The 72,089-nt window shown below is 37.8% G+C and overlaps 4 protein-coding genes across 7 annotated transcripts in view; 3 read left to right on the forward strand and 1 right to left on the reverse strand.

Annotated features, from left to right (window-relative positions):
- The window catches only part of TRIM23 (tripartite motif containing 23), a 34,201-nt gene extending 30,900 nt beyond the window's left edge, over window positions 1-3,301 (forward strand). The window contains exons 11-12 of one of the 2 annotated variants that reach the window (XM_080681056.1): window positions 736-838; window positions 1,173-1,376. In XM_080681056.1, the coding sequence (XP_080537182.1) occupies window positions 736-838; window positions 1,173-1,231 (162 nt within the window). In that variant the 3' untranslated portion in view covers window positions 1,232-1,376. Of the gene's footprint in view, window positions 1-735 lie in introns of both variants that reach the window. The other variant, XM_080681055.1, reaches the window with a different exon arrangement.
- A 3,139-nt stretch (window positions 3,302-6,440) lies between these two features.
- On the reverse strand, window positions 6,441-32,454 carry PPWD1 (peptidylprolyl isomerase domain and WD repeat containing 1). Of its 2 annotated transcripts, none has more exons than XM_080681054.1 (11): window positions 32,235-32,454; window positions 27,355-27,457; window positions 25,148-25,248; window positions 24,803-24,923; window positions 22,346-22,793; window positions 17,522-17,712; window positions 16,480-16,669; window positions 11,887-12,068; window positions 8,800-8,881; window positions 7,686-7,868; window positions 6,441-6,741 (listed from the first exon to the last, which is right to left on the reverse strand). In XM_080681054.1, the coding sequence occupies exons 1-11, from the start codon at window positions 32,428-32,430 to the stop codon at window positions 6,598-6,600; spliced, it is 1,941 nt and encodes a 646-aa protein (XP_080537180.1). In that variant the 5' UTR covers window positions 32,431-32,454; the 3' UTR covers window positions 6,441-6,597. The 2 variants fall into 2 exon arrangements, with proteins under 2 accessions (XP_080537180.1, XP_080537179.1); XM_080681053.1 differs by having other exon boundaries at window positions 6,449-6,798; window positions 32,235-32,450.
- A 97-nt stretch (window positions 32,455-32,551) lies between these two features.
- On the forward strand, window positions 32,552-53,451 carry CENPK (centromere protein K). 2 transcript variants are annotated; one of them, XM_080681125.1, is made up of 11 exons: window positions 32,561-32,626; window positions 32,969-33,038; window positions 35,861-36,007; window positions 38,098-38,154; window positions 42,478-42,550; window positions 43,231-43,277; window positions 47,587-47,669; window positions 47,762-47,854; window positions 48,181-48,307; window positions 50,369-50,422; window positions 52,591-53,451. In XM_080681125.1, exons 3-11 carry the CDS (start codon window positions 35,900-35,902, stop codon window positions 52,747-52,749), a joined length of 801 nt encoding a protein of 266 aa, XP_080537251.1. In that variant the 5' UTR covers window positions 32,561-32,626; window positions 32,969-33,038; window positions 35,861-35,899; the 3' UTR covers window positions 52,750-53,451. The 2 variants fall into 2 exon arrangements, with proteins under 2 accessions (XP_080537250.1, XP_080537251.1); XM_080681124.1 differs by lacking the exon at window positions 32,969-33,038 and having other exon boundaries at window positions 32,552-32,626.
- Window positions 53,452-69,279: 15,828 nt separating this feature from the next.
- ADAMTS6 (ADAM metallopeptidase with thrombospondin type 1 motif 6) overlaps window positions 69,280-72,089 on the forward strand; it is a 236,695-nt gene continuing 233,885 nt past the window's right edge. The window contains exon 1 of the mRNA XM_080678095.1: window positions 69,280-69,416. The gene's annotated coding sequence lies outside the window, so the exon portion shown is untranslated. The remainder of the gene's footprint in view (window positions 69,417-72,089) is intronic.

Below are 72,089 nucleotides of genomic sequence, written 5' to 3' on the forward strand. Positions count from 1 at the left end.
GATACTTTTGCAAATGCATGTAAAAAATATGTATGTATATGTATGTATATGTATGTATTTGTAATAGCACATAAGTACACAACTTCAGTATATGATTGGAACATTTGGTATAGGACTGGTAAAGAAAATGATGTTGCACCTGCACAGTGGAATGCAATTCACATGTTAAAGTTAATGTGGAAAATGTGCTTGTCCTGATAATGAAAAGCTATCTATATTCAACATGTGTTAAGTAAATAACAAACAAAATTAGAGTATGTTCCTATTTGTGTTTATTTGTACAAATGTGCATGGAAATTTTCTGGAAAAATATGAGAATATTACTGGGGGACTCGTCTGGGAAGTAGGGATGTTCAGGAGTATTCTGAATAGTTTAATAAACCATTTTGTAAACCCTATGCATAAACTATTTTAAAAATATATACACATTAATTTTTCTTTTAAATTGATGCCTTAATGACTCGGGCAGTATCTTTCATTCAGGCTGCATGGCTTTTATTGATTTCATTGTAAATAAACAATATATAATACAAGTAAGTAAATGATTTTATCCAAAACTCTTTTTTGCCTAGTTTTATTAATCTCAGAATAATTACTGAAAGGTGAATCTAGGTTTTTAGATTAGACTTGGTTAGAATGGCACCACTAGAATTCTTTATAAATGGTAATAATTTAAAAAATGATAATATTGATGGTCTTATTTTTAAGCAATTCTGATGTGTATATATCTTTCAGGATGTTGCTGGAGCCCTTTCAGTAGAAGAAATCACTGAACTTCTCAGTCTTCATAAACTGTGCTGTGGCCGTAGCTGGTATATCCAGGGCTGTGATGCTCGAAGTGGGATGGGACTATATGAAGGGTTGGACTGGCTCTCACGGCAGCTTGTGGCTGCTGGAGTATTGGATGTTGCTTGATTTTTAAATGCAGCAGTTGTTTCAAGTTTTGTGGTTAAGAGTTATTTTGCACATAATATGTTGTAAGAAATTCTACATCTCAAAGATAGTTAATTTAGGATATGTATATGAAAGGAATTTTGGATTGGGAATTCAGTACAGTATTGCTTTACCAAAATTATTCTATAGCAACATTTAAATATCTGATTGAGATTAAATTACATTAAATAGGGATTTCTTGATTTTATATTTTTTAAAATGAACATTGGTTATTTGAGTTTTTCAGATTATATGTGACCCATATATTGAGAAAGAAATAGTTACAGAGAAAGGGTAAGTGAAGGTGTATTCTTATAGCCAACCGAGTGCCTAAAGACCTCTGTGCAGCAAGTGAAGCATGGCTTCTTTACTTGTCCTTCCTGAATTCTGGCAGTATTTAGTAGTAAGAATGGCAATGACTTAATGAAATAGGATCCACAAATTGCATCTTTGGGTTATAGGATTACTTTTACCTTTAGTAACCGAAAACCTTTAAAGCTAAAACTATAAGCTATAGAAAATTAATATTTTATACAGTGTTTTATTAAAACTTTCTCCTAAAGCATTTTGTATAAAACCCAGTGAGTCAAAATGAAATATTGCCTAACTAGGCCTGATTTGTAACATTAGTACTAACCTGAAGAATAATTAATAAAAAAAACTGTGAAAGTCAGTTATGTTCTAGTTGATCTTCACTTATGAAAGACCAGTTTTCAGGGCTGAACCTGGATGTATTATTTCTTAGGTTATAGCTCTAAACTGGCCCTTCTACTTTTTCAGCATATTTAAAGTACTTATTATTTCTTTTAAAAAAAATATTGCATCCTTAGTGAGAACGACTATACGTAAAAGGTAGTTAAGTTACACAAAGAACCAGGGTTGCCTTTACATAAAAGAGAGACATCTAATTAGAAAATTACCTTTACCTTATGAGAAGTCATTTAAACAGTGGGGGGGGGGGGGGGGAATGCTTAGCATTTACATCATTTGAAATGTTTTACCAAAATAAGTGCATTTATCTTGACAATAAAATGTAATTAAGGCTCTTTGTGACAAGACCTTGAAAAGCTAAGAGAAAAGCACATCTAAGAAAAGAAGAAACATTGAAAAAGTTAACATCACATTTATTATGCAGTATTGTAAAAGTTTAAAAAATTCTGTGCTCTTTACTGGTTTTCATATTTTAAGGATGTTCTCTTATTATGGCAGTACAATTTATTATGTTTGAACATAGCTAGATTGAATTTCTTGTGTTTTTTCTTTTAATCCTCACCCAAGGACATGCTTAGAGAGAAGGAGAAGGAAAAACATCAATGTGAAAAGAGAAACATTGATCAATTACCTTCTCTATGCTCCCTAACTGGGGATCAGACCTGCAACCCAGGTTTGTGCCCTGACTGGGAATCAAACTGGCAACCTTTTGGTGCAAGGGATGATGCTCAACCAACTGAGCCACTCTGACCAGGCGGATTTCATGGTTTTTTTAAAATACTTTTTATATTTTAGGATGAAGTTCAATCATAATCTTAGTTGAACTACTATGAGGACATTAATGTCTGATGACAAGATGTGACTTGGTGGTACTGTTTTAGTTCATTCTCTTCAAATGTATTTTTGTTTAAAAACAACAAAACTTTTAGAAAACAAAGCACTAAAAAACTGTCCATTAGTGTTATGGGCATTGTGTAAATAATATAATTATATTGTCCTTTATTTTTCAAGTAAAAGGTCATGCTGTTACAAGTGTAGTTTGTGCATATAAATAATACTTATGAATTAAATTATTTAATATTGGACTGATTGCAATAACTGTGAAAAATAAAGATGTTACATTTGCCTGTGAGCCCTTGAACTGTTTATCTAATAGGTAATTGAAAGAAAAATGTCTTAACACTAATATGTAAACTTGCTTTCCTTGTAAATTATTTTTATTTTACTGATTTTGTTAAACTTTGTAATTCACATTCTTAGCATATTACTAAACACAATTTTTAAAACTGTGCTTAGACCTGGTTATAATGTACATAATAGTAATGTTTGTGTTTTTTAAGAATATTTTTCTTAGGCCATTATTACTATTCGTGGTTGTATTCTTTCACTAATGGTTAGTTAAGATTGTGCTAGTTCCCTCTGGGAACTGTCAAATTTAAGAATAAGAGAAACATGTTAAATACAATCTATTAGGATTTGATTTCTAGCCCTGAGTTTCTGTATTAAGCCTACATATTACTGTATGATTTGTGTAAAGCAGGTTTTTCAAGTGTATAGCCCTGGTGTGTAATTCTGGAATGCTTTATAATCACCCGAAGCCATTTTTGCATTACACATATGATCAGAATAGACAGCAATAAACTGTTACAATCCTTTTAAAGAAGTCCTATCATTATTCTAAAAATTGTTTCTTGAACCATCAAATAGTAGTGATAGTAACTATTTTTAAAAGTCATGTTTAATATAAAACTGAAACTTATGTACACAAATAGCAATATGGTGGTTGCCAGAAGGAGGGGGTAGGGGAAGAAAGGGATCCTAATATGAGGTGACAGGAGAAGATTTGACTTTGGGTGGTGGGCACATGGTCCTATATACAGATTTTGTATATTAGTAATCCACACAAGTAGATTAATGTCACCCCCATAAAATTTAATGGAAAAAAAAATTCATGTTTGTGTTGTGGTGAAGACAATAAAACAAAATAGGGTAGGGATTCACAAGTCAAATTTGAGATGTAGTATGTTAAGGATTTAGAAATAATGTAGTCTAAATTTGCAATGTCACATTTTAATGAGTATTATAACTAGTGTTTTGACTAAAATTTTGCATTGAACAGTCTATTGCTTTTTAAATTTTAAACTTAACCTTGTTTCATTTGAAAACATAGCATTTTATTTTGTGTGTGTTTTGTTTTTGTTTTTTAATTAAATTTATTGGGATGACATTGGTCAACAAGATCATATAGGTTTCAGGTGTAGGCTTCTGTAAGACCTAAATATTACAAGAGAGATAGCATTTTAAATAACCGTTTTTAGAAAATGGCTTGGAAAACTTAGCTGTAGCCTATGAACTAATATTGCTAAAAAACTTATGTCACATTGAGATACTTCTCAGTTTGCAAAACAGGAATAGGGAAGAAGATAGCTTAGCTATACTTTTCTCCTAAATGAATGAGTGAAAAGGACTAATAAATGTCAGATGGTTTCTTGCTAATAATTTAAAACATGCTTTTAAAAAACATCTGGCAATTTGTTTAGGTCTACTGATTATGTTAAGTTTGTAACATGGAATGGAAAAATTCATAAAATATTATTTTCATCAGCCCTAACTGGTTTGGCTCAGTGGATGGAGCGTCGGCCTGCGGACTGAAGGGTCCCAGGTTCGATTCCAGTCAAGGGCATGTACCTTGGTTGCGGGCACATCCCCAGTAGGGGGTGTGCAGGAGGCAGCTGATTGATGTTTCTTTCTCATATTATGTTTCAAACTCTCTATCCCTCCCCCTTCTTCTCTGTAAAAAATCAATAAAATATATTTTTAAAAAATATTATTTTCATCAGACAAAACAATGATATTTTGAAGGAAATGAGGCATCACCACCACCTGGTGGCAGTATTATCAAAAATTTAGGTTTGAGCTTTTAGGAATGAATATAGTAGAGAAGTCTAAACACCTAAAATTAGGAAGAAATGGTAAATGTCACAGTGAAAAGACATTTTATGTTCAAGTTCTATATCTTATGAGAAGGATACAATTTTAAAGTAGCAAAATTTGGCATGTGCTTCCATCACATAAAAGTTTGTGGTACAGCCCAGCTGGTGTTGCTCAGTGGTTGAGCATCCTCCCATGAACTGAGATGAGAGGTCGCCTTCTTGATTCCCAGTCACGACTGGGTTGCAGGTTCGATCCCTAATTGGAGGTGTGCAGGAGGCAGACAGTCAATGATTCTCATCACTGATGTTTCTATCCCTCTCTTCCTCTCTCAAATCAATAAAAACATTTTTTTTTAAAAAAGAAAAGTTTGTGGTATGAAATGAATAAAGGAAATGTCCTGCTGTTGAACAGAAGGAAAAATGAAGGCTAAGATTTAAAGTATACGAATGGCCCTGGCCGGTTTGGCTCAGAGGATAGAGCGTCGGCCTGCGGACTGAGGGATCCCAGGTTTCGATTCCGGCCAAGGGCACATGCCTGGGTTGTGAGCTTGATCCCCAGTAGGGGGCGTGCAGGAGGCAGCCCATCAATGATTCTCATCATTGATGTTTCTATCTCTCTATACCTTTCCCTTCCTCTCTGAAATCAATAAAGAAATATAAAAAAATAAAGTATACGAATGAAATCACTAAACGGATCTGTTGAACAGGTTCTTCCTATAAGTTCTTAAAGAGTCCAAAAATTAGAAGCAGTAGTTCTTAATAGTTATGAAGTTATTAGGGTAAGTAAACAAGAAGGGAAATCAATATAAGACTGGACTCATTGTTTTACTAACTACACTTTCTATTAATCTCTTGTTATATACTAACATTTTTACTCAATGTGTATTTTTTTGATAGTATATTTAGTAAGGTAAGGGAAGAAATACTATGAGGACAGAAAAATTATTTAGCTGCATTAGAAAAAGAATGAACTGGTAAATCGATCTGTCTGTAAAACCAAGGACTCATAGATTCATTTATTCTTATTCTTATATTTGAAAGAATACTTAATAATTACTAAGGAACTTAATATGACCAAAGGGACTTCCTACTTATTTACTGAAGTTTTATTTACCACTACTTATGACTTGATCAAAAGACAAAACTATTTGGCATGGAACACAAACCTTATAAAAGAAACAGTATATACTATCAGATCCTTTCTCTTTTAATCCTCACCTGAGGACATTATTCCATTGATTTTTAGAGACAGTGGAAGATAGAGGGAAAGACAGAAACGTCGATTGGTTGCCTCCTGCATGAGCCCCAACTAGGGCCCATGCCAGGGAGGAGCCTACAACCAAGGAACGTGCCCTTGACCACAGTTGAACCCAGGACCCTTGGGCCCGCAGGCCGACGCTCTATCCACTAAGCCAAACCGGCTAGGGCTAAGATCCTTTCTTCATAAGTCTAAAGAAACGTGAGGGCAGATTAACTGGCATGTTTTAAAAAGCTAAGGAACAAAGGCATACCACTCATTATTCACTATGATTTTTGAGTCTCATGAGAAATTACATATAAGGAGTGCTATTTTGCCTGAGTTTAGTCCATTTCAATTTTTCACCTAGTGCAGCTGTGGGCAAACTACGGCCCGAGGGCCGGATCCGGCCCGTTCGGCTGTTCTATCCAGCCCGCGGAGCCGAAAGAGCGGAGGGTTCTCTTGCTCTCCCCTCCGCTCCTTTACTTTGAATTTATATTAGTTCACACAAACACTCCATCCATGCTTTTGTTCCGGCCCTCCGGTCCAATTTAAGAACCCATTGTGGCCCTCGAGTCAAAAAGTTTGCCCACCCCTGATAGTGAGAAATATTGCAAGAAAAAAGCAAAGCTTTAAAAAATGGCCTTTAATAAAAAATATAAAAATACAATACTGCAGTCCTTGAAACATGATTTGTATGTTCAGCAAGTCTTAAGAGATTCCCAATATAAAATAATCCTGTTTATGTGTATTTTTATTTACACATTAAACAATACATCTGATTTACTTGACAGTAATATTTATGATGCTGACATCCTCATAGGGCTTATCTGTTTTGGGATTGACTTTGACATTGGAGATCCTTTGTACAACTTCCATTCCTTTAGTCACTCGTCCAAATACTGTGTGCTTATTATCAAGCCAAGGCTGTGTTGGAGGACAAATGGAAAATCTTGGTAAACCAGGTTTCTTAATTCACACCCTCTGGGCGAGCAAATTAAAGAGAATTTAAATTTATGCTTTACTTTTTTATGTAATTAAAAAGATTTACAGTAATTTCACTTAGAGAATTTTAAGAGTAATTTCTATGTTTATAAGAAAAATATAAAAGCATAGTATAATGTTTAAATATGTGCAGCTTTCAGATCAAAGGGAGCTGGAATGTGTTTGCTAAAGGCAAGTTCCTTTGCATAGTTTAAAAGGTAATTTGGAATAGTTTAAGTAGCATGTGCTTTGGCATTAAAGACGTGGGCACTCAAATGCTGGCTCTGCTACTTGACCTTTGGCAAGTCAGTCATATTTGTTTCCTCATCTATTACTTAAAACTGGGTATAGTGATACTAGAAGTATTGTGAATATTACATGAGACTGTGTGTCTGGCAGATAGCAGTTATATTTTTCTTTCATTGCTTAGTGCTTATTTCTAAAAAATAAAGTGTATAATTTTTATAATCATGTAGAACTACATAACAATAGAGGTAGATATTATACTGTATTCTGTCAAATCTACAATGCTATTGGTTGCATTCTGATTTTAGAGATATAAAAATGTATGGGGGAAATGTCTTAAAATCAGGAATTCATGTATTTTAATCCTCCATTCTAAAGACGAGGAAACAGGTCCAGAGGTGAAATAATTTGTTTTGAACTGTACAAAACAGTAACAGTGGTGAAGATGACTAAAACTTAAGTGTCCTAAATTACAGAAGTATTGTTTTACAAAGTATTTCTGATTTGTTGGGTAATTTTATCTTTTCTTATCTAAATTATTTTCATTTTGATAGAGACTAATGCAGCTCTCATCCACTGAATTTACTCTTAGATCATAACTTATGAAATCTTTGGCTTACAGATAATGCTATTCTACTCACCGTTGGTACTACTGTTATGAAAAACTGAGAACCGTTAGTATTCGATCCAGCATTAGCCATGCTGAGTGTATATGGTCTGTCATGTCGTAATGTTGAATGAAATTCATCTTCAAACTCTCCTCCCCATATGCTTTCTCCTCCCATACCAGTACCTGTTGGATCTCCAGTCTGAATCATGAAGCCCTTAACAGAAAGTACACAAAAAATATATTAAACGGGCTGGAGGGAGCCAATGGGGGAAAAAAAGGAACATATGTAATACTTTCAACAATAAAGAATTATTAAAAACAAACATATTACACTGTTCTTTTCTATATGTATGCTTTGGAGTTAGGGTTGTCAAAAGTGCTTTGTATTCAGTAAAATTGTAACTTTCTTTACAGTCACTCTATAAAGTGATTTTTATTAAACTCAGTAAGTTATACTTTAATTTGGATGATATATTTCTATTACTCAACTGCTACCAAATTTAAAACAAAATGCAAAGGTAATCTCATTTATAGACATCTATATCTTGCCCAATAATCTATAATGGTGTAAATAAGTTTTAGTATCTGTATAGTATCTTATATAATTGCCTCATTCTTCTCACCTCCCTTTCCCTAACCACTCGATTTTCTGGATTTCATTTCATTAATTACTCCAGAACCCTGAAGTTTGACTTTTCTCCTATCATTTCTGACTTGTCAGTAAACAAGAACTACATTTGTTTTATGGAATGCTGCCAACAAGATCCTGGGCAGGGTTCATTCCGCTCTTCAGGTATGCATGGTGGTTCTCACAGATTAAGTGGCATCTGGGCTCTGCTGTTACTTAAAATCGTATCTTCTTCGTTAGCTACTAGGAACAGTGGCTATTGGTTTTATCTCAGCATGACCCCTTTACTCATTATGTGACCTTGTTTTCAGCTGTTGAAAAAATATTGTTGCAGTGTTTCTAAATGGTAATTACGCTACTATTCCAGTCCTTGATTCTAGATTTGATATTCATCACCATTCTTTTGGCTTCCATAGTCCATTTTTCCTCTTCCTTTCTAATAAACTAAGTGTGAGAGAATGATATGCCTTAGGTTTAAACTTCTTATGCCTTAAATTATAAAATTTGCATAACTTACCTTAATTATACGGTGAAAAGTATGTCCATTATAATAACCATTTCTGCTATGAACACAGAAGTTTTCCACTGTCTTGGGACACCTACAATAAGACATATATTAAAAATATGAAATTTATTCAGAGTATTTAAGACAATTTCTTTGCAGTTCTGCTTCCTAATGGTGTTTTCAATATCATCTGAATGTTTCAGAAGGACAGTCTTTTTTTCCATAACCTCTTCTAACCTGAGGACAAATAGGAGTTGAAAGGGCATATAAGCAGTAGTATATTATTGTTTAGTAGCATATTATTATTTAATGTAGTAACTTTATATCAAGATTGCTCATTATAGTTGAGTTTAACAATATTTAGACTTCAAGGTTATTTAGTTTAAAAAATACAACCACAGCCCTAGCTGGTTTGGCTCAGTGGATAGAGCATTGGCTGGCACACTGAAGGGTCCTGGGTTTGATTCCAGTCAAGGGTACGTACCTCAGTTGCAGGCTTGATTCCCTGCCCCAGTCGGGGCAAGTGGGAAGCAACCAATCTATGTGTCTCTCTCACATTGGTGTTTCCCTCTGTCTCTCCCCCTCCCTCCCACTCTCTCTAAAAATAAACAGAAAAATATCCTCGGGGAGGATTAACAACAACAACCAAAATGTAAAAACAACAACCATAGCACCTTAAAATATATACAATTTGCTGTATATGATGGGTTAAGTTCCCAGTAAAAGTAATTTTCTCATAAAAACAGTATTATGGTTACAGTGATACATTCCTAACCAAGGACTTATTCACCAAAATGCTATCTCCTAAATTTAATCAACTTAAAGTGATAATCAGACACACTGAGTATGAAGCATTCTAAATAATATTAACTAATCCCATGGGGTGTTTTAATGTGGTAGCATTATCCTGTAACTAGAGGCCCGGTGCACAAAATTCATGCACAGGGGTGTGTGTCCCTCAGCCCAGCCTGCACCCTCTTCAATCTGGGACCCCTCGAGGGATGTCCGACTGCCTGTTTAGGCCCGATCCCGGTAGGGCAATCGGACATCCCTCTCACAATCCAGGACTGCTGGCTCCCAAACGCTTGCCTGCCTGCCTTCCTCATTGCCCCTAACTGCTTCTGCCTGCCAGCCTGATCACCCCCTAACCACTCCCCTGCCAGCCTGATTGATGCCTAACTGCTCCCCTGCCAGCCTGATTGCCCCTAACTTCCCTCCCCTGCAGGCCTGGTCACCCCTAACTGCCCTCCCCTGCAGGCCTGGTCACCCCTGACTGCCCTCCCCTGCAGGCATGGTCCTCCCCAACTGCCCTCCCCTGAAGGCCTGGTACCCCCCCCCAACTGCCCTCCCCTGCAGGCCTGGGTCCCCCCCCACTGCCCTCCCCTGCAGGCTTGATCGCCCCCAACTGCCCTCCCTTGCAGGCCTGGTCCCTCCCAACTACCCTCCCCTGCTGGCCATCTTGTGGCGGCCATCTTTGACCACATGGGGGCAGCCATCTTTGACCATATGGGGGCAGCCATCCTGTGTGTTGGAGTGATGGTCAATTTGCATATTACTCTTTTATTAGATAGGACAACTCTTAGAGCTGGGGTTGGAGGGAAAAATCAAGAGAATCCTGCATGAAGTACATCAGGGAGCAACAGGTTTAATGGGTGCATGGGTTCTAAATACTTGAAATGAGATGATCCAGGAGTCTAGATACCTAATTCATCTTTTTTGTTTTATTTTGTTAATCCTCACCCAAGGATATTTTCCATTGATTTTTAGGGAGAGCGGAAGAGAGAGGGAAAGACAGAAAGAAACATCAATGTGAGAGAAACACATCAATCGGTTGCCTCCTGCATGAGCCCTGACCAGGGCCCAGGCTGGGGAGGAGCCTGCAACCAAAGAACATGCCCTTGACCAGAATTGAACCTGGGACCCTTTGGTCCTCAGGCCAACGTTCTATCCGCTGAGCCAAACCAGCTAGGGCAGAACTACCTAGTTCTTTGTTCAGTACCAACGTATGACATGATAAAACATTCATATTCAAAATAACTAAGTACTTTTAAATAAAGGTGTTGTAAAGATGTTACCTTTTGCATCATGACTAGCCAGAGACACTACTGTATTTGGTATTGCATGCTCATTTTGCAAACTTTTAAAAATGTCCAGAATACTATTTTCCCTTTTTCAATAGAAGCCCCTATGTGTTTTATTGGAATTCGTTTTCAAAAATACAGCTACAGGGTGTAAGGAAGAGGAAGTAGATGTCTAGCAAATGTCAGGAAGGAAAAATAAGTATCCTCTCCTTAAGAGATTGCTTTGAGAGGAAAACCAGTTATAAAAAGCGAGCCACAAATCTTATAGTTGGGATGTGCGGTTAATGGTAATAGTAATACACATTTGTGTAACTTTTTAGTTTCATTCATCACTTTCATAGCCAAGATGTTTTGTCCTCGTATTTTAAACCTGTTAAATATCTATACTAATAAAAGGGTAATATGCAACTTGGTCAGGATGCCCTCACAGTAACAACCGAACAGCAGGCTGTGTGGGGCAACAAGGCTGGCAGGGGCATTAGTGAGGAACGACCAAACGACTGAACAGCACGCTGCGTGGGGCGACCAGGCCGGCAGGGTGGTTAATGAGGGATGACCAAATGACTGAACAGCACGCTGTGTGGGGCAACCAGGCCGGTGGGGGGGCAGTGAAGGGCAACCAAACAACTGAACAGCAGGCTGTTTGGGGCAACCAGGCTGGCAGAGGAGGGCAGTGAGGGGGGGGGGGGGCAGTTGGGGGTGGCCAGGCCAGCAGGGGGAGCAGTTAGGGGCGACCAGGCCAGCAGGGGGGGCAGTTGGGGGTGACCAGGCTGACAGAGGGGGTGGGCTGAGGGGATCTCCCTCCCCATCCACGAATTTCGTGCACCACGTCTCTAGTGTGTATATATGTACAAAAATGTCTAGAGTAACAGTTAATCAGAAATTTCAGGGTTGATGCTCTATCAAAGATTTCAATTCTGCAAAATTCCTTGTCAAAATAACAAAAATTTTAAGTTGCACAGTTTCTTCAAATATGCACATTTAAAATGGTGTGTAAGACAACAAAAACAATACATACTCAACAGGAAAAAGTTTGATGTGAATGTCTCCCATGCTTGTGTGGATAATGGCACTATCTGAAACTCGTTTGGGTCCTTCAGCCTGAGTAGCTGCCATAACTTCTTCTTTAGAAGGTTTCTCATTAAAAACATCTCGGTCAGAATCTGCACTTTTTGTATCTTCTGGTTCTCGTTTGGTAAACTAAAGGAGGAAAATAAAAAGTGAGTAAATGAATTAAAATTTTCATCTGGTTAAAGCTTATGAACAAATTTAATTTCTAATGAAATATTTGAGGAAGGTATGAATTCACATCAGAATAAATCCTTATTTCAGGAATCACTTCCTATCAAAGGGTATGTTAAGGCAGTTAAATTATTTTTATACTTATGTGAAAATGATCTATAAATGAAGATGTATGATTTTAAGTTGGATTTGATATCATTTTGAGCAGAAATTTTTTGAGTATATACACATTTAGCAAGATGCAGGTTTTCTTGACGTAGGGTTCTACTTTTGCCTTCTAGCCTACTTTTCACTAGGAACCCTGGGTTTCAATTCCAGCTGTCATTTACGAGGTATATGACTTTGGGGAAGTAAATTCACTTCTTACATTTCCTCATTTATAAATGGGAATAATAAGAACTACCCCAGCCAAAACCGGTTTGGCTCAGTGGATAGAGCGTCGGCCTGCGGATTGAAAGGTCCCGGGTTCGATTCCGGTCAAGGGCATGTACCTTGGTTGCGGGCACATCCTCAGTGGGAGGTGTGCAGGAGGCAGCTGATCGATGTTTCTCTCTCATCGATGTTTCTAGCTCTCTATCCCTCTCCCTTCCTCTCTGTGAAATATCAATAAAATATATTTAAAAAAAAAAAAAAATACCCCAAATGGTATCTGTCACAAAAATTAAATGAAGGGATGCAAATTGCTTAGAGAATAGAGCTTACCATATAGAGAGCACTGTATATATATATATTAACACTTGTTATTACTATGAACAGGACCTGGGGCTAGATAGGATGAGGATTCAAAGATAAATCAGTAGTGAAACTTGACTTTTTTTTTTTTTTTTTTGCAGAGCCCCATCTGATATACCTAAACCCTGAAGCTTGGGAGAAAGAATGTAATTATGAGTGAAGTTGCAGAAATCTCAGGATTCTCAGGGTATAGGGAGAATTGAGAAAAACCTTTCAGTTGTTAAAACTCTGGATTTCTCAAGGCCTGTTTCTTTTGACTCTCAGTAAGTAGAAATCTTCCTTCCCAAGAAAGCTCTACCTGATGCCAGCTGAGTTTCAGGAAGGTAAAGCTTGTGCCCAGGCCCTGTCTTGCCTAATAGCATTCCTTGGTCCACTTGTATAGATTCCAAATAACCAAGTTACGATGCGATTGCCTTCACATCTTATTCTCCAGTTTTCAAAGGAATGGCAAGTCTGTTGTACTATTTATATGAATCTTTAAAGTTATCTTGATTTAGCACACATATGAAACTACTAAAATTCAAATTTTGTAAAATTTTACTTTTATTTCATAATATTGGATTTAAAAAAGAATAGAAATGTACGTATACCATTTTAATTTTGCTTAAGAATATGTACATCCAATAAACCTCAGATAATTCATGAAAATGTTAGCTGTATAAAGACGCACTGTGAGGGACTTACTTTGTTTTTCTATCCCAAGTTTACAAGAAAATCTGTGGTTTAATCAACATAAAAGTAAATTTTGGGGAAAGAAAAGAAAACTTATTACTTAGTTTTTAAATAAAGTGGTTGGAAAATTATGTTTTTAGTGCATATCAAGAATTACATTTTGTGATTAATTTGTACCTCCAAAGTTAAATTACAGGTAAAAACAAGAAAAATTATTTTCCTTTAACATATATTGATAAAATTTTAGCAATGACTTTGGAAGTTATAAGAAAAATTCTCACCTTAAAAGAATGTACCCATTCTAGGTTAAAAACTTTGTTGGGGTAGGGAAATGCTATTTCCTACATGTACCAAATGCTGGTAACCTTAATAGTATCACAGTTGCTTATAACATGTCAGATGAATAAATAAATATACTATAATGGGCCAGACACTTTACCAAACTTTGTGGATTTAATAGTGAAAAAAAAAAACACACGTAGTGCCTATATTTACAGATTTTATATTATCATGAGGAAGAGATGACAGTGTCAGAAACCAAAAACAAACAAAGAAAACCCCAGCAAATTATTCCAAAAGTGTGACACCAACACAATCAGGCACACCTAATCCAGACCTGATGTCAGAGAAGGCTTCCAATCTGAAGTATGTGTAGGAGTTGGGGGGTTTACTAGTATGTGTAGCTGGCAAAAGGAATAGCATGTGCAAATGCTTAGATGTAAAAAAGAATAACCATACAGAAGGCCAAGAGGCATATGAAAACATGCTCAAAGTCACTAATCATCCGAGAGATGCAAATTAAAACGACAATGAGGTACCACCTCACACCTGTCAGAATGGCTATCATCAACAAAATGACAAGTGCTGGCGAGGATGCAGAGAAAAAGGAACTCTAGTGCACTGCTGGTGGGAATGCAGACTGGTACAGCCACTGTGGAGAACAGTATGGAGTATCCTCAAAAAAACTAAAAACGGAACTCCCATTTGACCCAGTGATCCCACTTCTGGGAATATGTCCCAAGGAATCACAAACACCAATCAGAAAGGATATATGCACCCCTATGTTCATAGTAGCACAATTTACAATGGCTAAGATTTGGAAACAGCCTAAGTGCCCATCAGCAGATGAGTGGATTAGAAAACTGTGGTACATCTACACAATGGAATACTGCGCTGCTGTAAAAAGGAAGGAACTCCTACCATTTGCAACAACATGGATGGACCTGGAGAGCATTATGCTAAGCAAAATAAGTCAGAGAAAAATAAATATCACATGATCTCACTCATTTGTGGAATATAATGAACAACATAAACTGATGAACAAAAACAGATCCAGAGACAGATAATCATTGATAAGATCATCAAACCTCAGAGGGAAGGCGGGGGGAGGGAAAAGGGAAGAAGGAGAGATCAACCAAAGGACTTGTATGCATGTATATAAGCATAACCAATGGACAGACACTAGGGTGGTGAGGGCACGAGCGGAGGGTGGGGGGTGGGAGGGCAATGGGGGATAAGGACACATATGTAATACCTTAATCAATAAAGAAAAAGAAAAAAAGAAAAAAAAAAGAATAACCAACTTATCACAAATGAGATCAAGTTCCGTATGGTTAATATAGCAAATGACCTAAAAATGAAGAATTTTAAGGTAGGAGGCCAGCTAATACAGACAGCTGGGGAGTTAGGCAGAGAAATATAGTAAGTCCTCACTTAACGTCATCGATAGGTTCTTGGAAATGCGACTTTAATCAAAACAATGTATAACAAAATCAATTTTACCACAGGCTAATTGATATAAATGAGTTAAGTTCCTATGGTATTACTTCTGATCACAAAAACATCACCCAAACTTCTAAATAAAGATCCAAAACACTTCTAATATTAAACATTGAAATGAAACATTGAAATAAATGTGAGCTATACATATATTAAAGAAAGATTAGTAAGAAACAGTTAGATAATTATTTCACAACCTGCTTATTCCAGTTCAGGGTGATGGGTGGCTGGAGCCTATCCCTGCAGTCCATGGCTCAAGGCGGGAATCAACCCTGGTCAGGACCCTGTTCCATGCAGGACATGCTCACACACACCTACACTCACTCAGACTGGGACAATTCAGACATGCAATTAACTAATGTGCACATCTCTGTGATGTGAGAGGAAACGAGTACCCAAAGAAAACCCACACAGACATGGGAAGAATGTGCAAACTTCATATTGCAGTGGTTCCACCCGAGAATCCATTTCCCCCCTCATCAATGTTAAAAGGAAATGACAATATTTGAGGACCTGCTGTAATCACATTTGGGTCTCAGAAAGTCTCTGATTGCAGTGTGAAGGACAGAATAGAAGGACAAGAGGTCTCTATACTTTAGATTTTTCTGTTTAGTTGAACAGACCACACAGTGCTACTTCTAGATAGCTTTGTAATTTGATTTTGAGCCCAATTTTAATTAACATGTAAAGTACTTTTAATTCACTAGGAAAATATATTCCTCAGGAATATACAGTTCTAAAGTAGCAACATTACAAAGGAGTCAAATGGTTAAAAAATGTGTTTAGAGAAGAAAATGTGCAAGTTCAGGGGAAATAAATTATGTTCAAGAGCAAAAATTGTAAAATAATAAAAACACAGAATAATTTTTTAAAACCCCATAGTAAAGACTATTTTGGCTTCAATTATTACCATAACCACTTACTTCCTATTATCTTAGACAACATAAATAGTTATAAAAGCCAGGTTGAAAAATTTTCAAAACAGAATAGAAAACGGTACAGAAATACTTACAATCAAGTCCTACTTAAAAATTCTACAATATTTATGTTATAAGATAGTATTCTGGTTGTTTAGAAAGTCTATTATTGCCAACATTCTCTTCAGTTGAAAGCACAAGCCAAGAAAATAAAACTCCAACCAAACTGGAGGAAACATTAAGGTCTATCTCTTAGTACGTCCACATACCATATAAAATCTATTCTTTTTGAAAGACGTACAGACTATTGTTGGGTCAGCTTGAATATTCTGAAGAACGGGGTTTTCAGAAGCTTTCATTTCTATAGTAGTTGCAGCACGATGTTTTTTGGCTATTCCCTGGAACAAAGCCAACTGCATCACCCTAATATTTTCTTGCTTGCCTAAGATCCGCACACACCTGGAAAACACAACGTTTTATACAATAAAATTTTCAGAGTTAATTCCAATCATAACAACTTTACAGATAAAAGCTGGGAATCAGCTATTCTTTATCTTTGTACAAAATAACTAGTGAAAGATTTTTAAAAAGTGTTTCTTTACCCACCTCACCACCAAAAAAAGCTATTTAAAATTGGTAGGGAGCTATAATTTTCAGGTTACAAAAAAATGCAATCGTTCAGTCATATAGTCTTAACCTATCCCCATTATTTTAGTCTATGTGCAAACCTTCAAAGATTTTTGTATTGCTAAGAACTAAATATAAATTTGTTTATATGTGAGAATGTACAGCACAAGATTTTTTCTCCTTAAAATATACTTTTAAGTTCTTTTTATTTACCTTCAGTGATAGTATCTGATTGTAGCTTTCTGAACTAAAACCAAATGGACTGTTTGCACAAAGGCTTATTGTGGTTTCATGCATTTTAAGTTCTGATTTTATGTCTAGCAGGATGTAATGCCGAATTCTGTGGTTAAAATATTTGGCAACATTTAACATGAACCAGGCTAATTTAAATCAATAATCAAAAGACAGACTATAACTTGTTAAAAAAAACAACAACAACAACAACTTGAAACTATGCATATCTTCTTTCCATTTCTTTCACAAACATGAGTGGAAACTTTTTACATAAGAGTATAAACAACAGAAAGACCACAGAAAAATCCAGTCAAAACATTTGGTTAAGTTTAGACATTTGGGACCATTCCACTTGTCTTGGAACAAACAAAACTCCCATTGTTTCCCTGAAGGAGGAAATGATCCCCAATAAATGCATTAAAAAAAAACATACATCATATTAAAGCTTACCGGTTTGTTTCTACATTTATAACTTTAATGCCCAGCATTGTTCCATATAGCACAAAGTGTCCAGTTTCATCAAAAACTATATTAATTAATCTCACTGCATCCACCTTCTCCAACTCACGTTCTACAGCCATTCGTCGGCCAAATTCCATGTCTGGTAGCTGTTGCCTCATTTGCTGTAGTTCAGTAAACATCTAGAAAACAACCCATTTATTAACAAAAAAGCTACATAATAAAGGGAATGCTAATTCAAATAGAAGCAGAGTATACATTAAGAGCAAGTGACAGTTTGTGTATTTGCATTATGTCGTATGGAGGATTCTAAACACTATTTCAATCATAAAAAGAAATTTACACTAACTGGTTCTTCTAATTAAATTAAAAAGTCAATGTAATTACTACTTTATAGGATATTTCTGCTGCCATTTATAAGCTACAGACTAGCAGTTTCTATTCCAGCCATGGGCAAACTACGGCCCGAGGGCCGGATCCAGCCCGTTCGGCTGTTCTATCCAGCCCGCGGAGCCGAAAGAGCGGAGGGTTCTCTTGCTCTCCCCTCCGCTCCTTTACTTTGAATTTATATTAGTTCACACAAACACTCCATCCATGCTTTTGTTCCGGCCCTCCGGTGCAGTTTAAGAACCCATTGTGGCCCTCGAGTCAAAAAGTTTGCCCACCCCTGTATTAGACATATAATGCAAACCATATAAGTAATTTAAAATTTTCAAGTAGCTACATTAAACAAAAATAAAACAGGTAAAATTAATGTTTTATTTAACCCAACATATCTAAAATATTAACATTTAAACATTAAGCAATTCAATAAAATTAAGATAAAATTACATTTTTTTCTCGTATTAAATCTTAGAAATTGTATTTTATACTTTCAGTTTATCTCAATTTGAAGTAGCCACATACTCAAGAGCCACATGTGGCTACTATATTAGATGATGTAGCTGTAGACTATTAAGTCTTTATATAAGGATCACAGGGCCTGACACACTAAGCACTCAATGGGAGGAGGAGGAGGAGGAAGAGGAGGAGGAGAAGGAGGAGGAGGAGGAGGAGGAGGAAGAGGGGAAGGGGAGGAGATATACTAAGCACTCCATTTTTTTTCTTAATCCTCACTCTAGGATATGTTTATTGATTTTAGAGAGATGGAGAAGGAGAGGGAGGGAGAGGGAAGGAGAATGAGAGTGAGAGAAGGGAACTGGGAGGAGAGAGGGTGGAAAGGGGGGAGGAGAAGGAGGAGAAGGAAGAGGAGGGGAAGAGAAACATTGATGAGACAATCCCCAACCAGGATGTGCAACCTAACTGGGATCATATGCAGGGTACAGGGGATCATGCTCTAACCAACTGAGCCACCCAGCTAGGGCAGCACTCAATTCCTGTTGAATGAATAAACTCTTATTATTTCACTAATGTATAACAATTTCATGATATTTCAGAAAATATTTCAAGTTGTTTTGACATGGAGCAATACTTATAGTGTTCTGGGCTGCAAACATTGCACAGCCCCTCCGTTGCCAGGAGGCAGGATGCCTTAGGACTGAGGGAGGTGCAGTAGGTCACCGAACAATGGGTCGGTTAGAGTTTAGAGGGAGGTGGCGGTTCACGCTCTGGCCAAGCGTGCCCAGGAGTTGCACCTGTGCCCTGACTTTCTTGGGAACGGCTGAAATGGCTTTTGTAACCTTTGGGTTGTCAGTGTAACTGTCCTAACTCCCTCTTGTGGTTCCCGAGTATAAATCTGCTGTAACACCTGTGGTCTGCACTGCAGTTCGGCCTTTACCGTGGTGAAGCGCTGCAACTGTGGTCGCTGGCCAGCTTAGTAAAGGCTCATAAATTTTGATCTCTGTCTCTGGTGGTTGTCTCTTGCGGGTCGCCCCATAACAATAGTTAGATTATCATTAGTAAATATGATGTAGGATAGATGCTTATTTTTATGGGTGTACTTTAGTTTGGAAATTTGGTTTACTTTTTTTTTTTAATTATTTTATTTTATTGATTTCAGAGGGGAAGGGAGAGGGAGAGACAGAAACATCAATGATGAGAGAGAAATATAGACCGGCCACCTCCTACACGCCCCCTACTGGGGATCAAGCCCACAACCCAGGCACGTGCCCCCGACGGGAAGTGAATCCAGGAGGACCCTTCAGTCTGCAGGCTGATGCTTTATCCACTGAGCCAAACCAGTTAGGGCTTTTTTTTTTTTTTTTTAGATAATTAATACACAAATATAGGGGTCACATCCAATTACTATTATTACACTATAGGCCTCCCAGAATATATGATCTTTACATTTAGTTTCCCAGGCATTTAGGGCATCAAAGAGCATAATTCAAAAGTAGTTCTCCATTGCAGATGAAAATAAGCCAGACTTATGTTCCATCTACTTCTTTTTTCATGTCTGAGTTAACTAGAAATCTCCAGTTTTTTTATATATGGAATGAACAATATGCTCCAAAAATCAAAAGGAGGTAGGTGTGTTAGGGAATGGTCTTATAGACCAGCTAAAAAGCCTAGTCATTAGAGTTCCTTTTCTCCAATCTGTGAGACTAATATATGTTATTGATTTCTATATTCATGTCAGAAACAGCTTAGAAGTTAGAGAGAGGATTCAGTTTCAAGACTTAAAGTTTGCAGATGGCCATCTGCCATTGATTTCAGAGAGGAAAGGAGACGGAGAGAGAGATAAACATCAATGATGACAGAGAATCATTGACTGGATGCCTCCTGCACACCCCCTACTGGGGATCAAGCCAGCAATCTGGGCATGTGCTCTGACCAGGAATCGAACCTTGACCTTCTAGTTCATAGGTTGACACTCAACCACTGAGCCAAACCAGCTGGGCCATATATTTATTTTATGTTAATCTAACCTGATAAGTACATCAAAATCCTGCTACAGAATTCTAGCCTTACTATCAGGGCCTCTGTGATACACAACTGTGTGGCCATATGCATTGATTCTGGCTAATAAATGCTAGAAGATACTTCACACCATCCAATCAAATTTGTCTTTTAAACTAGGACTCTTACTGGTTAGAAACTTCTCCCTGTGACATGGAACTGTGAAAATCCAGTGACTTACTAGTTACTAGCATTGTAACTAATTTAAATGGCATTTGCCTTTTTCTTTTTTTTCAAACTTTCTCATTCTGAATCAACTCCTGACATAGGTTTTAATACTGAGCTCTTGATACTTTAGTTCTATCACTTCAACAAATGTTGAAGACAATAATGAAGAAATAGAGGGGACTGAACAGCTCAGAGTATGTATGTTAAAGAGATTTATATCCAGAAACTAGGATTTGAATATTCTTTTTCCTAAGGAAGCTTAGAAGAGCTGCAAGTTGGTAGAGTTTTGCAAACAATATTTAACACTTGCCACCAAATAACAGTGCCACTAATAAGAGTGATAGCATTTTTGAAGAGCTTAATGCAGGGAATATAAGGTAAATTGGTTACTACGGAGACTGGAATCAACACGGTCATACAGTAAATATTACTGCTACAAAGGTTCAACAGACTCTTACCACTAGCAATTAAAGAACTACTTGATGAAAACAGCTGATGAGATCCAAGTTTCCACAAAAACTAGTTAACTCTGCATGGATATACTCTTATTCTATAATGATACGCTCTAACAAATTCTTGTTAGCAGTAATTATGTGTCAGGTACTATTCTTAATGCTGGAGATACAATCATGAGCCAAAACAGATACAGGACCATAGACTGTATAAAGTTTAGTCTACTGGGGGTTGATATACGTGAATCAAATAATTGGACCATACAAAATGCTTTCTAAAAGACAATAGTGATATACAGTCACATTAAAAAACAGTTGTCCTAGACTGGATAAATAGTGGAAAACTACCAGAGGAAGATACCCTTTCACTGAGATTTGAAGAATAAATTCAACAGGTAATGGGAGAAATGGAGGGAGGGGTAACTCCAGGTAGAAGGAACAGAATGTTCAAGAAACTGAAGCAAGGCCTAACTGGCTAGAGTAAGAGGCAGGGAGGTGAGTTACACTAGGCTGAAATAGTAGGCAGACACCACAACATGGCAGGCCATTATTTTGGTCTCGATCCTAAGAACAACAGGAAGTAACTGAAAGGTTCAAAGGATGACATGATCAGATATGTGCTTTTAAAAAAATTACTCTACATGTAGCATGGATAACAGATTAGATACTAGCAGATCATGTTATAAGCCAGGCAAAAGATCATGAACTATGATAGTGACAGGTGTGCTGAAAGGAAATGATGGATTTAAAGTATATTTAGAAAGTAAAATTGTCAGGACTCATGATAAATTAAATAGAGGGGTAAGGAAGCAGAGTTAAGGATGACTCAGGTTTCTGGCTTGTGCAATTAATGGATGTTGATGCCATTCACGAAGACAGGGAAAAAAAAGGAAAAAATGGAAAAGATAGTACCAGGTCTGTTCATAATAGAAACCTGGAGAAATAAATTTGGGAATAGTCATAGACAGACACGAGTGAATAGGTGGAAGAGGGTGACTTAGAATGAGTTCTGAAGATCTTAAGAGAATGAGCTTGCAAACAAAACAAAACAGAAAAAAACAGATACATACTAGAAGGATCATTGGCTCAGAAAAAATAAACCTAGAGAAGAGAGTTTTGAAGAGCAACAATGCAAAACAGCAGGCAACTGAATATTATAATATGCCAAGAGAAAATAACTATCAATTTAATATCCTGAAAAAATGTCTTTTAAAGAAATAGCACAAAACAAAGACATTTTCTGGAAAAAAAAAAAATATATATATATATATATATATTAAATTTAAATTGCACTTACACTTAGTGATTCGTCAAAGACTCTCATGAGTTTTCCAGTTAAAAACCTGAAAATTCTCACTTTTCTATCAGAACCAATTGTAGCTATTTTCTTCCCATCAGGTGAAAAACATATGCTGGTTGGATAAGCCTTGCACTTGGCAAATTCATATAAATCTGTGTCAGTTTTATATTCCCAGCTCACATTTTTGGGGAATTTATATTCATGGGGAGGCCCAGTCCAGTATTCAATCATTCCAGATTTGTCGGAAGACACTACTGCTTTGTAAACTGGGTTTAGCCGTATTTGAGTAAGAGGTGACGTATGGAGTTTGTCAAAAACATGAAGTGGCTGGTTATCTCCTCGACCATCATAAATAAAAATTTTTCCTGTACTCTTCTCAGAAGCAGCAACTGATGATATGGCATCCCCTGGGCAATAGATCCATTCGCATTGTCCAGGAAAATAGCTGAAATAATAAAGAATTGAGAGAAAAGGGAGGTCAAAACAAGAAATAAGCATCCCTTCCTACCCCCACTACTAAAAAATGTCCTGGCCAGTGACCAGTGATTTGGCTAGTTTGGGATTCCTTGCTCAGAAAAGGCAGAGAGTTACAGAATGGGGAGGAACAACTAAGGACAGTTACTGATTTTTCTCACTCTGACCTCATCAGTGCATTGATAATAACTTCTGAGGATCTACAATCTGCAAGAAGAGAATTGCTATATAGCAGACCATTTACTTCTGTGAGTAGAAAAGGAAACCTAACTAGACCTGGGACTTAAGATAGTTTGGGGCAATGCTTTTTGAACAGTATGTTATAAATCCATCCTTGAAATATTAAAACTCAAATTATTTTAGTTATGACTATGTTCAAAAGAAAATCATGCTTTTATCACACTATCATTATTGGTAACTTGATATTAAAACTATAAGCTTTGAACATGCTCCCTGATGACCAGAGTATTAAAAAAATGAGATAGAGTTATAATCAACACACCAAACTTTTACACTCAAATAAGTGTTGTCTCCTTCAAAGTAATCAGTCTGAGAAGTTACCGTTACTCTAATGATGGTGCTGATGCTCTAAACATTTTTGGGACTCTTCTCTTTGAATTTCTATCAAAGCCTAAAAAAATACTCTGTCAATATTTGCAAAAGTGGCAAATGTTCAACATTTATGTATAGATTTTATCTTAAAAAATAGCTAACATGGGGAAACAAAGCTGGGGAGTAAGACAGATGATCAATAGGTGTTTCTATTTGTAATAAAAAAATAAGTTCTGACCATAAATGAGACTGATTTCCTTTAGTGGCTTGTACACTGGTTTAATAGGAAATTCCAAGAGTCCTGCTCTGTACTGAACTACTGTTTTTCTCCATCCCAATTCATATGATGAAGCTCTAACCGCCAATGTAATGGTATTTTGCCATAGGGTCTTTAGGAGGTAATTAAGTTTAAATGAGGCCTAATGGGTGGGGCCCTATCCCCATAGGCCTGTGGCCTTCTAAGAAGAGGAAGATACCACTCCTCCTTTCATCCCCTTTTCCCAATGAAAATACAATGTGAAACACAGAAGAGAATTCACACCAGGAACCAAACCCTGCTGCAACCTTGATCTTGGACTTTCCAGCTTCCAGAACTGTGAGAAAATAAATTTCTGTTTATGCCACCCAATCTTTGGTCTTTTGTTGTGGCAGTCTGAGCAGACAAAAACATGTCTCAAAACTGTTTCTGACAACAATGCTAAAACTTTCCAGGTGACATTCATTTAGGTGTATATAAATTCAGGTGTATGTTATCTTTAAAAAGACATGCTTGAAGCAAAGTATTAGTCTCATTACTGTACAATTTAACTACAAAGTTTGGGTATCAATATACTTTAAAGTTTAAAATCATCAACAATTAACTTCTATTCTAAAAATATGCATTAGCTTTCTAAGAATACAATACCACAAGTTTAACTCTAAGTACCAGTAAATTAGACATGATGGACCCTTGTTAAGCAGTGTTAAATAGATATAATGGATTCTTGCTATGATATTGTTTTGGAAATCTCTGCAGTGATTATGACAAAAACCACAGCAAAAGCCTCCAAACAGCATCATAACAAGGATTCACCATTTCCCAAGTGAAATCCAAAGGTCCATTTTTTAATGGAATGGTAACATATTCTGTTTAGAAATACCTATGAGTGAAGTTTAGTTTAAAAATTATTTCATGCCCCGCTGGTGTGGCTCAGTGGTTGAACATCAACCTATGAACCCAGAGGACATGGTTTGATTCCTGGTCAGGGCACATGCCCAGGTTGGGGGCTCTATTGGGGTTGCGCAAGAGGCAGCCAATCAATGATTCTCTCTCATCACTGATGTTTCTCTTTCTCTCTCCCTCTCCCTTCCTTTCTGAAATCAATAAAAATATATTGTTAAAAAATTATTTCACTAAGTCAAAAAATATGTAATTTAAAAAAGACTCACCCAAGCTTCAGCATATTGATCATGTCAAAGTTCACTACATCAAACACCTTCATTGCTTTATCATCACCCACAGAACAGAACAATGCTCCCTCAGAGCTAACTGCAATACTTTCAATAACTCCTGTTTAAATAAATAAAGTTAAAATATCAAATACCAATGACATAAATGCACATAATTCAAAGAAAAAAAATAGTTTAAAAAAACTTTACAGAGCTAACATCTTTATATTTAATAATAAGTATATTTGTAACTTAACACACACACACACACACACACACTCACACACACAAACACAGTTTAAGAGAGCCAAAAAAAAAAAAAAAAAAAGTAAGTGAAATTCTTACCCAGGTGACTGCGAAAATGTTTAACAAATTCAATTCCTTCTTCTACCTTTTTCCAGAACTTAACATGTCCATCATGACTGGCAGTAATAATAAAGTCTGTCCTGCACATACGAAATTATAAAAGTTAACATCTAAAACAAATCTATGAATCACTCAATATCCCCAAGGCAATCATTAACTGAGAATCTCTGACACTTTCAGAATAGGTTTTCAAAAAAAATCTTCCTTTATGCAGGCCACTATATTAGGATAGATAGAACATTGCAAATTTTGAAGTTCTTTTCTGGATATCATAACTAATTTTCATCTTAAGACCTAGGCTCAGAATTGAGTTGGGACTTGACATTAAAAAAATAAAGAAAAGAAATCTCACTGGGAATCACTAGACCTTAGAGTATTTTAATGTTAAAATTACCCTACAGGCTATCTTTTCACAGGGAAAAGGTTCTATTTTTCAGAAGTTCATAAATTAAATCTCCACACATTACTTTCATATACAGCAAAATTCAACATAGGTTTGTTTGTATTCTATGCAAGGTATTTTGGTTGTTTAAATTACCAAAAATATAGTTAGGGGAAAAAAAGATTTTGTACAGAATAATCTTGTCAGCAGGTATATAAAAATAGAAACCATTTATTGAAGCCTACTATGTGCCAGGTACTTTACACACATTACCTTATTTAATCTTTACAGGAACTCTATTAGTGTAGGTATTTTTTATCATCAATTTATGAATTAGAAAATAGTTTTGAAATGTTAAATGTATTTTCCCTAGGTCCACAACTGAAGAGCGGCATTCAATGTCAGACCTGCCTAACTTCAAAATCTATAATCTTTCTGTTATACCCTGCTGTTTTGGGCAAACACACACACACACACACACACACACACAAAAAAAAAAAAAAAAAACAAAAAAAAAACTTGAGGAGCCTGGAGAGTGTCTCTCAGTGAACAGAGTCAGCCCGAGCACCGAGGTGTCACGGGTTTGATTCCCAATCAAAGGGCATGTACCCAGGTTGCAGGTTCGATCCCTGGCCTGGTTGGGGCACATGCGGGAGGCAAACAATCAATGTGTCTCTCACATCGATGTTTCTCTCCCCGCACCCCTTTCTCTCTTCCACTCTCAAAACTTAATGGAAAAAATATCCTCGGGTAAGGATTAACAATAACAACAGAAAAACTTGAGGAGAGAGTGATAGCAATTCTAGTCTAATATGCTGCTTTATACACTGGTAACTTTGGATTGGGAAAAGTGCTAATGTCTGTCAGAATTATTCTATAAAGGAAAAATAAGGATATTTTAAGTTACCACAATTAAAAATGATAATATTTTAATTCCATGTATATCTTAAATGGCTATCAATTGACTCAAAGAGCAAAGTAATTCATCTACTTCTTTCCATAATCACTGCCAATATCATCCAAGTCACCATCATATCTCATCTAGATTTCTATACTAGTCTCTTAACTGCTCTTACTATATCCATTCTGGCCCTATTTAAATCCATTAATCTCACCACAGCCAGAGTGGTCTTAAAAAAATAAACCTGATGTTACTCTCCTGATTACAGGCTCAAAATCCATACAAGGAATAGAAAACTCTCTAGGACTTAACCCTTGCATTTTTTGCTCCAGCCTCATCTGCCATTTAACTTCTCTAAACCTGCTTCCTCACCTATAAAATGTAGATTACAGTACTACCTCGTTAGACTGTTCTTAAGATGAACGAGATAATTTATGAAAAAGCTTTAGAACAGTATTGGATATAATATGCACTTAACATACAGTAGAATATTACTATTATGATTATTCTTCTCCAAATTCCATTCATTTATTTTGAAGGTCCTGTGACATTTCCAGGTGGTCTTAGTTCTAATCATTTCCCCATTAGTACTGAAGGGGCCAGCGACCAATTACTCCATCTGTTTAACTAATATACTCTTCTTCTGGAAAGCTCAGACTAGTTCATCTTCTTTTAGCATTTATTTCCAAAAGACATGCGCACAAACTGAAGAGTTCTGTCTTAGAGGATGCATTCCTTGTGTGATACAGGAAAGAATATGTCAGCCTTAACTTAAACTTCCACAGAACCTATAAAATTAAATAGAAAACCATAATATCCTAAAGTTACTTCTATTAGTCCATGTCAAAATTGAAGTATTTTAAAAAAATCTTTTCAGAAAATGTAAGAAGATGATACACTTACTTGGTGCACACTACATGGGTGATAACATCTCTATGCATGTAACTGCGCTCGTACATAGATGCACTGGGGAGATTATCAAGATATACTCTTTCAAACTCTAGAACTGAGGAAAAAAGAAAAAAATTGTTTTTAACAATTGGAACTAAATACTATTTTGTATTTCTAAATTCCATGTTGTATTTTCATCTAGATTTACTTTGTCTATTCCACATGTAATAAAAACAAAAATCCAGTGTCTCATGTCACTTGTAACTTTTATTATTGCACAATATTGAACAGCACTAATATTTAGCCAGTCACAAGTTCTTAAGTAATACATAGATACTTAACTGTCCCCAGAACTTAAGCAATGAATGGCTGGCTTAATATGAAGGTTTCACTCAAAAACAAAACCAAAAACCTTAAAAAGCTTCATGAAAATACCACAACCATTTTCTAACCACATAGATCCAATTATTAGTGCTAATTTAAAAAATAAGAGGCCAATAGCCATCTATAAGATGTCTCAGTTTATCTTTAAGGCACTAATCCTCTTTGAAGCATGATACTGGTTTTTTTAGAGTTGAGAAAACCCTAGAGAGTATCCAGTTGACTGCTTCCAAAGCACTTTCCAGGGGCAAAACATTTGTAAGAGTGATAATGTGAGAAAATACTCATTTCATTATATGAGCTATAAATAATTTTACTAGTAAAAGATAGTATATGTGTACCTAACAAAATAATCCAATGACTATTTTATTTACCCAAAAATGTCCACAAAGTTGCCAAGTAAAATGAGCTATTTCAGTTTTTTATAACTACTGTATATCAGACTCAAAGCTGCGTCCAATGGATTACTTTTCCCATCATTTTTAGTAACAAAATCCCCATTTTTATATGAGCATATTGACATCCAGCTATAAGATAACCTTTCTCACCTCCTGCAGTTAGGTGTAACATTGCACCAATGAGATAAAAGTGGAAATGTTGTGTCACAGTCAAGAATTCTTCAAAATAAATAAAAGGTGTACCCTTCTTCCCTTCCTCAGTCCTACAGCTTGGAACTGGGATATCCTATCTAATAAAAGAGTAATATGAAATTGACCATACCTCCGCTACACCCACAAGCCACGCCCACCAGCCCATCAGGAGCAAGTAGGCAAATTAACCCAACCAAGATGGCTGCGGCCACAGAGAGAGCAGGAGGCTTGGGTTTCCCCGGCAATGGAGGAAGCCAAGCTCCCGCAGCCCTGGCCTCCACTCAAGGCTACAAAGTTTCAATAATAGAAGATAAATAAATCCCAGATACCAGGGCCTCTGCTTGGGTCGCCAGGGGGTGTGGTTGGCCTGCAAACCACCACAGGCCCCTCGCCCAGGCCACCCCACGCCCCAAGGGAACCTCCACCCTGATCTGGGACACCCTTCAGGGCAAACCAGCTGGCCCCCACCTGTGCACCAGGGCTCTATCCTATGTAATAAAAGAGTAATATGCAAATTGGCCATCACTCCAACACACAATATGGCTGCCCCCATGTGGACACAAGACGGCCGCCAAAAGATGGCCAGCAGGGGAGGACAGTTGGGAGGGACCAGGTCTGCAAGGGAGGGCAGTTGTGAGCAATCAGGACAGCAAGGGAGGGCAGTTGGGAGGGGCCAGGCCTGCAAGGGAGGGCAGTTAGGGGTGACCAGGCCAGCAGAGGAGGGAAGTTGGGGGTGACCGGGCCTGCAGGGAAGGGCATTTGGGGGGGGGGACCCAGGCCTGCAGGGGAGAGCAGTTGGGGGTGACCAGGCCTTCAGGGGAAGGCAGTTAGGGGTGACCAGGCCTGCAGGGGAAGGCAGTTAGGAGCAATCAGGCTGGCAGGGGAGCAGTTAGGCATCAATCAGGCTGGCAGGGGAGTGGTTAGGGCATGATCAGGCTAGCAGGCAGAAGCGGTTAGGGGCAATGAGGAAGGCAGGCAGGCGAGCAGTTGGGAGCCAGCAGTCCTGGATTGTGAGAGTTATAAGAAAAATTCTCACCTTAAAAGATTGAAGAGGGTGCAGGCTGGGCTGAAGGACACCCCCCACCCCCGTGCATGAATTTCGTGCACCGGGCCTCTAGTGAGCACCATAATTCTAATAACCACTCAGGACAAAGGTGAGGGCCATTCCCTAGTGATGCCAGGACAGTACACTGGAAAAAACCTAGGTTCCTTTGGATCCTCCAAACCAATCCTAGACTGTCTACTTTGGGACTTCTTTTACATATGAGAGAAGTATATCTTTATCTTTTCAATGTTATTTTGTTGTTTTCTGTAATATGGAGTTAAATTTAATCCTATCTGATACACATGCCTTTTGCTGCCAGTCAGTTCACTTATTGAACAGGTATTTATTGAAAATAGGTTCCAAGGCACATGGAATAAAGAGTAACACATAGTTCTGTCCTTGAGAATCCATTAGTTTAATTAAAGGTAGTGCCATACAATCTATAACAAAAGCATAATATGCTAATTAGACTGGACGTCCTTCTGGACGACCTTCCAGATGAAGATAGGGCTGCAAGGGGAAGCCCAGGTCCCGGGTGCCAGAGGGAAGCCGGTGCCAGCAGATGGGGGAAGGCAGGCCTAGACTTGCACAAATTTCGTGCATCGGGCCTCTAGTCATTTATAATGTCTCTCTGAAAATGTATTCAAAAGTCCAATAGCCAAACAATGCGTTAAAGGAAATGGTTCCATTTCTAGAAAGTTAAATATATTATTAAACTCCTGTCCTTTTAGACAAAATCTTCAATGATGTTTTTGTTGTTGCTGTTAATCCTTACCCAAGGATATTTTTCCCATTGATTTTTAGAGAGTGGAAGGCCGTGGGGTGGGAGGCAGGGAGGAAGAGACAAAGAAACATCTTGGTTGCCTCCCATTGGCGCTCAGGGCCCATGCTCTAACCACTGTGCACACCAGCCAGGGCTTCAATTATTTTTTAAAACATTTCATACATCTTTGAAATTTCAATTTTTTTCAAACTGAATACGCTATGGAGTGACTTAAATACAATAAGCATCTAATTAAGGGTGAAGATTTTCACACCTAATAATTTCTGTATCTGTCTCAATTGTTTTTTAAGTTTCTAAGATCATTGTCTCCTAATACTAATATCAGCACTTTGATATTTTTGGACCCTCCTCCCCCACTTATTTTCCATAAAAAAGAATATGCAAGAATATTCTAATTCAATAAAATAAGTAAGAGCATAAATACTGTAATATTCATTCATTCAGTAAATACTTATTGAGTACCTGCTATATGCAAAGCAATGGAGCAAGACTTGCTCTTATATGCTTAGTCTTAGCAGTGGAGAGAAACATTAATCAGACAATCACATGAACAGATATACAATTTCAAAATGTAAAACGTGCAATAAGGAAAAGTTATTATGGAAACATTTATCAGGAAGCCTTGGCAATAAAAAAAAAAAGGTAATAACACTTTAAGGGTGTCAATGTACAAGGTTAAAAAAAAATAGCTTTTTTGCCCTAGTTGGTTGGTTCAGTGGATAGAGCATCTGCAAGGATTCCAGTCAAGGGCACAAATCACATACCTTGGTTGCAGGCTCCTCCCCACAGGGGCCCTGGCCAGAGCACATGCAGGAGGCAACCAATCGATGTGTTTCTCTCACATTGATATTTCTCTGCCTTTCCCTTTCCCTCTCTCTTCCACGCTCTCTAAAAATCAATGGGAAAATATCCTAGGGTGAGAATTAAAAAAAAAAAAAAAAAAAAGCTTTTTCAAAATTCGGATACATAAAATTTGAAGGCTACCTGTGGTAAACATTATCTCAGAGTTATTAGCAATGTGCTTTAGAAACCCAGCCCAGACTGGTGAGGTCACAGGCTTCCCAGAGGAGGTGATATCTGAGCTGAGCGCAAAGGGTTGAACAACAACAAAAAATTAGCCAAGACAAAGGGGGGAGGGTAAATATTCCAGGTAGAGAGACACACCAAGACACCCCAACAGTCATCCAGTGGAGAAAGAGTATGGCCCAAGTGCACAGGAGAAACAAGGGGTTATTATGGAAACATGCTGGCTAGATAAGGACGGAGGGAGCGTATTATGAAAGGCCTTGTAAGCCATCATAGGGAGTTTCGACTTTATTCTGAAAATAATGAGACATAATTAAAGAGTTAAGTAAGGAAAGTGATAAAGTAAGATTTGAATTTTTAAAAGGTCACATTTTCATGGTCTTACCCGTTTAAGGAAACATTTCATAGAAGAAAAAGAAAATGGAATCTATTCCTTTACTCACTTGCTTTGTTTGATAACATTTTGTCACTGTTCCACGTTAATAGCAAAATGCTTCATGTCCTGGTATGTAAGGAGTATGGTTTGAAAACCACAGAGCTCTTGTTTTAGATGAAAATATGTGATCCAGGAAACTTACCCCTGGATCACACAACTCATTAGTTGAAGAGTCAGGGTTGAACTTATCTTTACTTACGTACACTTTATGATTCTAAATAGGCACCGCCATTCCCTCACTCCCGCCTCGCGTCCCAATACACTGACACCACTCCTGAACTAAACGCCTCTAAGGGAACCAGTACTCTTCCACAGCTTCTAACCGGAGTTACAAATACCAACCTCCTAAGGCCGCAGTAGGGACTCAATGAGAGGTGTCAAGAACATAGTAAGCATTGGCATAAATAAGCATTAGCATCTATACAACAAATCAGTGATTAATAGTATTTGATATGATCAAAAAGACGCTGTACTGCGTCCAAATCATTACTTCGGGAGCACGTACAGGCACAGAGTGGCCAGAAGTGAGAAGACGACCCTCGGTTCCGAGGGCACAAACACACCGCCGTCTGCGGGTCTGGCTTTAACTTCCCCACTCGGGGCGCGCAGCATGCCTATCTCTGTAACTACCTTTCCTCTTCTTGGCCAATGTTGCCTCTACAGGTAACGGCCCCACCCAGCGCTCTTCATTATCCTCTTCGTTCTCTTGGGCCATTGCTACTGCTACTGCCAGCTCGCTCTCTTTGAGTTCCGTTTTCTCCGGTTCCTCCGGGTCTCGGCGCCTTCTTCTTCTTAGCTGGGCATCACTACCACCTTCCGCCGCCATGTTGTCCGAATCGTCAGAAAAGGCGCGACACTCACAGCTCAACAACCAATCCCAAGGCAGCGCAGCCGGCTCGTCAGCAGCCGAGAGAGGCTCGGGATTGGCTGTGATGGGTCCAATCAGCAAGCAGCGCGCGCGGATCCGGGGCGCAGGCTTGTTGACAGCTGGAGGCGGCGGCTGCAGGGCTGGGGCTTTCGTGGTAAGAAATGGGCAGGGGAGGGGGCTGGACAGCTGCGGCCCGGAGAGTGGGACCCTTACCTTCCGGAAACCGGATAGCCCGCGGGGCCTTGAGTCCCGCTCTTCGGCTCTAGAACCCCGCGGGTTAAGGGAGGATGACGGAGCGGTGGGGAGTTGAAGGAACTGGCTCCCCGGGCTCCCTCAAGTGCTCCAAACAGGTCTTCTCCCCAAAGCTTCTTGATTCTCCCACACACGCTCTGAAGAAGGTGGTGAGCGCTTGCTACTGTTTTCTGGGGAGAGACCCAGCCATGCCTGAGTGGCCCATGGTGGGACTACTCACCCTTCTGCCTTCACCCTGGTCTAGGCTTCCATCTCTTCCTGGCCTTCTGGACTTCAGCTCTCTTCATTAAAAAAAGAAAGGAAATATCTCTTGGGTAAGGACAAACACCTAACATGACATTTACCATCTTAATCCTTTGTTTTTTAATCCATTAAGGACAACTTGTCAAAATGACCTCCCTAAATCACTGCTTTCAAAAACCTACTTAACAGCCTCCTGGTTACCTACTGGATTTCAAACTAGATGAATCTCTTCTTTACTTTTGCTTTGATGTGGACCCCAGATACAGGAAAGGAACTGCCGGTAGCAAGTACTTCCTAAGGGTTTTTGTTTGTTTTGCTTTTAATTTTGAAGACTCCCTTTATTTGGCCTATTCTACCTAGCTAGTCTGATTTCTTCTCTGCCTTCTGCTCTAATCAGATCACTTTTTTGTGTGTCTCTCACAAATTTGCCATGCTCATCTTTGCCTTCCAGTCTTATGTTTTTATGCCTTTGAAAGCATCTCCACACCAAATCTAGCTTTCACCTTTACTGCTTCTCATCTGTTAGACCCATGGCAAAAATAATGAGGATAAGACTGGTAATAATGAGGATAAGACTGATAATGACAAAAGCAGGGAGCTAGTACTGTGCACCCAGCACTGTACTAAGCCCTTTATTTTTCCAGGTAGATTTCTCTGCTCTTCTCTATCCTGAATTCTGAAAGCATTTGCAATCTGTATTGTGTAAGTTACCTAATCATAGCACTCCTCACTATCTGAAATCCTATCCATTTGTTTATATTGTCTCTCCTCAGTAAAAATGGAAACTCCATGAAGACTTTTTCCACCTACACAGCTATTGCCACATTAAGGGCATATCTGTTGGATAAACGAATGATTACAGTTTAGAATTGTATGGGTACTTTCTGTATTTCATGTATATTAGTCTTTTCCCAATACTAGTATGAATTTTTTAAATTTGGTATTAGATGTTTTAAGTTTGTAAAACAAACTTATTTGGTATCCCCAAATAAGCAATATTGTTTATCAATAAATAATTCAGAATTGGGGTACTGAGGATGTTGGAAGTATTTCCAGAAAGATAGATTTAAGGATACAAAATGTGGGAAAGGGGTAAAGTTAAACCTTTAGTTGTTTTTATTTATTGTTTTTATATACCTCATTGTATTCTAATACTACACTGAGCTGCCAAACCAGCTAATTTGTTGAATATCTATCCACAGGCTTAAGCACACACAGTTTCACATTGCTTTTGCATACTGATAATATATTTTATTGCTTAGTAGTCTACAAAGTGGGGAAAGATCAATTTGCACTTAATTTCTAAGTTAAGGCATATTTAAAACACATTTTTTACTTTTTGCTTAAAAATATTCTAAGATTGTTAATGACTATGGTTTTGTGAACTTAACTATGTCTTTTGTGTATAGCAAGGAAGATACTTAGTGAAAACATTTTTGGATATGGCATAAGTTATTTAACCAGTTTTCTACTAATTGATACTCAGATTGCTAATAGTAATGTTAATAGCTGATATTGATATACCTCTTTATATGCTAGGTACAGTTCTAAGAGCTCTACATATATTAAGGCATTTAATTGTAACAACAACCCTAGGGTGTAAGAAATATTATCTTCATTTTAAAGATAAAGAAACTGATGCACAGCCAGTTTAAGTGTCCTGCCCAAGGTCACACAGCTTGTAAGTATTGAAGCTAGGTTTTAAACCTAGACAATCTGTTGAGTTACACTTATAAATATTTTTTATAAATAATGCTGTAGTAAGCATACCCATGTAGACTTGTGCAAATATAGGGTGTCCCAAAAAATGTATACACACTTTTAAAATATATACATACTTGATTTCAGGCAGGGAGAGAGAGAGAAAGGAAGATCAGTGATGAGAGGGAATCATTGATCGGCTGTCTCCTGCACGCCTCTCACTGGGGATCGAGCCGCAATTTGGGCATAAGTCCTGACTGGGAATTGAGCAGTGACCTGGTTCATAGGTTGATGCTCAACCACTGAGCCATGCTGGCCAGGCCAAAACTTAATTCTTAATCTTGCTGAATTTGTTTCTTCCACCATCTTCCCCATCTCAGTAATTGGCAACTCCATCTTTCCAATAGCACCGGTCCAAACCTTTTTAGTAATAATTGACTCTGCTCTTTATTTGACACTACTAGTATATGTAAGCTGTTAGGAAATCCTATTGGCTCTATCTTAAAAATATATTCAGAATTAGACATTTGGTATGGCCTCAATATTAATCCTGGTCCACATCTTGCTTGGATTATTGCAATAGCTTTCTAATAGGCTTTCCTGCTTCTGTCCTTACTTGGCTGTAATTAACCAGAGTTATACTGTTAAAACGTGACTTAAATCATGTTATTCCTCTTTAATCACTTACTATCTCAGCCTAAGTCCTTAAAATGGCCTAAAACCCGCATGATCTGTTATCATCTCTCTGACCTCATCTTGTGTTCTCTGTCTTACATCTTCTGCTCTAGTCACAGTGGCTATTTTATCACCCAAGGCCTTTGCACTTCCAGGTACTTCACCTGGATCATCATCCCCTAAATATCACCAGGTCTCAATTATTTCCTTTCTGTTTTTGCTCAGTTCTCAACTTTTCAGTGAATTCATATGGCCTCCTTATGTAAAATTACATTGCCCCTTCCCCAGCACTCGCTATATTTCTTCTCTGCTTTGCTTTTCTTCATAGCACTTGTAAATCATTTTATGTACTATAGTATGATTTTTAACATTTTTAGGCTTATTTTTGTTTTTCTTAGCTAGAATGTAGGCACCATCATAGGAGGGATTTTTATCTATTTTGTTCACTGTTATACCTTTAGCTCCTAGTTGAGTATCTAGCAAGTAATAGGTGTTCAACAAATATTTTTTACTTTAGGTTTTCTTATAAGGCTAAGGAAATCACAAGGCAATATCAATGAGTAACCAAGATCTAGATCCAGATAGTACTACCGATGAAGATACTACAGCTGCTAAGGAAGAACTTATTAAAAAATGTGAAGAAATGTGGAAAGATCTGGAAGAAGTAAGTATCAAGAGATTAAAGTGATATATCAATTAATTACTATAAGATTTAATTCTATTTCAATAATAGACTTGAGAAAGAAATAATTCTGATTCCTGAAAGTCATTATATTGTACGATAAATATTTATATACGTTTTAGACCTATAACATTCAATGAAGTTTATACTGGATGAACTGTAGGAAGAGGAAAAAAATTACAGCAATCTCTACCCTTAAGGAGATTATCATCTAATGGAGGCAATAACCATTATATTAGAAGTATTGTGGTAGAAATACAAAGATTATACTTAGGAGGAGTCCTAAACCTAGACTGAAGGGGTCAAGGATAGTGTCCTAAAAGAGGTAATGACTGAATTCATTTCTAAAGGATTAATAGGAGTTAGCCTGTGAAATTGGGAGAGGTATACAAAGGAGAAGGAACGAAATATATAAAGAGTGAAAGAGTTTACTGGTAGAGAACTCCATGTAGAATATTATGACTTATGTAAATTAGGAAAAGAGAACTTGTGAAGTGAGACTGGAGAGGTAATTAGGGGCAAGAACATGACCAGTTTTGTTGAGTGTATACTGTGGGGAGCCATTAAAGGGTTATAAATAGGAAGTGACATGATGAGATATATAGCTTGAGAAAATTACTCTGGTGGTTTTGAAGAACAGTGAGACTACAGGTAGAAAGAGCATTTAGGAGAACATAGTAGTAGTCGTAGTAAGAAGTACTGAAGGGCTAAATCCTGCCATTGCAAACAGAAGAATGGATGCAAGAGATATTAAGGGGGTAGGACCAAAAGGACTTGGAGATTAATTGTTGTGAAACGGGGGTGTTATGGATAGTTTCCGGTTCCTGGCTTGGGCCGGTGGGTGATTAGTGGAGCAATTTCCTGAGATAGAGAATGTAGAAGTTAGAGGACACCCAATTCTGGAGTTTGAGTAAAAGAATGAGGTACTTTAGAAAATGCTATTTTTGAATTGTATGTATTTTTTGAGTTCATGAGATAGAGTCACTTCTGGTACACTACAGTATTTTGGTAAAAATTTGTTCTACTTGAAATAGCATATGATAGTGTATCATAGTATATGATTCAGGCCACAGTCATTTTTTCACATTCTATTCTTCCCGGTAAATTTTCAGTTGGAAATTTTAAAAAGAGAGCATATAATTTTAACTATCCTGTAATCCAATACCCACCTTACTTTCTCCCACCTATATGTACATTCCATCCTTAATTTCAAATGCATAAACGAAGCTACAAAACTGAGCATTTGAGACTTTGCTTCACGGCCTATGTCATTATTTGGCTCAACTAAACTCTTATTTTTTAAAAAAGATATTGTTGCCCTAGCTGGTTTGGCTCAGTGGATAGAGCATTGGCTTGCGGACTGAAAGGTCCCAGGTTTGATTCCAGTCAAGGGCACATGCCTGGGATGCAGGCTTGATGGGTTGCAGGCTCTATCCCCAGTAGGGGACGGGCAGCAGGCAGCCAGTCAATGATTCTCTCTCATCGTTGATGTTTCTATTTCTCCCTCTTTCTTCCTCTCTGAAATCAATAAAAATACATTTTAAAAAAAGATATTGTAAATAGAAATAACCACAAATAAAATTTAAATTAATCATAATTTTGTTCAAATATAATTGCTATTAACAGTTGTGGATTTTTTTTAATGGCACAGATAAAAATGTCTCTTAAAGGCTTTATTTTCTTATAATCATAACTGTTTTCTTACCTCTTTTGTTATTTTCCTATAGTGATTTCCCTCTTGTTCCCCATTTTTCCATTATCTAGCTTCTAACTCACCCTAGTTTCACTTTTGTTCTTTTTTCCTTATTTCCCATACTAATTTTTTTTATTCTGTAGAGAGTCTAGTATACCCTTTTACTTTTAATGTATTCATCTTGGGACCAATTTGGCTGCCTTCCTTACCCTCTTGCTTAGAAAGTGAGGAATTAAAAACAATTTGTTGTCTTACATCAGGTAATTGTGTATTGTTTTAAAAGAATATGACATTGACTGGTATAAAAGGGGAGGGAGAGGAAATTTTGGGTTATAGTGTGACTTGTTTTTCTGTGTTTTTTTTTACTTTTTAAATCAAGTATCAGAATAAATTATCACTTATTGGAACCGAGACACTCACTGATTCAAATGCTCAGGTATGAAACCTTCTTTTGTTTGGAATTCATTGTTTGGATAAGAAGTTTATCTGTCAAGTATAATAGTTTTGTTAATACGTATATGCTTAATCATTCGGATAATTCTCTACTCTTTCTGATTTAAGAGAAGTATTTTATAAGTACTGCGTGCTAACCAATTGCGCCACTGGAGCTCCTAAGAGAAGTATTTTAAAAATTATCTTGAATAAGCTATTATAAATAAACTAGTGGCCCGGTGCACGAAATTCGTGCACATTAAAAGGGAATTAGAGGAAATATTTTAATATTGCTATTTGCCCTTTCTCTGTAATAAAAGGGTCAGAGATGAAAGAAAATTAGTAAAATGTATATGAAAATCTCCCTCCTGTCAGAGTCTGGGGAGCGCTGTGGGACCCAGAGTCAAGTCCCAGCCCAACTGTGCGCGCTTCGAGATCACGTGAGACCCACACCTGGCCAGCCCCATTCCCATCAAGCCCCGCAGGGTGGGGGGCGCAGCTTCAGGTCCCCCGTCAAGCCCCACCGGGCAGGGGTCGCAGCCTCAGGACCCCCGGTGCAGCCTCAGGTCCCCCGGCCCCGGCGTGAGGGTACGAGGGCATGACGACCACTTGCATATTAGCTCTTTATTATATAGGACTAGAGACCCGGTGCACGAAATTCGTGCACTGAGGGTGGGGGTGTCCCTCAGCCCAGCCTGCACCCTCTCCAATCTGGCTCCCAACTGCTCGCCTGCATACCTTCCTGATTGCCCCTAACCGCTTCTGCCTGCCAGCCTGATCACCCCCTAACCACTCCCCTGCCAGCCTGATTGATGCCTAACTGCTCCCCTGCCAGCCTGTTTTCCCCTAACTGCCCTCCCCTGCCAGCCTGGTCACCCCTAACTGCCCTCCCATGCAGGCCTGGTCACCCCTAACTGCTCTCCCCTGTAGGCCTGGGTCCCTCCCAACTGCCTTTCCCTGCAGGCCTGATTGCCCCCAACTTCCCTCCTCTGCCGGCCTGGTCACCCCCCAACTGCCCTCCCTTGCAGGCCTGGTCCCTCCCAACTGCCCCCCCCTGCTGGCCATCTTGTGTCCACATGGGGGCAGGATCTTTGACCACATGGGGGCAGCCATCTTGTATGTTGGAGTGATGGTCAATCTGCGTATTACTTTTTTATTAGATAGGCTAGAGCAGGGGTGGGCAGACTTTTTGACTCGAGGGCCACAATGGGTTCTTAAACTGGACTGGAGGGCCGGAACAAAAGCATGGATGGAGTGTTTGTGTGAACTAATATAAATTCAAAGTAAAGGAGCGGAGGGGAGAGCAAGAGAACCGGATAGAATAGCCGGATCCGGCCCGCAGGCCGTAGTTTGCCCACGGCTGGGCTAGAGGCCTGGTGCATGGGTGGGGGCCAGCTGGTTTGCCCTGAAGGATGTCCCGGATCAGGGTGGGGGTTCCCTTGGGGGGTGGGGTGGCCTGGGCGCGGGGCCTGTGGTGGTTTGCAGGCTGGCCACGCCCCCTGGCAACCCAAGCGGAGGCCCTGGTATCTGGGGTTTATTTATCTTCTACAATTGAAACTTTGTAGCCTGGAGTGGAGCCAAGCCTTCTGCTTGCTCTATGGCAGCAGCCATTTTTTGGGGGATTTATGTATCTTCTATAATTGAAACTTTGTAGCCTTAAGTGGAGGCCTGGGCCGGCCAGGGTGTGTGGAAAGCTTGGCTTCCTCCATCGCCTGGGGCAACCCTAGCCTCCTGCTCTTTCCAGCTCCATGGCTGCCGCCATTTCTGTTTGGGTTTATGTATCTTCTATCGTTGAAACTTTGTAGCCTTGAGTGGAGGCCTAGGCCCGGCAAGGGCAGGCAGAAAGCTTGGCTTCCTCCATTGCCGGGGAAACCCAAGCTTCCCTCCTGCACTCTGTGGCTGTAGCCATCTTGGTTGGGTTTATTTGCATATTCGCTCCTGATTGGCTGGTGGGCGTGGCTTGTGGGTATAGTGGAGTGATGGTTAATTTGCATATTACTTTTTTATTAGATAGGATAAGAATATTTTCTTTTTTTAAAAAAAATATATTTTATTGTTTTTTTACAGAGAGGAAGGGAGAGGGATAGAGAGTTAGAAACATCGATGAGAGAGAAACATCGATCAGCTGCCTCCTGCACACCTCCCACTGGGGATGTGCCCGCAACCAAGGTACATGCCCCTGACTGGAATCGAACCTGGGACCCCCCAGTCCACAGGCCAACGCTCTATCCACTGAGCCAAACCGGTCAGGGCCAAGAATATTTTTTTTATCTTTCCACAGCTATCCATACATTTAACTGTTGAGTCGATTGCCCCTTGGCTGCTATTGTGGTACTTTGTTAAAAATTAGAACAAAGACTTTTCTACTTTGTGTTAGATACAGTAGCCATAGGTATTTTACTATCTGTGTGGAATCTTAACTGATTTTACCAAGGCTTAAAAAAGGATTAAGATATCCATTTTAGTAATCAGAGACCTATGGAATTGGTTTAGGAATACACCAAAGGGTCTTTGCAACAGATTAAGAATTTAAACTAACAAAGATGATAGTTCCAATGTATGGGAAAGGGATGAATTAGTTAAGGAATGACACTGGTACAATCATAGTTCATTACGAGAAAAGCAAGGAGACTGCAACCTAATGACATGGGAGAACTTGGCTATTAATAAAAATCTAGACATTATAAAAGAACACTTAGCCCTAGCCGGTTTGGCTCAGTGGATAGAGCGTAGACCTGTGGACTGAAGGGTCCCAGTTTGATTCCTGTCAAGGGCATATGCCCAGGTTGTGGACTTAATCTCTAGTAGGGGGCATGCGGTAGGCAGCCGATCAATGATTCTCATCATTGATGTTTCTATCTCTTTTTCCTCTCCCTTCCTCTCTGAAGTCAATAATATATAATAGAGGCCCGGTGCACGAAATTTGTGCGGGGGAGAAGAGGTCCCCTCAGCCTGGCCTGCATCCTCTTGCAATCTGGGACTGCTGGCTCCTAACCACTTGCCTGCCTGCCTGCCTGCCTGCCTTCCTGCCTTCCTGCCTTCCTGCCTTCCTGCCTTCCTGCCTTATCACCCGTAACCATTCTGCCTGCCTGGTCGCCCCTAACCACTGTGCCTGCCTGCCTCATTACCTCTAACCTCTCTGTCTGCCTGCCTGATTGTTCCTAACCACTCACCTGCCTGCCTGATTGCCCTTAACTGCTTGCCTGTTGTTTACCTGTGACTATTCAATAGGCAGTGTTATAATACAGAGCAGGAACTACCTGCTCTGTATAATAAAAATTGGTTTAAAAATATAGTACTTTTAGTGTTCTTTTATTGTAAATATTGAAGTAATAGCTACTGCATTTTTGAAATATGAATTTTTTTTATGTTTGGCTACTAATAAGAATTATACAGACGAGATAAAATGTGCTGAAATTTAGCTTTAACCACACATGGACTTTAATTTTGTGGTCTCATCAGGCAAAATATTTCTCACATAGATTTGTAATTATCAAAATTACAATAATTGGAGCCTCATAGTAACAGAAACATATTCATCCTAAATCTGTCTTTGGCTAATTTACAAACTATTGTGTAGTAAAACTGTGTTTTATATGTGGCTTGTGGAACCAGTCTCATTTTATAATTGTCTCTATGTATGCATTTGAAGTTATTTTTCATTACTCAGCTAAAAACAGTTGCAATTTTCCTAAAAGCACATAGAGAGGAAAAAGAGCATTTTAGTGCAAATTTGTCTTAAAAATGTTGGCAAGAAATAGCATCCTTTTAAAAAATATATTAGCCAAAACCGGTTTGGCTCAGTGGATAGAGCGTCAGCCTGCGGACTGAAGGGTCCCAGGTTCGATTCCGGTCAAGGGCACGTATCTTGGTTGCGGGCACATCCCCAGTAGGAGGTGTGCAGGAGGCAGCTGATCGATGTTTCTCTCTCATCGATGTTTCTAACTCTCTATCCCTCTCCCTTCCTCTCTGTAAAATATCAATAAAATATATAAAAAAAATAAAAAATATATTAATTTAGGGAATAAACTTAATATAGTTAGGTTCTTTTGTTTTAGATTGAGTGGTGAAGTAGAATTGATCATTTTTTAATACAGTATCACTAATATAACTGGCAATTTATGAGCTGTAAATGTGGTTTAAAGCAGAATTCTGTTTGGAGTGATAATTTTTTATAGTTTAGGTAGCTATTATGTTAGCCATTTATGTTAAGACCTTATATTAATGTATAAAGAATCTCTACACATTCATCATGAATAGCTATGAATATTCTATAAGAAATGATTTTGTTTTATTCTCTTGTTCTTTTTTTTTTTTTTTTTTGTAGCTGTCATTATTAATTATGCAAGTGAAATGTTTAACTGCTGAACTCAGTCAATGGCAGAAAGAAACTCCTGAAAGTAAGATTCTTATTTTTAGGTTTATATTTTTGTAAACAAAGTAATGGCAAATTAATGATCACTAGCCCGGCCGGTGTAGCTCAGTAATTGAGCATAGACCTATGAACCAGGAGGTTACAGTTCGATTCCCAGTCAGGACACATGCTTGGGTTGTGGGCTCGATCCCCGGTGGGAGGCATGCAGGAGGCAGCACATCAGTGATTCTCGCTCATCATTGATATTTCTATCCCTCTAGCTCTCCCTTCCTCTCTGAAATCAATAAATATATATATTTTTAAAAGATAAGAATAATGTGTATGGTATGATCCCATTCTTATAAAACCAGAATTGACAAAATTATTAACTCTTGCATGTATATGTACAGATAAATGTGTATATGTATGCATGAATAGGATCTTATGCACAGAAGGAATGCACTAGATGTTATTAATTTTGAATTTTAATGATTGGGAAAACAAAACAAGAAAAGAAAAAGCCACTAAAAACAAAATGCATAATAGCACATTTGTCTAAAATAATATATATGTAAAGCTGCTAAATAAGAATGATTTCATAAACTTACATATTTCATAAAAAGTTCTGTAACATTAAATGGAAAGGAAAAGGGGTATCTGAGAAACCACAAAGTCAAATTCTTGATTTTTGAGAGTTAACTAAGCATATGTTAATTTTTTTTATAGTACTTCCACTAAATGAAGAGGTTCTGGTAACATTAGGAAAAGAAGAGGTAAGTCACTTAATGAATATTTAATAACCCTACTATAATTGTTTTAGGAAAGTTCATGCCATAAGGAATAGGATAAAGACTCCTTAAAACCATATTTTCTATTTTGACATTAATTATACTTTATTGAAGAGAACATTTTATAATTTTTAGACCTTTGATTTTTATTACTGTTATTTTTAAAATTTTTAAAAATTACAGTTGACATACAACATTATATTACTTTCAGGTATACAACCTGGTGATTAGACCTTTATATAACTTACAAAGTGATCATATTCCATTGTATATGTACCAGTTCTTCTTTATTCATCCGTCTATTGATGGGCATTTAGGTTGCTTCCATATCTTGGTTATTGTAAATAATGCTTCAGTGAACATACAGATGCATATGTCTTTTCCATAGTGTTTTGGGTTTCTTTGGATAAATAACCCCAAAGTAGAATTACTGGGTCCTTCTTTGTGTCTTGTTATACCTTTGTTTTAAAGTCTGTTTTTGTCTGGTATAAGTATTGCTACCCAAGCTTTTTTTTTTTTTTCATGAAAGATTTGTTTTATCCCTTTGTGTGTCTTTCAGTCTGAAGTGAGTCTTGTAGACAGCATATGTATGGGTCTTTCTTCTTATCCATTCAGCCATCCTGGGTCTTTTGATTAAAGCATTTTATCCATTTGTATTTAAAGTAATTTAAAGATATATGTTTATTGACATTTTAATTATTCATATTTTTTATCTTTTTTTTCTTCTTCTTCTGAAAGAAGACCCTTTAACATTTTTTATAAACTGGCTTGGTGGTGATGAACTCCTTTAGCTTTTTCTTGTCAGGGGAGCTCTTTATCTGTTCTTTCATTCTAAATGATAGCCTTGCTGGGTAGAGTAATCTTGGTTGTAGGTCCTTGCTTTTCATCATTTTAAATATTTCATGACACTCCCTTCTGGCCTGCAAAGTTTCTGTTGAAAAATCAGTTTTATGGGAGCTCCCTTTTAGGTAAGTAACAGCTTTATTCTTGCTGCTTTTAAGATTCTCTTTGTTTTTAACCTGTTGCATTTTAATTATAATGTGTCTTGGTGTAGGCCTGTTTGGTTTCATCTTGTTTGGGACCATCTGTAATTCCTGGACTTACCTATTTCCTTTGCCAAGTTAGAAAAGTTTTTAAAGTTCTTTTTTAAAGTTTCAATCTTTTTAGTAAAGTACTCATTTTGTTCATGTATTTTATTTTTGAGTTTATTAAACTTCATATCTGTATTTTCTTATAACTCATTGATTTTTTTTTTCAGAACTGCAATCTTGAATTCTCTGTTATTTAAATTACATATTTCTATGTCTTCATGTTTATTTTCTGGAGATATTTTATTTTTGAGCTGCTCTCTTACCTTGCTTATTCATGGTGGATTCCTTTTCTACTGAGGTGTCTATATGTGAGTGGCATTTCTCTAATAAATTGGTAAGTCTTTCTATTGTTTTCTAGTAGGTGGCATTGAAGCACAAGTTGTTTAGTCTCTTGCACTGCTCTGACTTTTCAGGTCTCAGCAGGGTGATGGAAATGTCCTGTGTTCCCTGGGAAGGTGGGCATCTCCTCTGTATTCAGGTTGCCTCAGTCTCACAGGGAAGACCCCGTGGGGGAATGTGGTGGGCAATGTGCCCTAAATCTGTGAAATCCCAGCGCTGTCCACTGCAGCCAGATGCAGCTGTGATGGATGGGGGTGGCGTGAGCTAGGGGAAGCTAGTGGCTGACTTTGTTGCTTTGTTCTCCCAGGAATGGTGACTGGCAAACCTCAGCGGCCTCCCCTCTGTGTCTTCACCCAACCCTGGATTAGTCACAGAGTGTGCCTCTCCTCCCTACCCAGGTCACTGGGTTCAGTCACAGTGCATACTAACAGTTCCTTCAGGAATACTCACTGTATCTCTCTGCTCCTTCCTGCTGAGGGGAGCACCAGTGCTAACTTGATTCTGCCCCTCAGTAGGCTGAGCCTCACAGTGAATTCTGGCCTACGAGATCCAGGCTGCATCCTTGGCACCATCTCAGCTCTTCTCCCTTCCCATTTCCTCCGTTTTCTTCTACTTGCCCACCTTCAGTTGTTTCAATACTTGGATCTCTCAGATGTGTTAGTTGAGCAGGAAATCCTTTGTTGAATTATAGGTGTTCAAATTGTTGAAACTTCAAGGGAACCTCTGACGCCACCATTCCTTTGACCACAAAGTCCACTTCTGATGCCAACTGTCAGGGTTTTCCCCAAGACCACTCTTAGATTCTGTGATTCGCTAGATAGGCTCACAGCATTCAGAAGAGCTATTCTAGTCATGGTTGTGTTTATTATAGTGAGAGGACACAGACTAAAATGAGCAAAGGGAAAAGGCACGTGGGCCAAGCTTATAGCTGTCCTTTCCCAGTAGATGTATTTACTTCTCCCTGCAACTATGTGTGACAACTTGGTCAATGTGTGGTCCAACAGGGAAGTTCGCCTGGCCAGTGTGGCTCAGTGGTTGAACATCAGCTCATGAACCAAGAGGTTGTGGCACATGCTGGGTTGCCGGCTTGATCCCCAGTAGGGGGTGTGCAGGAGGCAGTCAATCGAAGTTTCTCTCTCATCGATGTTTCTATCTTTCTATCCCTCTCCCTCCCTCTCTCTCTAAAATCAATAAAAACATTTTTTTTTTAATAAAAAAGCCAGGGAAATGCATTTTAGCCTATTGTCCATGGTTTTTATCAGGAGTCCCATCACTATGCATGCAGGGCGTCCTTGACTGACTTCAGCTATGCAGACTCCAGGTTCCAGAACAAAAATGCATTTACCAAGAATGACATAGAATAAACTGTGTAATCAAACTGGTACCAACTGGCCCAAGGCTCCGGGCAGATGCAAAACACTCGCAATAGGCAGAATATTTCAGTGTCTCATAGCTTCTCTTCCAGGAATCCACCAGGAGCCAGTCCTAAAGAAAAGCTTTTCTTGGTAATGTGCAGAGTTTGTGCAACCTTGGCCTGCTGAGTTAACCCTTTCACTGAAACTTGTCTTTTTATTCTCTTAACGGTATCTTTGAAGAACATAAGCTCATAATTGGATTAATTCTATTTTATCAACTTTTAAAGTTTGTGCTCAAATATAGGAATATTTGTCCAATTTAAGGTCACAAAGATTTTCATGTATGTTTTCTTTTAGAAATTTTAAAGTTGTAGATTTCACATGTAGGTTTATGATCCATTTTGAAATAATGTTTACACATGAAATGAGTTGTTGATAAAGGTTTATTTTTTGCATATAGATACGAATCGTTCCAACACAAATTGTTGAAAGAACTATCTGTTTTGACTTTTCTTTTACTGAAATTTAATTACCATGTATGGGTGGCTCTGTTTCTAGATTCTTTATTTGTTCTCCATTCTGTGCTTTGGATATGTCTCTTCCTTGGTTCTGTGTTTCTGTCTTAATCCAATACCACATTGTTTTACTTACTGAAGCTTTGTAATAAGTCTTGAAAACAAATAGTATGAGTTATCTAACTTTGTTGTTTTTTACCAAAATTATTTTATATTTTCATATAGAGTTGGCTTGTCATTCTATCCCATAAAAAAGCTTACTGGAATTTTGATTGAGGTTGCCCTAAATCTATTTATTTATTTACTTTTGAAAATATGTTTTATTGATTTCAGAAAGAGAGATGGGGAGAGAGAGAGACATCCCTGTGAGAGAGAAACATCTATCGGTTGCCTCCTGTATGCACCCTGACCGGAACTTAACCTGAAACCTGGGCATGTGCCCTGAATGGGAATTGAACAGGAGACCTTTTGGTGCACAAGACAATGCCCAACCAAGCCACACCAGCCAGGGCTAGACTTACTTTGTTTTTCATAGAACTTACCACTCACTGGAATTATATATTTGTTTGTTTGTCTGCATTCCCCTCTTTGTTCCGTTCACCTTTGCATCCCTGACTCCCTTCAATAATGCCTGATAGTCAATAAATATCAGTTGAATGAATAATACTAGTCTTCATTTGTTTGTTTTTGTATAGTCTCCTTAGAAAAGAGACCTAATTTACCTGGTTACTGAATACTCACCATTAAGTTGCCTTTCAATATGTAATGTATTGCTCAAAAACTCCATCTTATATTTTTTAATTTGACAATGGAATATTACAGAGAACTTAGCACCTGCTCTATATGTCCGTTTTAAAGACTTTCTGCTCAGCTTCTTTGCTGTAAATTTCTGAATATAAATTTTAGAATTAAACATAAATTTTACTATCATTCATAAATATAACTAGTTATATGATTAAAGAATAAGCAGTTAATATGAATTATTTTGTTCTAGTTCCAAAAATTGAGACGTGATCTTGAATTGGTACTATCTACTATTCAGTCAAAGAATGAAAAGTTAAAGGAAGACTTGGAAAGGTATATTTATAATTACTATTAGTTATTGATATGTTGAAGTGGCATTGATGTTTTATTTGGCTGCTGTTTGTTTTATTTTTCTGTGTTGAAAGGGAGCAACAATGGTTGGATGAACAGCAACAGATATTCGAATCTCTTACTGCACTACACAATGAATTAAAACATCAGATTGTGACAGAATCAAGGTATTATTTTTGTGTCCTATGTTTTTAAACTAGGAGAAAGTATTTTTTTCTTTTTTTTTAACATGAAAAGGGGTAAATTTTACCAAAAAATGTGAGTCTTATCCCAGCTTTTGATTTCTATTATTCCATGATCTTTTATGAATGACTTGACTTTTAGTTTCCCTACATATTAAATAGAGAATAATACTTTTGTAAAACTAGTTAAATTTGGTTTGAGCAAATAAAATTTGAACTGAGTTCTTGATCAACCTTGTGAGTAACCAGTTATATACACTTATGTATTTTGTCAGTGAACTATTTCTCTTCATTATTTTGAAATTTATTAGAACCTTTAAAGAGCTGAAAACTAAACTACGTGATGTAAAAGAATATAAGGAGAAACTATTGGTTACCTTGAGTGAGTTTCTAGAAGACCACTTTCCTCTGCCTGATAGAAATGTTAAAAAGAAAAGGGTAAGTTTTAAAGAAAACATTCATGTGGATATGCATGTATGAAATTGTTTCAGATAGGATCAAATGTAAATTTCTGTTAATGTTTGTATGTTTATTATACATTTCAAAGACACATACACATAGATAGATGTAGAGAAATAGTTCCTCATTACATTAAAAATTTATTGAAAAATTAGAAGCAACCTTGTTCAACAATACAAGAGGAGTTAAATACATTTTTTTATATTGTATCCATATGATGGGGAAAATGCAGCTTTAAGAAACTTATTGAGCCCTGGTCCAGTGGCTCAGTTGGTTGGAGAGTAGACCTGTACACCAAAAGGTGGTGGGCTCAATTCCCAGTTAGGGCACATACCTAAGTTGCAGGTTCGATCCCTGGTGGGGCACGAGCAGGGAGCAACTGATCAATGTTTCTCTTTCACATCTATGTTTCTCTCTCTCTCTCCCTCTCCCTTCCTCTCTCTTAAAAAAAAAATCAATAAAAGCATATTTTTTAAAAATGTATTGAACACTATCAAAGGAATAAATGAAATGTTCACAATTTATTGTTAAATGGGTAAAACATAGATGATTAAATTGTATGTCTAATTTATACCAAAAGATGTAATAGTGCTTATGTCTAGGGGCTAGGATCATAGGAGAGATTTTTCATTTTTACTATTTTGAATATTTTCCATGAACACGTGTGACTTTTAAAATCAGAAGAATTGTTTGAAATCTGTTAATGTGCCCTGGTCAGCGTTGCTCTGTGGTTAAAGTGTCATCATTCTCCTCCGCACTGGAGGGTGGCAGGCTTGATTCTTGGTCAAGGGCCCATACCTGAGTTGAAGGTTTGAACCCGGCCCCCTGTCAGGGAGGCAACCAATAGATGTGTGTCTCTCCCACATCCATGTTTCTCCCTCTTTCCCCCTCTCCCTTCTCTTCCAATGTCTTTAAAAATCAAAGGAAAAAATATCCTCCTTGAGTGAATATTAAAAATATAAATATGACACTATGTTCACATAGAGGTTAATAGAGAGAAATGGATATCCAAAAGCTAAAGCAATATTAAACGTAATGAATAGAATTCCAGCATCTACAAGTATGGAAATGAGTCTTCTTTTTTATCTTTGGTGTTCAAATCACACCAATATCATTGTGGAGATTGGATTAAAAAAAAAAAAAGGTGCCAAAACCGGTTTGGCTCAGTGGATAGAGCGTCAGCCTGCGGACTGAAAGGTCCCGGGTTCGATTCCGGTCAAGGGCATGTAACTTGGTTGCGGGCACATCCCCAGTAGGAGGTGTGCAAGAGGCAGCTGATCGATGTTTCTCTCTCATCAATGTTTCTATCTATCCCTCTTCCTTCCTCTCTGTAAAAAATCAATAAAATATATTTAAAAAAAAAAAAAAGGCAAATTAGACCACATTTAAAGAACAACCAAAATACTGAAGGGCTACAAGTCTATGGCTTATGAAAAATAATTGAAGGAACTAATAATGATTAATATGGAAAAGACCTGAGATGCATAATAGCTGCCTTCAAATATTTAAGGAACTCTTGCATAGAATTGGAAGAGACTCTCTGTCATTTCAAGGATAAAGACCAGTTAGTTAACATTACGAACTGTCAAGAACTATAGAAAGATGAACGAACAAGGCTCCCTGGGAAGCAAGTTTCCTGTCCTGAAGCTGTATAAATACAGTCTGGAATGTCATTTGTTTGGGTTATTTTGATTGGGAGATTTAAACACTATACTTTTATATATGTAAGTATAAAATATATATAATATAGCATCCATTTTATATTTATAGATAGTCTGAATTGTATCTTCTAGTAATTGCAAACAATTTCACTGTCTTAGAGGTTGTTCCAACTTTTTTTTATGAAAACGACTATTAGTACAAGCAGGTTGTTTATATTCAGAATTCTTTTTAAGTCACCTAATTATAAGTGTTTGGTTTTAGTATACCTTGTACCATTGCAATTAAGAAATATTAATTTTTTGTAATAAGTATAGTTTAATATTCTGCCATTGGCAGAATCATAATGTTAATTCTTTGTTATTCACGTTTCTCTCAAAGAAAAATACTCAAGAATCAACTATACAGCTGATAACATTGCATGAAATGTTAGAGGTAAGTGTTTTGTGTAGTTGTTTTGTCTTGAAGATGTCTCTTAATTAGTGATTTGTGAATAATTTTTCATAGGCTTGAAAAAGAAAAAATACTGCTTTAGTTCTTAAGTTAAACACCAATCTTTATTAGATATACTTACGTTAATTTATCTTGGGTATAAAATTAGTTTGTGTTTTCTATATAGCATTAGAAAGAATAGTGTCATTTTTTTAAAGACCATGAAATTAGAGCCTAACTCTTGATCATATTTCAAGATTATTACTTCAAGAAAATTTTATGATATTATTTAATATTTACACAGTGAAACCTTATGCTATTGACTGTATCTTTAGTTAGCAACTCTACATTCTATTAAAAATACAGTACAAAGTGAGTTTAAGGATTCTTTCAACAAAATTGTAGAAATCCATGCATAATATTTCCTTAAGTAACATCAGCCTCTTTTTTTCATGATGTGAGTCCTAAGTAATTTCAAATAATTTTAGAATTGGTAAAGAAATACCTTTTTCTGCTTAACATTTACCTTTTATAAATATCTTTGACTTTTATTTTATTATTTTTAAAAAAGTATATTTTAATTTATTTCAGAGAGAAAGGGAGAGGGAAAGAGGGATAAAAACATCAGTGATGAGAGAGAATCATTGATCAGCTGCCTTCTACATGCCCCACACTGGGGATTGAGCCCACAACCTGGGCATATGCTCTGACCGGTAATTGAACCATGACCTCATGATTCGTAGGTCGGCACTCAACCACTGAGCCATGCCATCCGGGCTCTTTGACATTTAAAAAAAATGCTTTTGAACATCATCCAATTATCAAGTATGTTAAATATTTGAGAAATCTTGGTCTCACAATCCATTGCAAATTAGGCAGAAAGGAAGGTAAAATAGTCTATGAAGTGGGAGATATTTAACAATTAGTGTTTCTTTTTATTTATTTATTTATTTATTTTATATATATATATATATATATATATATATATATATATATATATATATATATGTTTTTATTGATTTCATAGAGGAAGGGAGAGATAGAAACATCAATGATGAGAGGGAATCATTGATTGGCTGCCTCCTGCACATTGGACCAAGCCCGCAACCTAGGCATGGTGCCCTTGACCGAAATCAAACCTGGGACCCTTCAGTCCACAGGCCGACACTTTATCCACTGAGCTGAGCCAAACCGGCTACGGCTAATGTGTCTTTTTTAAATTAGTTGGCAAGTTAAGGAGAAAGAGTGATATCATTAAATTTGTTTCATTGTAATTTTATGAATTGGATTCTCAAGTCTCTATTTTTACCCAGTTAAATAGTTTTGGTGCCTCAAGATATCTTAATATAGATAATTATTGCTCTGAAAGCAAAAGGCAGAAAATAAAAGAAAAGAAAAGAAAAGAAAAGAAAAGAAAAGAAAGCAAAATACAAATATTTATTAGATTTGTATGATACCCATTTGTAATGGGTATCATATATCAAATTATATTAGGATATCTTAATATATTTCTAATTCCAGTTTATACTGAAACTAAGAAACCACTATTTCTTATGGATGACTTAACTTTTTTTTTTTAAACAAAAGTTGTCATATATGTGGCTGATATTAGCAGATTAACTGGGTAATACATGTGTAATTTTCCAATAGTATACTCTGAGATTTCATCTAAAATTTAGAATTAGAAACAATTTTTTGTCTCCAACCTACATTATCAATGATAAAAGTAAACAATATATGAACTGAAATTTAGCGAAAAATAAAACAATATACATGTTCATTTTATTTATTTATTTTTTAATTACATGTTCATTTTAAAGTTGAATTTTTATCATCTAATTACTTCTGGCATCTACTAGAATTACAGATGAAAAATAAGGATTTTAAGTATGTTAAAATATGTAATTGCTTTAAAATAGGAATAATATTTAAATCTATTATCATCATGCCTAAGTGAGATCAAAAGATTTTTGCCCCTCAGAGTATGTACTTGAAATAGCTAAAGTGAATGATAGATGAAAATTTTATTTCAATAATTGAGATATTGATATTAGTATGAAATATGTTTGAGATGAGAATATTATAGTTTTGCTTTATTGCTATGGCACTTAGTATTTGTATAAATGATGTGTTTTCTTTTCCACGTTCCTTAAGATAGTATCTTTTCCTAGATTCTTTTAAATAGATTATTTGATGTTCCACATGATCCATATGTCAAAATTAGTGATTCTTTTTGGCCACCTTATATTGAGCTGCTCCTGCGTAATGGAATTGCCTTGAGACACCCAGAAGATCCAAGCCGAATAAGACTGGAAGCTTTCCATCAGTAAAGTATGCTCTGGTTTTCACAAGTACTTAAAGAATCTTGCCATTCAAGGATGAATGGAAACACTGAGTATTACTTGGATAAAGAAAATTATATGCATATCAAAGCACGTAGTTCATATTCCTTCTATCCTTAAAATGACCCGTGCTGCCATGTACTATTTGTTTAAAAATGGTCCTTTCACATTCAGTCTGTGCTTTGGTGTGTTCAGGTTGATGGGCAAGGATACAAGTAAAAATATTCTAGAGTTAATTATAAAACATTTAATGTACCTCTTGCAGCGATATTTGGAAAATTCTTTGTTAATTTATGATATTGCTTAAGTCATAATTTTTTAAAAAATTTGTGACAGTTTTTTTATGCATTTTGAGTTGTGTTTGTTGCTTAACTCCATTAAATTTAGGAATTATAATGAAAAGGCCATTTAATATGCAGATGGTTTTAAAATTGACTTTGTATCTGATGTAGAAGGAAGCATAATTTAAAAGTATTTAGTAAATATGCCCATATATAATGCCTTATTTCTAGATTTGTTAAAAATTGAAATGTAAAAAAACAAATGGATAAAAGTAGAAAACTCTTAATGTGTATCACATATCAAGTGATATATATTAAACCATTCGTCTGTTCATTATTACTAATGAAATTGTGTTAATAAAATTTTGTTTATCTTTGTGACTTTTCTGTAAATAAAATTCTCTTACCTAAAAATATTTAGCTTTTGGTGATGTGGCATGATATTTTTATAAAATAAATACACTTTTTGATAGGTAGATAAATGAAGATAATATAGGGCTCATTCAGTATTGTATGCAAGCTAAACTATAGAATTGAAAACTCATTCAGTATTGTTATCGGATTAAATGGGTTCACTTGCCAGGACACATCACATCCCAATAAGACATGCACAGGAGCTTGCAGCAAAAAAAGTAAGGGTTAATTAGTTCAGGAAGTGGCCTGGAGTCACAGGTGAGCTAGTGCTCAAAGATCCGACTAATCAATGGCTTCCAGGTTATTAATCCTGTGACTAAGGGAGTTAGGGTCATGGTCTCTACTGACTGATACTAGGGTAGGGAGTAGTTGACCAGTGCATCTGGTCTTGATGTAAAAAAATGGCATTGCTTCATCTGGTTTCCCCACTTCTCTGGGTCTGGAGCTGAAACAGCTGAGACCTAGATGTTATCTCTAGTTTGACAAAACTGTCTCTGTGGCCTACAGACTCTAGGTTTTGTTCCTAAGATAATTTGATACTGACTAGAACCTCTTCTCCTGAGGGCTTAATGATTAAGGGAGTGGACATGGTAAGGAGGAGGAAGCAGGGTGCTGGGTGAGGCCAGTTTAAGTAAAAAAAAAATGGAAAGAATGTGTCCAGTTTCCATTAAGGGAGGATTAGCTCATTTTCCCTGTGTCTTAGAGAGGGCATTCTAGGTGTTCCCTTTACAAGCAGGAACCACAGCAATGGTAGATGAAGCAGTTGGCCAGGATATGTGTACTCAGTAATAACAAGAGCACACCACAGTTAGGCTCTGAGTCTTAAGGCTGCCAGTCAGACCCCTGCATGAAAGTTTCAGAGCTTCATTTTTGTTGGAATGAAGGGAAGCCGTGACAATCTGACAGATTCCTACAGCCGGAACGTCCCTAATGCAAGTCCTGATACCAGTTCAAGAAAGCTCTCTGTGTGGCTTACACAGTATCAGTCCCTGAAACCATATAGGCTCTTTGTTGTTGTTGTTGTTTTATTTCAGAGAGGAAGAGAGAGCTAGAAACATCAGTGATGAGAGGGAATCATTGATTGGCTGCCTCCTGCATGCCCCCCACTAGGGACCGAACCCACAACCCGGGCTTGTGCCCTTGACTGGAATCAAACTCGGGACCTTTCAGTCCACAGGCCAACGCTCTATCTACTGAGCCAAACCAGCTAGGGCTAGGCTCTTTTAAATCTGCTTTGCTAGAATAAGGACTCGAGATTGAATTGTAACCTGGCCCTGTTACCAGTCTTTAAATTGATTTTACCAGCCTGACTATTGCCCCAAGCAATTGTTGGTTAGGTTTCTCATTGTCATCTCTTCCAGTCTTTCCAATTTCTCCACGCTGGGGTAAATAAAGCAGACCAAGTTTAATCAGCCTGGCCCCATTCAGCCTTTCATAGTGCTGTACTAAAAACTTTGTCTTACCCCTGTTAATGTCTGTCTTACTTAACCCCATTTTTCCTTTCATAGGTTTGTAGCTAAATGTACTCCAATTCTGTAAGATACAGCCCAGAGAGCTACATTGGGGTACAGAGATGGGATTACCAATGTTACCAAGGTCTTTATCAATCAAAGTATTTATTTTCAGCTCATGCAATCTTAATTAAGTCCTAAGATTAGACAGTTCATACAACAGAACAAACAGGGAATAAGCAGTTACAAGATCTAACAATTCAGCAACCCAAATATCTTCCTGAAGTTTGGTAGCAGCAAATCAGACAGGACAAAACAGGGGGAGGGGTTGAGTGGTCAAACTTCCCCTTATGTCTTGAATATGAGGTCTGCTTAGATCAGTCAATATGAGATAAACAGCTGCCTCTAGGTAGGCCTGGACTAACTTCCCCTGCTGACTCCTAGGTTTGCTGGAACTCGGTTGGAGTTGGCCCTCTTCCACAAGAAAAAAATACAGACTCCACAGGTAAGGAATACAGCCTCAAACAGAATGGCAAACCTCTTGTTTCTCGCCAAGTTTCCCCAAGTCTGAGAGAAGGAGACTAGATCAGACAAAAATTTCTTAGGAACCGCTCCCCCGCTCCCACCCCCCAGTTCCCATTTGGGTTCCCCCGAGCCTAGAATAGGGTGATTTTTCTGAGGTGGTCTCCCAGGAAATCTTACTATAATACATCTTCAATTTCCAAACCAGAGCAAATTCCAAATCTAGTCATTTTCAATCCCTTGTTTCTTATGCTGCAAACGAAAGTATTGTAGGTTGGGGGCACCCAGTCATGGATTTCCACCCAGCCTCTGCCTATAAGACAGCAGATCTAGGCAGATACTAGACTGGGGCCTGGTGGCAAGCCCTGGGTCCACGAAACCACAGACAAAAGGGAGCCCTAGGTTGGGCATCAAAATTACTACAGGACTAAAGGTGTCCATTTGCCTGAGCACATCAAAGCCCAATAAGACATGCAGAGATGACCAAGAGACATATGCAAAAGTGCTCAACGTCACTAAGCATCCAAGAGATGCAAATTAAAACAACAATGAGGTATCACCTCACATCTGTCAGATGGCTACCATGAGCAAATCAACAAATAACAAGTGCTAGCAAGGATGTTGAGAAAAGGGAATCCTAGTACACTGCTGGTGGGAATGCAGACTGTTGCAGCCAATATGGAAAACAGTATGAGTAACTTCAAAAAACTAAAAATGGCCCTAACCGGTTTGGCTCAGTGGATAGGGCGTCGGCTTGCGGACTAAAGGGTCCTGGGTTCGATTCCGGTCAAGGGCATGTACCTTGGTTGCGGGCACATCCCCAGTGGGGGGTGTGCAGGAGGCAGCTGGTTGATGTCTCTCTCTCATCGATGTTTCTGACTCTCTATCCCTCTCCCTTCCTCTCTGTAAAAAATCAATAAAATATATTAAAAAAAACAAAACTAAAAATGGAACTGCATTGGACCCAATGATCCCACTTCTAGGAATATATCCCAAGAATCCCGAAACACCAATCAGAAAGAATATATGCACCCCTATGTTCATAGCAGCACAATTTACACTAACTAAAACCTGGAAACAGCCTAAGTGCCCATCAGTAGATGAGTGGATAAAAAAAAACTGGTACATTTACACAATGGAATACTATCCAGCCGTAAAAAAAAGAGGATCTCTTACCCTTTGAGACCGCATGGAGGGACCTGGAGATTATTATGCTAAGTGAAATAAGCCAGGCAGAGAAAGACAAGTATCACATGATCTCACTTATATGTGGAATCTAATGAACAAAATAGGTCCAGAGGCATAGAAGCATGGCACGGACTGACGGATCTCAGAGGGAAGGGGCAAGCGGGGGGGACAGAGATTAACCAAAGAACTTGTATGCATGTATACATAACCCATGGACACAGACAATAGTGGGGTGCAGGCCTGGGGTGGGGTGGGAAGTGGGTAAAGGGGGCAAAGGGGGGAAATGGAGGACATGTGTAATAACTCTCAACAATAAAGATAAATTTTTAAAAAAGAAAGACATGCACAGGAGCTTGCAGCAAAGAAAGAACGGGTTTCACTTGAGGAAGTGGCCCATACCCAGAGTCACAGTGAGCTAATGCTCGAGGACCTGGCTCCCCAATGGCTCCCAGGGGGTGGGATATAAGGGGGGGGGCAGATATTGGGGGAATCATTAATCATGGTGGTTAAGGGAGTTAGGGTTGTGGTCTCTACTGATTGGTTGGTACTAGGGTACAGGGTAGTGGCTCATGGCATTTGGTCCTAATGTCAGCATGGCATCGCTTTATCTGCTTTTGTCACTTTTTTGGCCCTGGAGCTGAAACGTAACTGAGGCCTAGATATTATGTCTAGTTTGATGGAAACTGTCTCTGGCCAACAGCTCCGAGGCTTTGTTTCTAAGATTGTTGGATGCTGATCAGAACCTCATTGCCCTGAGCTTAATGATTCAAGGGAGTGGACATGCACGGGAGAAGGAGGCAGGTGAGTCAGGGTGCTAGGTGAGGCCAGTTTAAATAAAAAAGAAAAGAAAGGAAGAAAGGTCATATTAAAGAAATGAAGTTTCTACACGGTTACAGTATCCTTAATTTTGTAAGAGGACTTAGTGTGTACTTTTACATTTAAAAATGCTTTCAACCATTTGTCATCCAAGTTTCTTGATAACCTTAACACTTTTAAAAAAATATATTTTATTGATTTTTTACAGAGGGGAAGGGAGAAGGATAGAGAGTTAGAAACATCGATGGGAGAGAAACATCGATCAGCTGCCTCCTGCACACCTCCCATTGGGGATGTGCCTGCAACCAAGGTACATGCCCTTGACCGGAATCGAACCCGGGACCCTTCAGTCCGCAGGCCGACGCCCTATCCACTGAGCCAAACCGGTTACGGCTCCTTAACACTTTTAAAAGTAAGCAAGTAATATTCCAAGTATACCATGTCTCTTCTATAGAAAATACAAATACTGCTATATTTTAATGAATTGAAGTTCTTTTACAGGAAGATAACATATACCTTCCTAGAATACTCCAGTTGGGAGTCAAAGAAATAAGCAACTTTTTATTCATTGCAGTTACTGCAGAAAGAAGAAATGGTTCTGGTAGAATAAGCCTGACAATAATTCTACAGAGCAGGTAATGCGATTGTCCGTGTACCTCTCTGTGTTACAAATTACAGAAAGAAATAGATAAAGGCAATAAACAACTTGATTTATTTGGCAAGTCTTCATTTCACATTTTACTGATAAATCTCCAGATTAGGATCATTTTACTACAGTATCTTGTATAAGGCTCTAAAGCAGTGGTTCTCAACCTTTCTAATGCTGCGACCCTTTAATACAGTTCCTCATGTGGTGGTGACCCCCAACCATAAAATTATTTTCGTTGCTACTTCATAGCTGTAATTTTGCTACTGTTATGAATTGTAATGTAAATATCTGTGTTTTCCGATGGTCTTAGGCGACCCTGCTAGCGGTTCTCAACCTGTGGGTCTAAAGAAAACTATTATTTCATCCTGCTTTAATTCGTTAACCCAGGCTTCTTAGATAGCAAGATTTGCCCACCTTTGAGCTCAATCATAAACAAAGTAAATTGCAGTAGACTTAGCCTTGATTTGTACTCCAGCTAAGCTTACAGTCCTTGAAGCTTTTTGTGGTTTTGCGTATGTTGGAGAAAATGTTTCAAGTTCTGAGGATCTATATGTATTTTCACTTGTCATATTAAGACTTAGAATTTGTTTTTATTTTACCAGTTCTTAAATATGATAATGCAAAATGCCTGAAAGGAATACCACATTCTAGCTTTCCCACACCAGATGGTGATGTTAGCCTAACCTAAAAACAAATATTTGTTTTAGCTTGCCACAAAACATATTTAACTTTCTTATTGGTTAATGTGTGCACATGGATTGATTTAGAAGAATTTAAATCTCTATTTGGTTGAAAATTTAAACCAGTTGAATAAGACCTTGTTTAGTCTTATCCTGTGTTTTTTGATGATTGTACATCTCTATTAACATTTCTGGTTCCATTATTTTCCACATCATTATCATATGCGCATATAAGTTGTAATGTATCTTTAGGCATCAGTATTGCAGAAGTAAAGAATAAATATTTGGTAGGAAGCTAACTTGTGGGAAATATTTATGGTGTTTTGAAGATGAGAAAAAAATATCTAATTTTTTTTGCTTATTTTAGGATATAACATGTTTGTTTTGATTATGGAGCATGATATGCATTCTTACTGTATAATGGCAGCAGGGAAAGTGTTGTTTTCTCTCTAGGACAGCAACATATTATAAAGAAACCAATGGGTTTATTGTTTGTTTGGGTTTTGTTTTTTTGTAAGGAAAAAATTATAAAAAGTAAGCAAAGTCCTGGCTGGTATGGCTCAGTTGGTTGAGCATCGTCCCGTGCACCAAAAGGTCAGGGCAATGCTAAGGTTTCGGGTTTGGTTCCCATTCAGGGTGCATACAGCGGGCAACTAATTCATGTTTCTCTCTTACATTGATGTCTCGCTCTCCCCCTTCTCTCTCTCTCTCTTTCTCCCTCTCAAAATCAATGAAAAAATATTTTTAAAAAGTGAGCAAAAAAATCTCTTTAAGAGACTGCAAAATTCCCTAAACATAAAAGAGAAAAACGTTAAAATGGACTATATATTTAAAACAATTTTTTTGAAAAGGAATTTCTGTTTATAAAAAAGGAAAACACCTTTAGAGAGGTAAACTGTAGAATTGGAGAAAGTATTTACTATATATATTCAACAAAGAACTCAAATATGAAATGTATATAGAGTGCCCCAAAAATTAATAAGAAGATATACATCTCAAAATTATATCAATAAAACGACTTTAGAGACACTTAATAAAAAATAAATTTATTGAAAATGTAAAAATAAAGGAGAGAGAGTTTGTTAGACTGTTTGGGCTTCTATAACAAAATAATCCCAACTTGGTAACTTATAAACAACAGAAATTTATTTCTCACAGTTCTGGAGGCTGGAAGTCTGAGATCAGGGAGCCAGCGTGGTCAGGTGAAGGCCTTCTTCCTGGTTCACAGCTGTTGCCTTCTCACTCCAATGTGTACAGGGCAGGGGTCCTCAAACTTTATAAACAGGGGGCCAGCTCACTGTCCCTCAGACCGTTGGAGGGCCGGACTATAGTTTAAAAAAAAAAACTATGAACAAATTCCTATGCGCACTATGGGCCCGGGACGAGTCGGCTGCTAAGCAGGACAGGCAGCGGCACCCGGCGGGCCAGATAAATGTCCTTGGTGGGCCGCATGTGGCCCGCGGGCCGTAGTTTGAGGACGCCTGGTACAGGGTGAGGGATCGCTGTAGGGGTCTCTTTTATAAGAACAGTAATCCAATTTATGAGGGTTCCACCTAATAACCTAAGCACCTTTCTAAAGCCCCACCTTCCAATACCCATTACATTAGGCATTAGGCATTCAATATATGAATTGGGGGTACAAACATTCAGACCATAGCAGAGACGAATTCTAGTTTCCAAATGAAAATGGAATAGACACACTTCTCCCTCCTGCTACATACAGCTAAAAACTTTGCTCAGTGTATATAAAACACATGTTAAGAAAACTAAAAAGTGAGCTGAAGAAGGTACAGTGGCTAGGGACTTGGTGAATTGGGATTGCATTTACCAAATGGAAAAGATGGAGAAACAGGTTGAGTTCTGTTTAGGTCACATGAAGTTTATGTTGCATATTACATACACTCAAGCAGACATTTAGATATAGGAGTCTTTGGCATATAGGTGTTCTCCAAAGCTATGAAGAGAATACAGTAATCAAAAGAAAAATCAGTTGACAGAGAATAGAATGGATATCAGAACAGACTCCTGGGCATTTTATTATTTTCATTTTAGTTTATTTTTATTGATTGACTTTAGAGAGAGAGAAAGGGGGGGAGAAACACTGATTTGTTGATTGATTGACTTTAGAGAGAGAGAAAGGGGGAGAGAAGCTGCTTATTTGTGCACTCAACGGTTGATTTTTGTATGTGTGCTGACCAGGAATCGAACACACAGCCTAGTGATTGAGTAGGGAAGGAAGAAGGAACATTAGGATAGGAGGGGAACTAGGAAGAGTCTTGTCACAGAACCCGAGGGAAGAAAACAAAGCAGTCCTAGAAGTTGGGAGTGACCAACTAAACTGAATGTTGCTGGGAGCTCATTGACAACATGGATGTCAGAAAAATCATTTAGACTTCACTGAGGTCTCTATTACTTGATTCCCACAGCACTTCACTGTATGTTGCTAAATTATATAACTTATTGCATTTTCCCTTATCACACTTTAATCTTGTTTCCAATTCGTAAATGTATTGAGGCAAGGAACTTTGTCTTATTTTTTTATACTTCTTAGCCCTTTGCACAATGCTGAAGAGTAGGTGATTATTAGTAGTATGTCAGGGTCTTTGCTGTTAGATCAAGGTCTTTGCTGTTAGCTTTGACTTAATTTTTCTCTTCCTTCTTTTTGAATGTTAGATATTTTATAATATATTATCAACCATGGATTATACCCACTCTTTTCTTCTCCCTTTTTTCCCCTTTACTGCTATTGATCTCATACTATAAAAAAAAAAAGTAGATAAGGAAAGAGAGGTTAAAATGAAACTATTTTTTGTCATTCTCTATGATAAACAAAAGACTGAAATATGATAAATCATATACAGAATTTCAGTTAGCTTTGCTCATCCATAATATATCATTATATTGATAATTGCAAATTTAAAGTATGAAAGTCTTTCTGAAATTTCCAGATAAATTGTAATAACAAATAACAGTAATCTTATTTTTTAAAAATATATTTTTATTGATTTCAGAGGGGAAGGGAGAGGGAGAACAAGATAGAAATATCAATGATGAGAGAGAATCACTGATTGGCTGCCTCCTGCATGCCCCCTACTGGGGATTGAGCCCACAACCTGGGAATGTGCCCTTGACTGGAATTGAACCCTGGACCCTTCAGTACATAGGCCATCACTTTATCCACTGAGCCAAACCGGCTAAGGCAACAGTAATCTTTTTTTTTTTTTCATTTTTGTAAAGTTGTATTAATTCCAACTACACAGAGATTAAAATATGGGACAAAATAGGGGTTCTATGGAAAGTAAACTCACAGGATGATGTGATCATAAATTCCTAACTGGGCAGGTCATGGGGTAGTCATGCTCCAGGCCTGTAACTTCTTTAGTAAAAGTTTTATCTTTGCCTTAAGCAAGCCCTGTCCATTGTTTCTATACTGCGAGACACATTTTTTTAAATGCTTTTGCAGATCCTTCAGAAACCACACTCAAAAGAGCACATAATCATGTTAACTAGTCTGTAATCTAATCTTTGCTTTCTCCCACCTTCATGTAATCTTCCTTACTTCCCCCCTTAATTTGAAACTGCAAAACTGTTATTCTCTGGAGCACTGGAGATCTTGCTTCCCAGCAACTGGCATCCGTTTGGGCTCAAATAAACTCATAAAAATTCTCTACGTGTTTGGACGTTTCTTAAGTCGACACCATGTATACTAAATACCCTGAATGAGCAGATGTCAAACATTTGAAAATAATAATTCCGGTTGTTCTGTTTTTAAAACAAAATTTTACAGATTTAGTTGATGCCCACATTGTGCTCCTCCTTAACCCCATTTGTTTCTCTTGCCCCCCAGGTAACTGTGACCTTTAAGATCTCATGTTCTTCCTGTGTACACTTTTGTAAGTCTGAGATATATATTTAGTGTGGTATTAAAAATTTATATAAGTGGTACATACATCCTACCCCAATATGAATTGTAATGTGTCCTATTGTAGCATTTCAACTCAATGTTATATAATTTATCCACATTGATACCTGTATATAATTCATCATTTAACTATCAGGTAAAATTCTATTGTAGGAATAGGTTACAATTTATTTTCCTATTGGTAATCATTTAGGTGGTTTCCAATTATTCACTGCTACAAATTGTGTTGTTGTAATTACTAATGGGGATTCCCATGTGCAAGAACTTCTTAAGGTTATATACTTAAAAATGCAAGACCGGGTCAAAGACTAGCTAGCACATCTTCCTCTTTATGAGATATTGCCAAATTGCTCTCCTTGGTGTTTGCACTTAATTTGTGCTTCCATCAATAGTATATCCGATGTCCAGTTTGCTCTGGACATTCTCCCAAACACTTGATATTTTAAAAAAATATTTTGTTGATTTTTTACAGAGAAGACGGGAGAGAGTAGAGTTGGAAACATCACATCGATGAGAGAGAAACATAGATCAGCTGCCTCCTGCACACCCCCTACTGGGGATGTGCCTGCAACCAAGGTACATGCCCTTGACCAGAATCAAACCTGGGACCCTTCAGTCCGCAGGCCGATGCTCTATCCACTGAGCCAAACCGGTTTAGGGCAACACTTGATATTATTAAATTTTCACAGTCTTAGCACTCTAATGAAAGAGAAGCGTTTCCATTTCAATGATTACTAACAAGATTGAACACTCCCTTATTCATTTATTGGTCATTAGCTTTTTTTTCTCCTGTGACTTTTCTATTCATGCCATTTTCCTATTTTTAATTATTTTGGCCTATCTCTCTTGGGGATGAAATAGAGGCCATCTACCAAACCTGACTAGCTCAGGGGAGGCCTGTGTAGCGGGACTTACAAACTCAGAAACCAAAAGGCCCCTAACCGGTTTGGCTCAGTGGATAGAGCGCCGGTCTGCGGACTGAAGGGTCCCAGGTTCAATTCCAGTCAGGGGCATGTACCTTGGTTGCGGGCACATCCCCAATAGGAGGTGTGCAGGAGGCGACTGATTGATGTTTCTCTCTCATCGATGTTTCTCTCTTCCTCTCTGTAAAAAAATCAAAAAAAAAAAAAAAAAAAAGAAACCAAAAGGAACCACATAAAATGGTCTGAACATGCAAATTCCTAACTAACGGCCAGACATGGTGGGTAGTCATGTCCTAAGCCTGTAGCTTCCTTGACAAAGGTCAATCTTTACCTAAGTGAGACTGTCAATTGTCTTTTTGCGTCTAAGACAACATACCTCTGAAATGTCAGAGTAATCTTATTTTCCAGACCTGCACTAGAGCACAAGACCACAGAATCACTCATTGTTATCTCAGTCCACGCATACCGTCTCTATGTGCTGTAAAGGTCAATTATTAACTAATACTGTATCCACCAATGTAAAAGAAGTTCGTGTCTCTCCATTTTGCTTTTTATCCAATCCCAGAGATTTCCACGCTTTGCTTTCTCCCGCCTCCCTAATCTACCACCAATGGATTTCATATAACACTTCTTACGTCTTCTCCTTTTATTTTAGTGTATAAAATAAGCTGCAAAACTCCCATTCTCCAGAGCATTTTCTCAATTCGTTGAGATTTTGCTTCCTGGCAATAGTTGTCAGTTTGGCTCAAAGAAACTCATGAAAATTCTCTACAGGTAAGTGGATACGTTTCTTAGTTTCTTATGTTGATAGTCTTATAGATTTGTGACAGTTCTTTCAATGCTCTAGAAATTTATTATATTTCATTTACATGTGTTGCAAATTCTCCTAATCTCTAGCTTATATTTTACTTTTTAGTGGTTTTTACATTTTTAATTTAAGTTAAATTTATCAATTTTTTCTCTATGCTTTGAGCTTTTGCATCTTACTTAAGAAATGCTACAATAATCCTTAAAAAGATTAAAAAATATTTGTTTTCACTATATCAAATTCAAATCCAGTCTCACTGAAAAAATAAAATGTATGTGTAGAAAGTGTATAAAACTTTGGTTTTAATGTGTTGAATCTATTTTTAAATTTAATTTTAATTTTTAAAAATTTATTTTAGAGAGAGAGAAACATTGATCTGTTGTTCCACTTTATTTATGCATTCATTAGTTGATTCTTGTATGTGTCCTGACTGGGGATCAAACCCAGAACCTTGGCATATCGAGATGATGTTCTAACTAGCTGAGCTACTAAGTCAGGGCTTGAATCTGATTTTAATGTTTGGATGTAGAATTCAAAATTTATCATCTTTAGAGATAGTCACCTGCTCCAATTTAATAATTCCAACCAAGCATAAAATCAGAATTCTCCATCTCTTTTTTTAAAAAAAAATATATTTCTTTATTGATTTCAGAGAGTAAGGGAGAAGGAGAGAGAGAGAAACATCAATGATGAGAGAGAATCATTGATTGGCTGCCTCCTGCACGCCCCCTACTGGGGATCGAGCCCGCAACCCAGGCATGTGCCTTTGGCTGGAATCGAACCTGGGACCGTTCAGTCCGCAGGCTGACACTCTATCCACTGAGCAACACCGGCCAGGGCTCTCCATCTCTTTTTCTTAAAATACGAGTATAGTCTAATTTTAAGAAATACCTTAGTTTTTATTTTAAAAAATTAAGTTAAATTTGCATGCTTATGTATTAAAAATTGTAAGTTAGAAGTCTACCTTTTTACCTTTAAAAATTTCTCAGTCCTGATTCATTGGCTCTCAAACTTTTCTGACATTGCTTCTGTTTTTCAGTCTCTGAAATACATACATACATTAATACATACATGTGTACATACATGTGTACATACATACACACTTACATGCAAACAAATTGCTTCCTCTCACATTTCCATTTATTATATCTTTGATTTCCTGAAAGGGCTCTATTCACTTAGATTTATTAGGATTCTAAGAACTGCTCACATAGCTTTTTGTAGGTATAAATAGGGGGTTTGTGGTCAACTCTACTCTGTCTTCATTTTTTAATTTAACAGAGAAAAGGAAAGCTATAAGAAAAAGTTTTTGAAGAGTAAAGGATTGGTTGTTAAAATAATTTTAAAGAATTTCTACTGCAAATGAAATTCATTCAGGGTTAAATTTAAATTTGTTTCATATGATTAAACTAAGAACTAATGCCTGGATAGTACACTAAAACATTTCCATGCATATGAAAGTGATATATGTAGTTTTAAGATGGCAAGTTATTAATATAGCATTTATATTTCAGGTTAAAGAAGAAATGAGGGAGAACTGATAGATTGAAATAGATGAAAAGAATTACATGGTTACATGGGCACACTCACTTTGTGAAAATTTATTGGATTGAACACTTTCATCAAGTTTTATATTTATGCACTTTTCTGTATGCATTTTCTACTTCAATAAAAAGGTGTTTTGTTTTTTTTAAAAAAGACAAGGGCCCTAGCTGGTTTGGTTCAGTGGATAGAGCATGGGCCTGCAGACCAAAGGGTTCGATTCTGGTCAAGGGCAGGTGCCTTGGTTGCAGGGTTCTCCCCAGCTCCGACCCTGGTCAGGGCTCACACAGGAGGCAACCAATAGATGTGTTTCTCTCACATCAATGTTTCTCTCTGTCTTTCCCTCTCTCTTCCATGCTCACTAAAAATCAGTGGAAAAATATCCTCGGGTGAAGATTAACAACAACAAAATTTTAAAAAGACACAAGAGATCAACCTAATACAATATATGGATCCTGATTCCAATAAAAGGAAGTTTAAAAAAAAGCCTTTTTTTGCAATTGAGAAAATCTGATATCTTATGAAATTAAGAAATTATTTTTCTAAGAGTAATAATGATGTAGTGATGGTTATTTATTTTTTCAGTCCTTTTATTTTACTTGAATGTGTGTGCCACAAAACTGGTTTGTTGAAACTGGATGGTGGATACATGGAGTTTTCTACTTTTGTATGTGTTGGAATTCTCTGTAATGCAATTCAAATGCAAACACCCACATACACACATACACATGGATCCATTTCTCTCGCTAATAATTTTTCACCCTTAATAATACTGTGTTTTAAATTCACAGTCATTTGGAGGGGAAAAGGAATCTTTTGGGAAATTTTCATTACTCTGTTTAGACACAGGATGGCACTCTTTGAATAAGTAATTAGTCAAAGTCCACTTCTTATTAGATAAGCTCCTTTCCTTTACAATATTGCTACTTCCTAGGGCAGTTTGTCTTAGTTGAGAGTAAAAATTTTTCAAAAGCTTATAGAAATGATTAGTACTCACACCTTAAGTTAGTTTTCTGTGATGGCTGTGTTTATCCACCACCAGTTTTTGAAAAATTAAGGACAAAGTCCACAACAATTTAAAGGATGGGTTTGATGCAAAAACAGCTCTGTGTCCACTCTTCTTATTTTTGACGTTTACAATTATTGCTAGGAGATCAGCCACCTCTTGTGTGCTAATGCAAATATCTGTGTTTCTATATGAATCATCTTTATTTAAAACTGTGAATGCCAACCACAGAAAGTATTTCTACGTTATAAATGGCATTGAGCCAAATACTACTGATTTAAGGTCAAGATGAGGACTATTGACTGTGGACAGATGCTTTACCCTTTCAACCCTCAAAAAAGAATTCTTGGACGATCTCAGTCTGATTCATGCCTTCTTTTAGCCAACTATTCATGTATTCACCAGAAGAATTACACCTACTACCTCCGGTGTAGGAAGAAAAAAAAAAATCAAATGAGCAATAATGTTAGCAGAAGCTTGAAACCTAAGCGCCTGTTTTCAGAAAGGTCCTCCTCCCCACCCCCTTCCCTCCGGTCCAATTCCCTTTTCTGGTTCTGGCCATCGGAAATTGACTTGGCGTTAACTACCGACTGGAATTTCAAGGCGTCAATTCCTCCACCCCCACCCCAACCTTGGAAACTCTTAAACCTCTTCCTATCCTGCACTCAACGGTAGAAACAGATAAATGATGCAGCAGATTCCACCGCTGAAAGACAACATTTGTCCTGAGCTATTTTCACTCCCCCCCCCCTCCTGTTTCCGATTGGTGTGCCAGACTTTGTTTGCTTGCTTAGGACATGGAAAACATATTTGGGCATTTCCCCCACAGTTTTATGCCAGTGGCTTTCTCCCAGCAAATGAAAGTGAAAGTGCTACGTTGTAGTGGTGTTTTATCCTTAAAGTAAGGACTGGCTTCTGGGGTGGAGGGGTGGAGGGCGGGAGGGTGGGACTGGGAAGCTTGAAGAACCAGTTTTGAGGTTTTGTTTGTTTATCTTTAGATCACAGCAGGGTTCCTGTCCTCTCTCCCCCCTCCACCTCCCTCTTTTCTGGGGGTCTGACTTTGGATTTATTTTCTTTTGGGCAGTCATTGAGGTTTCATTCAATGTACTGAATTAAAAAAAAATACACTCCACTTGTAGCTTTCCCCGGTTGCACTTTAAAACACCATCCAGTCTCACCCTCATCTGGAAATAATGCAAGCTTCTTTCTCTTCCCCCGCTCCCTCCTCCCCCACTTTTTTTTTTTTTTTTTTTTTCCTTTTAAAGCCCCACATAACCTGAAGTCGGTAATCGGATAGAAAATGTGCTGGTCTTAGTTTACTTTAGTCTGTACTCCCTTGCTGTGGCAATATTACTCGTAGAGATGTATTTTTGAGAGAGGCATTTTGTGCACATGTGGTTTCGGAGTCTTGAAATCTGTCAGTGATGTAAACTTGCTGTAATTTTCCTCAAAGGTACTGTTTATGTGCACTTTTTAGTATTTTTGTTTTGTGGATTTAAAAATACAAGGAAAAGGACACCAGAGATCTTAGCAGTGACATTAGTTCATTTAAAGTCATTCATCCTCTCCCTCCCCCTTCCTTTTTCCAAGAAACAACTAATCACAAACCAGGCTAGAATTTCTAAAAGAGGTTAGAGGCGGAGGAGGCAAAGAGGCGGAGTGGGGTAGGGGATTGAGGTTAGAAGGGCCAGGATTTCTCTCATTCACAGGGTGGAAAAGTTGACATTGTCTAAGCCCTTCTGAATGGCTGGTAGTTGGTTACCCCGATTGTACCTCTACCTCCCCTCCCCCTCCACGTGACGGCCCAGGACACATGCGCACCCGACGCCGGCACATCTGCACACTGACGTCAGTGCTCTGCCTCCGAGGAAAAGCTGCCAATATTCTGCTGCAATTCTAAGTTGGCTGGGGGCCGGTAGTGAGACCTACTTCAACAAACTTTGCTCCTCTTGTCTTCTTTTCTCCTGATACCTTTTGATGCTCTTCACATGTTATTTGCATAGCAAAGGCACTAAGCTGTCCAGGAAGAAAGGGCACCCTTTCCACCCCCAATAAGTCTTTTTTCTCCCTTCCTTTCTTTTTCCCTTTCCTTTCTTTTTTTTCTTTCTTTCTTCCTCTCTCTCTCTCTCTCTCTCTCTTTTTTTTTTTTTGGCCGGGTGGGGGGCGCGTGCGGGAGAAAAAGGGGTTTGCAAAGGCAGCATCTCAGGATGATAACCTGGTTGTATTGAAGGCATCTCTTTTTCTGCCAAATCGGAAAGTCCGTTCTCTAAAACCCGGGTTAGCCAGACTAGAGGGTTTTATTCTGGCTGCAGAATAACTAACTGACTGCTGTGGCTTTGCAAAGGGGGGCAGGAAAAAAAAAAGCTAAGAGAGGAGAAGGCAGTACGTGAGTCGTCCAGTGCAATCTCTATTGTTTGAAACTTACTTTTTATCAGAATTTGAAGATGAAAACGGTAAGGAAGACTCCACAATATTCAATGAAACCGTTTTGTTTTTTTTAAATTAAAGCGTGTGCTTTGCTTGTCTTCCGAATAACGCGTAGAAAACCTTTTTCTGTGTGTGTGTGTGTGTGTGTGTGTGTGTGTGTGTGTGTGTGTGTTTTAATGGCAATGAGTGAGCTTGACTGAACTCATTTTACAGATAGAAATCTTTTTAACTCCAGACTACTCGGGAGTTGGAGAATTCTGGGTCTTGCAAGTATTTTATGATGCAAAAATATATACGTTTATTATAAGAATAGAATATGTTTTGTGAAATATGACTTAATTATGATTATTGTGGTCTTTTAACTCATCACCAAATAGTAATCAGGAAAGTAATAATGGTGTGTATTTAAGCTGATTTCCAGTTTTCTTAAAGAAAAACCTGCATTTTATGGTTTCATGTCAGTGTCTTAAGTAGCCAGACAAGTGCATAGTTTATGCCTGGGCTCAGAGGGCAGAATTAACGTGCTAGCTGGAGCCCCGATGCTCTAGGATATGTTAAGCTCTTAATAGGCTAATCAAAGAGATGGAAGCGTGTGTTTTTGATTTACTTTTGGCCACTTGGGACGTGCTAGACTCATATCCCTCCGGAGCCTTGAATATCGGGGTATGTCTGTTTATATGGTACATGGGATCAAAGTTTAGGGATTTGGGGTGGGGGTGAGTGCTGGAGGGGTTATTGGAAAGCTGCCTTCTGATAATGTGTACTATAATTCCTGTCTTCAGTAATTTCTTTCCTTGTTGTACTAGAAGAAAAGAGAGCGAGAGAGTGAGAAAGCGCACTGAGAGGGAACAAGAGAGTGAGTTTCTTACTCTTGTTTTTATTTGAGCTGCCGGTGCAACGCGTTTGGGCCAAATGCCAACTGTCTGGGTCACACGCGTTTTATCCAAATAGATTTAGCGCTGCTGTCTGGAAATGGGCTGCTGAATGTTAACTTTAGGATCAACTCAACCAGGGCAGCTCAGACTGTTACCCTCTGTCTGGGCGAAGTGGGGTTGGGGGAAGGGGCATGAGGGTGTACAGAACTGGGCGGGGGCGGGGGTAGGGGGGAGAGAAAAGGGGAAACTGAACCATTGCTTGGAACTTTAAAAAAGACACTGGAGTGTGATTTTCAGCATATTCTTTTATGTTTAAATATCTTGGACCAATTTTCTTTCTTTTGTTTTTCTTCCTCTTTTTAGCTTATGTTGATTAGACTCAAACTTAGATGTGGGAATGACAGTTCTCCAAATTCATTGCAGGGAAGGAAATGCAAAATAAAACTGGTGTAGTTGAAGGAAATTGAGAAAATTAATTTTGGAAATAATTGTTTTCCTGTGTTTCACCAAAGTGGTAACAGCAATTCTGGTTTATATTATTTTAGTGCTTAAATGTGATCATTGGTGTTTTGGATTTTTGAAGAATAGTGTATAGAAGCAGATAGTTGATTTCAAACAAATCAAATTCATTCATTTGCCACAAATGGCAGCCAATGAAATCTATGTTTTGATATTAATATTTTTATGATTCTCAAGGGGGAAAATCTCTAACCTCAAAACCTGAAATATTTTAATACTTTCCCTGTCTGGACCAATATGTGTGAGATTAATTCCTACTCTTGTCTCCTCTTACCACTTCCTCTTTATTTCCTTAGCAACCACTAGTAGCTACTAGTGGTTTAGGAAGGGTATGTATGCCAAATCTTATCCTATGTGTGACTCTTGTGAGTGAATAAAGAGAGTTAACATGTTAGGAAAGTAAATGGCACATTCCATGGGACATTTCCGAGGGGAAGAAGAAAACGGGCAAGAGGTTGATTGCTCTCTTGGTTATACCAAAGGACACAGTTGATTGTCAACACTGAGTTAACCTCAAGAGACAAAGGTGTTTGTTTTCAGGAGAGAAGTTATAACAGATAACGTATATCCAACTTGCCATTTGGAAAAAAAAGGAATTTGGGACATTACGTAATTTAGGGCCTGCTCTTTGTAGACTGCTGTTTTGTATTTTTGCTTTTGGCTCATTTGCTTTTTTTGATAGATACATCTTGATTATACCTTTCCTTGGAAACTAATCTTGCAGTTTATAAATGATCTGGAAACCTTTGTACTTCTAGGCTAGTGGTATCTTTGGCATATAGTATATGACAATAAGTATTTGTTGAGAGAATAAATGGAATATGAAATGAGAGGTTAATTTTCACATATAAAAACTGAACACCTGAAGGGAGCACAGTATTGCTCCTTCCTCTGTGAAGACCAGATCAGCCTTAAAATATATAGCCAGGGTTAAGATGGAAGAAAGAAGCTGAGAAGGATGTTATACATGTTCTTTTAGCTCCATAATAATAGTTCAGGAGAGGAAATTATTACCTTGGCTACTCCCAGATCACTTGAGTGGGAAGTAAAGATGATAGAGCAAAAAGACAAGTAAGTACCCTCTAACCAGGGCAGACTACTGAGGCAATTACTGTAGTGCATGTTGTCTGCCCTTATTTCTGTTTAGCGAGAGTAGCTTTGATCCATGGATGCAGGTAAATGATCTCTTAACTTTACTGACTGGTCCATTTGTATTAGGAAAAAAGCATATATGAAATAAAAGTAAAATGAAAAGTTTTGAGTCTTGTTTTCAAATTTAGAGTATTGTAAGCCTGGTTATCATGA

This window comes from Plecotus auritus, assembly GCF_963455305.1.
Source record: "Plecotus auritus genome assembly, chromosome: 7".
Classification (NCBI taxonomy): Eukaryota; Metazoa; Chordata; class Mammalia; order Chiroptera; family Vespertilionidae; genus Plecotus; species Plecotus auritus.

Bases quoted from the DNA above. Each gene is read 5' to 3' on its own strand.
- CENPK (XM_080681124.1), top strand. From the start codon at position 35,900: ATGAGTAACCAAGATCTAGATCCAGATAGTACTACCGATGAAGATACT. The intron at 36,008-38,097 runs GTAAGTATCAAG...TTTTAAATCAAG, and splicing joins TGTGGAAAGATCTGGAAGAA to TATCAGAATAAATTATCACT. The intron at 38,155-42,477 runs GTATGAAACCTT...TTTTTTTTGTAG, and splicing joins TCACTGATTCAAATGCTCAG to CTGTCATTATTAATTATGCA.
- PPWD1 (XM_080681054.1), bottom strand. From the start codon at position 32,430: ATGGCGGCGGAAGGTGGTAGTGATGCCCAGCTAAGAAGAAGAAGGCGC. The intron at 27,458-32,234 runs GTAGTTACAGAG...TTTTTTCCTCAG, and splicing joins ATTGGCCAAGAAGAGGAAAG to TTCTAGAGTTTGAAAGAGTA. The intron at 16,670-17,521 runs GTAAGCTTTAAT...TGTGTTTTCCAG, and splicing joins ATAAATGTAGAAACAAACCG to GTGTGTGCGGATCTTAGGCA.